The sequence below is a fragment of the Anolis carolinensis genome, unplaced genomic scaffold (genome assembly GCF_035594765.1).
Source record: "Anolis carolinensis isolate JA03-04 unplaced genomic scaffold, rAnoCar3.1.pri scaffold_8, whole genome shotgun sequence".
Lineage (NCBI taxonomy): Eukaryota > Metazoa > Chordata > Lepidosauria > Squamata > Dactyloidae > Anolis > Anolis carolinensis.
In genome coordinates, this window is record NW_026943819.1 from 12,050,034 (window position 1) to 12,120,195 (window position 70,162).

At 40.9% G+C, this 70,162-nt stretch overlaps 3 protein-coding genes across 9 annotated transcripts; 1 reads left to right on the top strand and 2 right to left on the bottom strand.

Moving 5' to 3' along the window:
- The first annotated feature begins 6,090 nt into the window (after positions 1 to 6,090).
- On the top strand, positions 6,091 to 23,206 carry plpp5 (phospholipid phosphatase 5). Of its 4 annotated transcripts, none has more exons than XM_008119674.3 (7): positions 6,091 to 6,247; positions 9,135 to 9,243; positions 9,849 to 9,939; positions 10,429 to 10,492; positions 10,962 to 11,086; positions 11,526 to 11,696; positions 21,529 to 23,206. In XM_008119674.3, the coding sequence occupies exons 1-7, from the start codon at positions 6,162 to 6,164 to the stop codon at positions 21,696 to 21,698; spliced, it is 816 nt and encodes a 271-aa protein (XP_008117881.1). In that variant the 5' UTR covers positions 6,091 to 6,161; the 3' UTR covers positions 21,699 to 23,206. The 4 variants fall into 4 exon arrangements, with proteins under 4 accessions (XP_008117881.1, XP_062817197.1, XP_062817196.1 ...); XM_062961127.1 differs by lacking the exon at positions 21,529 to 23,206 and adding an exon at positions 15,034 to 21,508; XM_062961126.1 differs by lacking the exon at positions 21,529 to 23,206 and adding an exon at positions 12,092 to 12,953.
- A 1,042-nt stretch (positions 23,207 to 24,248) lies between these two features.
- Positions 24,249 to 50,302, bottom strand: ddhd2 (DDHD domain containing 2). 3 transcript variants are annotated; one of them, XM_062961118.1, is made up of 18 exons: positions 50,238 to 50,302; positions 46,010 to 46,224; positions 44,754 to 44,944; positions 43,971 to 44,060; positions 43,061 to 43,181; positions 42,171 to 42,260; positions 37,575 to 37,707; positions 36,496 to 36,704; positions 36,280 to 36,350; positions 34,095 to 34,208; positions 33,324 to 33,419; positions 32,689 to 32,808; positions 31,768 to 31,923; positions 31,142 to 31,244; positions 29,636 to 29,815; positions 28,588 to 28,750; positions 28,026 to 28,141; positions 24,249 to 26,146 (listed from the first exon to the last, which is right to left on the bottom strand). In XM_062961118.1, the coding sequence occupies exons 1-17, from the start codon at positions 50,285 to 50,287 to the stop codon at positions 28,060 to 28,062; spliced, it is 2,184 nt and encodes a 727-aa protein (XP_062817188.1). In that variant the 5' UTR covers positions 50,288 to 50,302; the 3' UTR covers positions 24,249 to 26,146; positions 28,026 to 28,059. The 3 variants fall into 3 exon arrangements, with proteins under 3 accessions (XP_062817188.1, XP_062817190.1, XP_062817189.1); XM_062961120.1 differs by lacking the exon at positions 50,238 to 50,302 and adding an exon at positions 49,842 to 50,067; XM_062961119.1 differs by lacking the exon at positions 32,689 to 32,808.
- Positions 50,303 to 59,642: 9,340 nt separating this feature from the next.
- bag4 (BAG cochaperone 4) lies at positions 59,643 to 68,941 on the bottom strand. 2 transcript variants are annotated; one of them, XM_008119669.3, is made up of 5 exons: positions 68,733 to 68,940; positions 65,540 to 65,641; positions 63,956 to 64,210; positions 63,177 to 63,449; positions 59,643 to 61,107 (listed from the first exon to the last, which is right to left on the bottom strand). In XM_008119669.3, exons 1-5 carry the CDS (start codon positions 68,880 to 68,882, stop codon positions 60,610 to 60,612), a joined length of 1,278 nt encoding a protein of 425 aa, XP_008117876.1. In that variant the 5' UTR covers positions 68,883 to 68,940; the 3' UTR covers positions 59,643 to 60,609. The 2 variants fall into 2 exon arrangements, with proteins under 2 accessions (XP_008117876.1, XP_008117878.1); XM_008119671.3 differs by lacking the exon at positions 63,956 to 64,210 and having other exon boundaries at positions 68,733 to 68,941.
- Between the last annotated feature and the right edge of the window lie 1,221 nt (positions 68,942 to 70,162).

A 70,162-nucleotide genomic window follows, 5' to 3' on the forward strand; every position in this document is an offset into this window, starting at 1 on the left:
TCTGGTGGCACAGTGTGTTAAAGCACTGAGCTGCTGAACTTGCGGACCAAAAGGTCCCAGGTTCAAATCCCGGGAGCAGAATGAGCGCCCGCTGTTAGCCACCAGCTCCTGCCAACCTAGCAGTTCGAAAACATGCAAATGTGAGTAGATCAATAGGTACCGGTCCGGTGTGAAGGTAATGGCGCTCCATGCAGTCATGCCAGCCCCATGACCTTGGAGGTGTCTACGGCTCTTCGGCTTAGAAATGGAGATGAGCACCAACCCCCAGTCGGTCACGACTGGACTTAACGTCAGGGGAAAACCTTTACCTTTACCTTAACTTCACCCGCAATGAAATCTCCATCCTTTCCCACCATTCAGGACTCAAGAGAATCACTGTCAAATAGAGAAGAGATTAGATAGAATATAATTATATCCGCTAAGTTACAAATGCAATAGAAATGCCACTGGGAATACAAGGATAGGCAGGGAATAGGATTTTGCCTAGCAACCCAATTGTCTTGCATCTGATGAGTATGAGTAGAGATGGAGCATGACATTAAAGGATGGGGAGAACAAGACCATGTTCCGAACTATTCTGTGCACAGAAGCCAACTGAAAACGAGTAGAGATAGATATATACATACAATTCAGTCATCCCCTGCCTCTTTTAGGCTGGATCTACACTGCCATATAATGCAGATTAAGTGCATTACATTGGATTATATGAGTCTACTGTCATATAATGTACTCATCAGTCTGCATTCTGAAATTGCATAATATGGCAGTGTAGGTCCAGCCGCAGCTGATTTCAAAATATCCCAGTTTCTCTTTCCTCTGCTGCTTTCTCCTTTTGTTATCAGCATACTTCAGATCCTGCAAACTAAAACAATGGAGGCTGTGATACTTGTCTGCTATTATTGTTAAAGGAGGAGGATCTGTCAAGGGAATAAAGTATGTTTGTAAGGAAATGTTTTCCAAGGCGAGCAAAGAGAAAGAAGCAGTGTCTGGTGATAACTCCAAGGGAAATATGCTTTTATCTTCCCATCATTGTGATTTGCCTGTTGCGTAGGTCCGACTGTAGCCATATTATCTACGGGCTCTTCCACACAGCCATATAACCCAGAATATCAAGGCAGATGATCCACAATATCTGTTTTGAACTGGATTATCTGAGTCCACACTGCCATATAATCCAGTTCAATGTGGTATTTACACAGCTGTGTGGAAACTGGGGACATATGTGACCAAACAACAGTGTGTGGTTGGAAGGAAGTTATGTATGGAGAAGGAGAAATAAATAAACTAACACATTGCAATCCAGTGGGAGTTCGTTCTGAGTGATCCCAAATGGAATTAATGGGAGCCACAGAACAACATTGCAGCAGGTTGGGCCCTCTGACGTTATGGTCCAGCTAATGGATTTTGTTCTTCTGATGATTTAAGAGAAGTGCCTTGAGGTTAATGGGAAGGAAAGTTCAGACTGGTGAAGATGAGGCTCATTAGAAATGCAGAAATAATTTGCTGTGATGTATTCTGAGGTCATGATGGGGTAGTGGATGGAAAATGGAGAACTCATCTTTCCATTACTGATATCAAAAGTTTCCATGCAAGCATATGCCGTTAGAAAAAAAAAACTCTTTTGCCCAGGAGTGGGAATATTTGTGTATGACATTTTAAAAGCAAACTGCTGCAGCTTCTGCTAGCTTGTGTTTGTCTTTATTGATAACTTCTATCACTTTGAGCATCCTCCGCTTTAGCGTTTGGCTACACATATCCTGTTTTTCATCTCAGAAATGTTGGAGAGTTGTATACATGTTGATGATGTATTTCTTCCACTGTGGAGTTTGCCCTCATTAATATTCAAAGAGCCACAAGTTCTCAACCCTGTTTTAAAGCAGCTTTTATTTCCTACTTTAGCTAATAGATGATATATCTATCCATCTGTCTTTTTGTCTATCTGGTTATCATTTCTTCTGTCCAAAGCACGGCAGGTTAAAGGCTAGCTGCAAGAAATCTGCTAACCAGAGGGATGGCAATTCGAAGCCGTGAGTCGGGGTGAGCTCCAGGTGTTAGCCGTAGCTTCTGCCTACCTAGCAGTTTGAAAGCATGTACTGTGAGTAGATCAATAGGTACCACCTTGGCTGGAAGATAAAAGGGCACACATGAAGACATGTAAACATGCTGGCAACACGATCAGAGATATCTAAGGACAACAGGCTCCTTGGCATGGAAAAATGGAACAAGAGCACCTCCCCATGGCCAGAGTTGAGCATAAATTATAAAGAGAAGGCCTTTACCTTTGTCTGTGTATTGTATATCATTGTTGTTCACTGTGAAAAAAGCACTGAATGTTTGTCATATGTGTGTGCTGTAATCTGCTCTGAGTCCCTCTGGGGAAATAAAGCAGAATATAAATAAAGTGTATTATAAAGCATATACGTTGATGCCCTTCCATCTACGGACTTCTAGATGAGTTGAACTTCATGGGAAATGTCAATTGGCATGTAGAAATCGGGTTTGGAAGATACTCCTTACCCTTTCATTCCTGTTTATCTCTGACGAAATGATGATGTATGCCCTGAAACCAATGCAAGCGTTGCAATCTGTTTAGACTGTTTTCTGCAGCTACAATGTGAAATTGTATTTCAAATATTTACTGTATACTTCCTTTTTCTGTCTGTAATACTGGTAATAAAGTTGCATGCCTTGAACTGTTCGACAAGTGTAGCATTCAGTCTGTTTTGAGCAAGGGTTTAAATAAATACTCTAAAATTCAAAAATTTTGGCTGAACTAAGAAACTAAGCAGGTTCAGCCCTGGTTAAAACTTGGGTGGGAGACCAGCAGTGAATACCAGTTGCTGTGGGCCATATTTCAGAGGGAGGAACTGGTAAAACTACCTCTGAGTATTCCTTGCCTAAGAAAAACCTATAAAATTCATGAGATCACTGTATGGGGCCAGAGTGAAGAACGGGGGGCCCAGGAATACATCGTACCAACCTGAGAGCCAGGAAGATAGTTCCATCTTGTCTCCTGTGCCATAGCAACATGCTATGCTAATTTTATATACATACATATATATATAATTTATAATAATCTATAAATATATAACATATTGTATATACATATAATATTGATAATATTATAATGTAATACAATATTATACTAATAATACAATATAATAATATTAATTATATATTTTATATTAAATGTAATATTACCATATAATGATATAGTACAATATAGTAATTTAATGCTTATATTGTGCTATGCTAATAATATATTGTATGTTCATTTGATTTGTAAGCCACTCTGAGTCCCCTTTGGGGTCAGAAGAGTGGGATATAAATGTAGTAAATAAATACATACATAAATAATATATGTTGATATGGAATATGTAGGCACATAACAAACCAATATAAGGCACAAGTCTTGAACACAATCTAAAATAGTTACATGTCATCAATCTATCTTTTTAAGCCACAAGTGGTGTCCAGCAATGAAAAAATATTTTAAGATCTCCCTAGTAGAAACCATAATGAAGGCAAAAGCACAAAACAGACAAACAGATCCTCCGTTTTGAAGATATTGTCACCTGAATAAAAAAATCTATTCCCCAATAATATTTTCATTGATTCCCTTGCAAAGAGTGAACCAAAAAAAGGGATGACACTTAGAAATCAGTGTAGCATAATTGACATGACAGCACTCTGAAGAACTGATATATATATATGCACTCCCTTCATTCTCTCATATATATACCTTTTCTGCAATATATATGCACTTCCACCATATACTGTATATAGATATGCATTCCCACCAATTATATATAAAATATACATATATATGCACCTGCTCTGAAATATATATGCACTCCCACTATATATATACACACACACACACACACACACACACAAACAGTCCCACCATTCTCTCATATATATAACTAGCTGTGCCCGGCCACGCGTTGCTGTGGCGAAGTATGGTGGTATGGGAATTAAAGTATTGAGGAATTGGTGGCAGTTAATGTAAAGGATAAAGCTTTTCCCCTGACATTAAGTCCATTATAAATGGGTTATATAGCTGCGTGGAGGAGCCTTGAGTCTACACTGCCATATAATCCAGTTAAAATCAGATAATCTGTATTTTATAGGCAGTGTGGAAGAGGCCTAAGTGAGGCCTAACTCTGCCTGTCCCCTGGGCTGAGTGGGTTGCTAGGAGACCAAGTGGGCGGAGCTTAGCCTTCTAACTAGCAGTAATTGGAATAAAAACAATTATTCATCTCCCTCTAATTAGGACTTTATTTTTCTTTTCTTTTTGTTGTATGAACATAGAGGCATGGATGAGAGGTTGTGCTGCTAAGTTTAGTGTTTCTGGGATGTGCAGTTTTGTTGTTTTGTCCTAGGCCGAAATTTAATTATCCTTTTATATATATAGATGCGTGCTCTGCAATATATCTGCACTCCCACCATTCATTCATTCATACACACACACACACACACACATATATATACACGCCTGGTCTGCAATATATATGCACCCCTCTTTCTCTCTATATATCTGTTCTGCTATACATGTCCACTTATTTCCCATGCCAGTAAGGTAATGCTCAAGATCCTGCAATACATGGAGCAATACTCCAGCAATACATGGAGCGAGAGTAGCCAGATGTCCAAGCTGGGTTCAGAAAAGGCAGAGGAACGAGAGGCCAAATTGCCAATATCCGCTGGATAATGGAGGAAGCCAGGGAGTTTCAGAAAAACATCTACTTCTGCTTTATTGACTACTCTAAAGCCTTCGACTGTGTGGATCATAATAATCTATGGCATGTTCTTGGTGGTATGGGGAGACCAAGTCACCTTGTCTGTCTCCTGAGAAATCTGTATAAAGACCAAGTAGCCACAGTAAGAACAGATCACGGAACAACAGACTGATTCAAGATTGGGAAAGGAGTGCGGCAGGGCTGCGTCCTCTCACCCTCCCTATTCAACTTATACGCAGAACACATCATGCGACATGCGGGGCTTGAGGAATCCAAGGCCGGAGTTAAAATTTCTGGAAGAAACATTAACAACCTTAGGTATGCAGATGATACCACTCTGATGGACGAAAGCGAGGAAGAGCTGAGGAGCCTTATCACCAAGGGGAAAGAAAGAAGAAAGTGCAAAAGCTAGGTTGCAGTTAAAACATCAAGAAAACCAAGATCATGGCAACCAGACCGATTGACAACTGGCAAATAGAAGGAGAAAACGTGGAGACAGTGACAGACTTTATATTTCTAGGTGCGAAGATCACTGCAGATGCAGACTGCAGCCAGGAAATCAGAAGACGTTTCCTTCTTGGGAGGAGAGCAATGGCCAACCTTGACAAAATAGTGAAGAGCAGAGACATCACACTGGCAACAAAGGTCTGCATAGTCAAAGTAATGGTATTCCCTATAGTAACCTATGGATGCAAGAGCTGGACCATAAGGAAGGCTGAGCAAAGGAAGATAGACGCTTTTGAACTCTGGTGCTGGAGGAAAATCCTGAGAGTGCCTTGGACCGCAAGAAGATCCAACCAGTCCATCCTCCAGGAAATAATACCCGGCTGCTCACTGGAGGGATGGATATTAGAAGCAAAGCTGAAGTATTTTGGCCACATCATGAGAAGACAGGAAAGCTTGGAAAAGATCACGATACTGGGGAAAATGGAAGGAAAAAGGAAGAGAGGCCGACCAAGGGCAAGATGGATGAACGGTATCCTTGAAGTGATTGGGTTGAACTTGAAGGACCTGGGGCCGGTGACGGCCGACAGGGAGCTCTGGCGTGGACTGGTCCAGGAGGTCACGAAGAGTCGGAAACGACTGAACGAATGAAGAAGATAAATATCCACTCCCACCATTCAATGCTATGGAATCCTGGGAGCTGTAGTTTTGGGTTAGCCCCAGGCCTCTTTACCAGGGAAAGGCTAAATAAAAAGACCTTGCAAAACTGCAACTCCCAGGATCCATGGTGGTTCGAGTGGTGCAGAACTGTAATCGTGGTACAGCGCCCAGGCCTGATGCAAATACAAGCAAGGACGTCTTCTGTTTGCTCCCATGAAGCCCCGCCCCTTTCCCCGGGCCTCAGCGAGCGAGTGGGCGGGGCCTCGCCGGGCAGTGGGCGTGGCTTGGCGGCTCCCTCGGCGTCCCCGGCGAAGGATGCGGCGGCGTTTCCCGCGGGCGGGGCTGGCGCTGCTCCTGCTGCTGGAAATCGGGGTGCGCGCGCTGCTCCTGGGGCTCTTCCTGTGAGTTTGGTGCTTTTTTTGTGGGGAGGGGGATGTGTTGTCATCGGCCTTGGGGACACCTCAGACGCATAATGACCCCGCATCGAGGCACCCATAGGATGCGCCGCCCACTGTACAGCTTCCAGGTGCAGCCACAGAATTATTTATCATTTTTTAAATTCATTTAATTGGTTGATATCCTTGCAATTTGTGCCGATTGTTCCCTCCCCGGCCGGGAAACGCAACGCCCCTTGCGTTAGACAACACGTGTCATTGGGAACAATGGGATCCCATAGGGATTGGTAGGTGCCGGATAAGTGGGAGTTTCTGGTTGCTTGAGAGTTGCTATTGAAGAAATACCCCCACACTATACCATAAACTGCAGTCAAACTGCATTCATTCTTCTCCCATAGATATTGGTAGGTGCCGGATAAGTGGGAGTTTCTGGTTGCTTGAGAGTTGCTATTTAAAAAATAAACCCACACTATACCATAAACTCTTCAGTCAAACTGCATTCATTCTTTTCCCATAGGGGTTGGTAGGTGCCGGATAAGTGGGAGTTTCTGGTTGCTTGAGAGTTACTATTAAAAATAAACCCACACTATACACCATAAACTGCAGTCAAACTGCATTCATTCTTCTCCCATAGGCATTAATAGGTGCCGGATAAGTGGGAGTTTCTGGTTGCTTGAGAGTTACTATCAGTGGGCTGGTCCATATGTCGTGAAGACTCAGAAGTGTCTGAACGAATTAACAACAAAAGGCCTAACTCATACTATGTCATATACTCTGCATTGACTTGATATTTATATTGAACAATCACACCAATATAAATACACTTAAACTTACATTTTTTACAAAGTTGAGGTCATTTTTAATGTAAAATATTACTTTGTAGATTTATTTTGCTGGTTGCTTGTGTTTGAGTTAATGGAGAGTCTACTGTGCTGTTTTGCCTGCAATAAACAGGGCCGTGATGATTCACCCACTGCAGTGATTCCTTCCAGGTGCTTTGGACTTCATTTCCCAGAAGCCTCGGCTGCCTTGGCCAATGGACAGGGATTCTGGGAGCTGAAGTCCAAAATAGATACCAGAGCAGCGGTTGGGAAGCAGAGCATAGAGGATGCTCTACATCAGTTGCATTGGCTGTGATGTAAGAGTTGGGAGGAAGCATCTCAGACTCACGGAAGTGAGATTAGGAAGAGAAGCAGCTGGATTGAATCATATTCACAAAATCCAATCCAATTTGCAAAGGTTCGCACAATACATCTTCAGGACCACATTTCATATCAGTTGATTTTCTTCCGGTCAGCTTTCAAATGCATACATAGAGATCGCAAGTGCAATGACTTACATAATTCAGATGTTGGTATTCGCTGTGTTTACATCCATATGTTCATCAATTTATTGCTTAGCCTTCTAACCAAGCCACAGAAGATATGCACTATGTACGTTACCTTTCAGCTTCCTGAAAGTCTTGGCTCCAGTGCTGACATTGATTGTTTTGGAAGGGAGCTCTCCCGTTGCTATTTGGATGACAAGAGTCCAGAGTTCAGGACTGGTTTTGCAAACATGAGAGGACTCTGTGAAATGTTATTTTAAGCAGCTTTCACAAAATGGGGATTTGCAACAGGGAAGGGGTTGTGTTATCTTTTCTGTGCTCCAGCTCAGGGCAGGAGAATGAGAAGGCTCTGGAATGAGGAAATCAGCTCTGCAAACATGGCAAAAACATGTTCGCAAACAACTTTCCATAACTCTAGAAAACTAAAATGAGGATAGTAAATAATGAACAATGTCCAGAAAATGTGAATTCCAGACAAGAAACCATCAGGGCCGGCAAACATCTCGCAACAAATGATTCCCCCAGGCAGGAAGCAGCCAGGTTTTGAAGCTGCAAGGTGGTTCAATGCTAATCAAGGTAGCCAATGGCAACATTCACACTTGCCTCAAGCAGACAAGAGTTCTTTCTCCCACCCTGGACCTTCCACAGATATATAAACCTCACTTGCCTAGTTTCCAACAAACCTCACAATCCCTGAGGATGCCTGCCATAGATGTGGGTGAAATGTCAGAAGAGAATGCTTCTGTAATATGTCCATACAGCCCGGAAAATTCACAACAACCTAGTGTTTCCGGCCATGAAAGTTTTTGACAACACAACTTTCCCTATAGATTGCAAAGAACTTTTCATATAGTTGGGACCACTCTATGAACACATAAATACACTGCATTACTTTACATCCCATGTGTCAAACTCAAGGCCAAAGCACCAAATCTGGCCTGCCATGTCCATTTATGTGGCCCTCCAGATGCTGGACTACAACCCTTATATTCCTTATCATTAGATATCATAACCAGAGCTGATGGGAGGCTGCAGCTTGTTCTGTCTAGTCAGAAGAGTAGGGTTTGAATTGAGAGACAGTGCTTGTGGATAGGATGCTTGATGTCTTTAGCCTTTCTCCAGCCTCAGAGCTGCAAGTGCTGTTGGGTTGCAATTCCCATTATCCCCAGCTCTCATGGTGGATCATCAAAAGTGATGGGAGTTGTCATTCAGTAATGTCATAGGACCCAAATTGGGTAAAATCGAAAGAGCACCGACCACTATGTGCAACCATTATAGTTGGCCCTCTCTCTGTGTCCGCTAATTCTCCATCCATGGATTCATCAGCCCTTTGAAGGCAGCCAGAAGTCTCATGTGGATCTCAGTGAAAATGAGTTTCAGTTATTTTGAATGTGTATTCTGACTAATTTGACCAAAATACTCCTGTTCCACCCTCATGTTGCAAAGGGATAACATAAAGTGGTTTGAAAAGAACAAGGAATAGATCTTGCAAAGGCGTCTTTGGTCAGAGAAAGCCCCCATGTTGTCCTTTTGGCCGGTCTCCCATCAGGTTTGTGCTCTCTCTAGGTTCACAGAACTGCTGCCTCCATTCCAGCGCGTCATCCAGCCTGAAGAAATGTGGCTGTATAAAAACCCCTACATTGAGTCTGACCATGTGCCTGCCAAGCCCATGTTTGTGAGTAGCAGCTCATTCCAGGCATCTGCTGTATATGTTCTGAGTTGCCTTGCCACATACACCTTGAGTATCCCTTGGCACCAGGAGTATTGTTTGGGTGTTTGGATTCCCACCCACCCCCCGGCCCCGATTTTGAAATATTCGTATGCACATATATCATGAGTTATTTTAGAACGGGGATCCAAGTCTAAACGTAAAATTAATGTATGTTTTATGTCAGTGGTTCTCTAAGCTTTTCAGCCCTTTTTGAAGCAAAAGTTTCTTGTGGACCCCCAATAAATGTTTATATATTATACAATATATAATTTAATATATCTCAGGCATGGGCTGGGCCAGTGGCAGATGGATGGGGAGTGTGGACCTTGCGGTACATTCCAACTCTGACATAATGCTGTATTTTGGATAGAAAACAACGAGGGGATTAGAGCTGACCCTATTGTACTATACGAACATGGCAACTTGCCTCATAATACCCAATCAGATTATTTGTCCATCTAGCCCACTACTATCTATTAAACTCACATTTGACATTTTAAAAAAATGCATTTGCCTTTCTGTCTCTTGCTGTCCTGCTAACTAATTCTGTCTCTTTCATCTTGTCCTAGTTCATTTCCTTTTTGTCTCCCCTGGTCTTGATTCTTCTGGCCAAATTTTTCCTGAATGCAGACCAAGAAGATACACGAGAAGCATGCTTAGGTAAGCTCAGTTTGGCAAACGCTGAATTAACGTTGAGCCATAGCATATATTTCTTTAAATTAGTTATATCTTGCTTCCAGATGACCTTACAAAGATAAATATTATGGAAATTGGAGACATTATAAGTGCACACAAAAATAATTGGTGGAGAAGTAGAAGAAAGACGCCTCCTTGGGTTACTCTTATTACGATGGCTACATGGATAGAACAGTTTGGGAATCTTGCTTGCATCCAGATGAACTTTGGGGACAAAACAATGAGAGAAACAACCTTGCTGCTCTTCCCTTTCCTTCTGCTTTGTATCATATGATAATCTTCATGGTTACTCAGATAGGAATAGGTCATTCTTAATCCAGATGGTCTCCTTCAAGATGGTTACCCATTTAATTTGAGGATCACCTATGTAAAAGAATGGCAAATACTTCACATGTCTGCTGGGGAACTAAATCAGAAATTGGTTGACTTCATTTTTCCTTTTTTTTTCCCCAGGTGCTAGCCTGGCTCTTGCCCTGAATGGTGTTTTCACCAATGCTGTGAAGCTGGCCGTGGGAAGGTGAGACCTACTCTAAGTGCATTTGTTCTGATATTTCTGCAGGGATAGCTTATGCTCCTATTGTCACTTCCAGTTGCAAGGAGTTAGGCCAGATCTTCCCCAGGTAGTGATGTTCGCCTAAGGTGATACGGTGGAGTGGGTCCAACCCATGTTCAATATCCCCATGCTATCCACTTTGTTGAACTGGCCACATAGCCTGAATGCCCTATCACCATCTCCCAAAACAGTTACTATACTCTCAAATCAAGAATGGAAAATAGAATATTGCCAGACAGGAAAAGATACTAAAAATGGGCTTAAAGCTAACCTTAAAAACTGGCATAGACATTGAGAACTGGGAAGCTCTGCCCCTCGAGTGTTCTAACTGGAGGTCAGCTGTTGCCTTCTCCTGCTGCTCTCAGTTCCTTACCTCTTCTTGGTCTCGCCTTCACAGTCAAGCTTCATCCTTTGTTTCTCTTCCTCACTCTAGGCCACGGCCAGATTTCTTTTACCGCTGCTTTCCAGATGGCCGGGAAACCCTTCAGTTACTATGCACAGGTGATGCAGACGTGGTGACTGAAGGGCGCAAGAGTTTCCCCAGCGGACATTCGTCATGTGAGTATCCATTTCATTTGGTAGGGTGCAGCCAGGTTCAGGAATTGAAGTTCCCCTCTTCTAGACAATACGCAGGAGCAAATCCCTGAAAGATAGGCCGCTTCAGTCCATCCCGTAGATCTGTGGTGTATTTTCATTATCGTATCTTACCATGTCCTTGACTATATATAGTGTCTAGCTCAAGGGAGGTAATAGTATCACTCTGTTCCGCTTTGCTCAGACCTCACATGGGACTCTGGCATCTCACATTTCTGGGCACCACGATTCAAGAAAGATATTGAAAAACTGGAATTTGTGTCCAGAGAAGAGCGACCAAAATTGTCAAAAGCCTGGAGCGCACTGGCTGAGAATTCCAAATGTCCTTAAACAAGAGCATTGCTAAGTATAGTTATCGCAGTTTGCATTATTGAAAGTCATGATGCTTCTTCCCATCTTGCAGTTGCCTTTGCTGGCTTGGCCTTTGGATCCTTCTACATTGCCGGGAAGCTGCGCTGCTTTGCCCCTGGCGGACGGGGGCAGTCCTGGCGCCTCTGTGCCTTCCTCGCACCCCTCTTTGTCGCCATGCTCATTGCTTTGTCCCGCACCTGTGATTACAAGCACCATTGGCAAGGTGAGTGGACTCTTGGTGCAGGACGGAGCAGGTGCCTCAGAAATAAATTGTCAGACTGATAGCAGATTGCGGAAGTGAGCACATATCCTGTTAAAGATATTTCAGCCCCTTTTAATATAGTATGACCCTGAACTCAAAAATACACATGAGTCAGTTGTGACTTTAAGTAGGAAAGAAACTAGTTTGTTCACTTTAGTTCAACAATGATACAAAGCAAATCAGAATAGTTGATCTCACCACAGTATAATAACAAAACACTTTCTTCAATGTTTGACGACAGGAAAAAAAATAGTACACTGTTCAGTTTCTGTCTTCTTTCTTGAAAATAAGACGCCTTTGATCTGTAGTTTAGATAAATAGTCTTTCTTGGCGTTAACTTCAGCTTCTGTTTCTAGCTTCCAAATGCCGTATGTCAACAAAACAACTACCTGCTGCTTCCAGTTCCGGCGAGCTACCAGCTCTAAACAGAACTAAGCTAAACTAAGCAAACCCAAAGTTTTGTTTTATGCAGTAAACAAATACAGTAGAGTCTCACTTATCCAAGCTAAACGGGCCGGCAGAAGCTTGGATAAGCGAATATCTTGGATTATAAGGACTGATCAAGGAGAAGCCTATTAAACATCAAATTAGGTTATGATTTTACAAATTAAGCACCAAAACTTCATGTTATACAACAAATTTGACAGAAAAAGTAGTTCAATACGCAGTAATGTTATGTTGTAATTACTGTATTTACGAATTTAGCACCAAAATATCACGATATATTGGAAACATTGACTACAAAAATGGCTTGGATTATCCAGAGGCTTGGATAAGCGAGGCTTGGATAAGTGAGACTCTACTGTAATACACTCAGCTAAGCCATAACAGCTGCTTTACAGGCTTGAGCGATCCATGAAAAAACTGATTCTAAACTCGTTTCAAAAGTAGGGGGCGCTAGCGTTTCGTTTCTGATGTCATTTCCGAATTTTGCCCTCAAAAATTTTCAAAATTTAACGAAAATTCGTTACTTTCAAAAGTAATTCGTTAATGGCGGACGCGCATGCGCAGTAGCAAAAAAAAAAAAAACAGCACGAGGGGAGACTTTACAGGACTCTCCCGCCCTCATTTTTGAGCTATCTTCTTCAAACTTGGTACAGTGGTAGAACACATTTAACACTGATAGCTCACCAAAATTCGGAACGTTTCCCTTATCCTCTGATTTTTGGCGAATTTTCATAGCTTTTATAATAAACCATTTTTTAATAATTGCAGAAATCTGTTCCTGGTTTGAAAGTCTTATTTCCTGTTTCATTGGGTTGTCTTTACTGTGAAAGTCATTGTTCTACTTCAGAAACTTTGTTTTTGTGGCTGAAACTTTGTTAAATTGGTGGACCAAACCATAATATGTTCCATCCATGTCGCTTGCACAAAGTTCAGGCAGTGTCATAGATTTTGCCATGTTTCTATGACAGAACCAATTAGGAAATGACATTTATCACCCAGGAACAGAAATCATAGTACACCATCAAATCATTCCTGACAGATGGCCATCAGCCTCTGAATAAGGAAATAGTTCCTGGTTTGAAAGTGCTATTTCCTGTTTCATTGGCTTTTCTGGGCTGAGAGTGTGTGACTTGCCCAAGTGGGTGGCTGAGTGGGGAATCAAGCCACAATTGGAGTCCAAAATTCAAACCTCTCCCTCCCTCCTTCTCTCTAAACTTCTCATACCTTCCAAGAATTCACATACTGTATGAAAGTTTGGTCAAGATGGTCAGAGGAGGGCAACTAAAATGATCTAGGGTCTGGAGAACAAGCCCTATGAGGAGCGGCTTGAAGAACTGGGCATGTTTAGCCTGCAGAAAAGAAGGCTGAGAGGAGACATGATGTATAAATATGTGAGGGGAAGTCATAGAGAGGAGGGAGCAAGCTTGTTTTCTGCTGCCCTGCAGACTAGGATGCGGAACAATGGCTTCAAACTACAGGAAAGGAGATTCCACCTGAACATTAGGAAGAACTTCCTCACTGTGAGCTGTTCAGCTGTGGAACTCTCTGCCCCGGACTGTGGTGGAGGCTCCTTCTTTGGAGGCTTTTAAGCAGAGGCTGGATGGCCATCTGTTGGGAGGGATTGGATGGTGTCTTCCTGCCTGGCAGAAGGGGTTGGGCTGGATGGCCCACGAGGTCTCTTCCAACTCTACTGTTCAATGACTCTATGATTCTAAGCGAGGACAAAAGGGGGTGGGGAATGTTAAGAGGAGAGAGGGCCTGGAACACCTGGGAATTGTAGTTTTAAAGTGGGCATAGTACTATTGGAGAAATGTTTGCTTCAGCCCAATGCTTTTATAAATGGTCAATATTCAGAGGCTTCCTTCTCCTGCATTTTGAAAGCTATTATGATGAAATTTGCCAGAATGGAAGCAAAAATTAAGTACTCTTTGCCTATCAAGTTTCATAATGTTTGACCCATCCACTGATTTTTGGGGATTTCTGAAGCAACATTTTTTTAAAATGTTAGCAGATCGATAGCCACGCCTCCCTGTCCTTCTTCCTTCCACTTTGATTGGCTTGCTAAGGCTTCTGGGAAATGGAGTTTTTTCTCTCGTTATGGCGAATTGCTTCATTAATGGTCAATATTCAGAGGCTTCGTTCTCCTGCATTATGAAAGCTATTATGATGAAATTTGCCAGAATGGAAGCAAAAATTAAGTACTCTTTGCCTATCAAGTTTCATAATGTTTGACCCATCCACTGATTTTTGGGGATTTCTGAAGCAACATTTTTTTAAAATGTTAGCAGATCGATAGCCACGCCTCCCTGTCCTTCTTCCTTCCACTTTGATTGGCTTGCTAAGGCTTCTGGGAAATGGAGTTTTTTCTCTCGTTATGGCGAATTGCTTCATTAATGGTCAATATTCAGAGGCTTCGTTCTCCTGCATTATGAAAGCTATTATGATGAAATTTGCCAGAATGGAAGCAAAAATTAAGTACTCTTTGCCTATCAAGTTTCATAATGTTTGACCCATCCACTGATTTTTGGGGATTTCTGAAGCAACATTTTTTAAAAATGTTAGCAGATCGATGGCCACGCCTCCCTGTCCTTCTTCCTTCCACTTTGATTGGCTTGCTAAGGCTTCTGGGAAATGGAGTTTTTTTCTCCTAATGGCGACTTGCTTCATTTCCACTTAAAAGAATGGTCAAAATTCAGAGGCTTCGTTCTCCTGCATTTTGAAAGCTATTATGATGAAATTTGCCAGAATGGAAGCAAAAATTAAGTACTCTTTGCCTATCAAGTTTCATAATGTTTGACCCATCCACTGATTTTTTGGGGATTTTTGAAGCAACATTTTTTTAAAATGCTAGCAGATCGATGGCCATGCCTCTCCCTCCCTCTCTCTTCCGCTCTGATTGGCTGAGAGGCATGCCAACATGGCTTCTCCAATCAGAGGGGCTACAGCTACATCCGAAGACATCAGAAACAAACGAAAAAAGGTACTTTTAAAATTCAAATTCATAATATTTGTAAGGCAGTGAGCAGATGTTTCAAATATCAATTCAAAAGTACTTTCGAAACGAATTTTTAACTAATTTAACGAACTAACGAAAAATTTGCTCAAGCCTACTGCTTTACTGCTGTAATAAAATGGTTCAGATCCTTGCTGTTACTTAGCAAAAAGCCTTTAATAAACTCTTAGAAGCAACCTAAGGAAGGAGTGAGGGAAGGAGGAGAGGAGCTGGCAGGAAATTCCTTCTTGCATGTTTCTGAAAAAGCCTAAATTGGTCCAAATATGTTGGAAATACTCCCCACACCACTGGGGAAAAAGACATTATCCTTGGCGGTCTAGAGAACTTCCAAATGTATCAGAAAGACTCTCCATATCCCTTAGAGGACACTTTAAGTAAAAACCATTGTGCTCTAGTGTCAGGCTCACTTCAAAGGACCAGTCTGAACGCAGATCAAAGATAGCTGCTCTCAAATCCAATCTTTATTGAAGAATACATGACTTTGGAAAAGTCGAGAATGACCTAATGTTTACATACATCCATTTTTATCACCTCTGATGCAACGTAACACCACACGCAAATATCATCATCAAACCCCACCCTCTGGATCACATTACTACTATTCCCACACACTATACCAATTATAATTGTTTATACTTTCAACCCTGAGTTCCCAGGCTCATACTATCTTCTCCCGCCAGGTGCTTTCAGGGTTATTTATGTTATGACGCCAGGTCCAGGGCTCGGAAATTCAGCCCTGGGATCTGGCTCCATGACATGGCGCCCTCGTTTTCTTCATCCTCCTCTTCGGTTCTTCTTTCATCACAATCCTGAAATAAATCAAACAATAACTCTATGTGTCCATTTTGTCCAAAGTCCCCATATACTTTTTCAGTAAGTTGCGATGGAATACTGGGTGTATTTTCCCTAAACTCTTTGGCAATGCCAACTGGAAAGTTACTTCATTGATAACACCCTGTATTCTGAATGGTCCAATATATTTGGGGCCCAATTTTCTCGAAGGTAGCCCCAATTTGATGTTTTGGGTACTTAACCACACTAGATCTCCTTTCCCTAATTTATCGCCTTCCACTCTTTTTCTGTCTGCGAACGTTTTATACTTTTTATGTGCCTCCTTTAAGGATGCAGTCACTTGACTCCAGCATTCTAGCATTTGAGCTTTCCATTTCCCTGCCCCTGTTTCTTCATCCTCTGTCCATCTTGGCAACTGGGGCAAAGGCTGTATTTCATACCCGTAAACTACTTCAAAGGGAGTTTTATTTGTTGCTGAATGTATAGTCGAATTAAAAGCTAGTTCCGCAAAAGCCAGCCACCTAGACCAGTCATTTTGTCTCATGTTAGAGTACATTCGAAGGAACTGCCCCAGTGTCTGTTGAGTACGTTCTACTGCCCCGTTTGTCATGGGGTGAAAAGCAGAACTTAGACTCCTTTCTGCTCCTAGCATTTCCAAGAATTTTTCCCAAAATTTTGCTGTGAATTGAACTCCTCTGTCACTGACCACTCTACTGGGACATCCATGAAGTTTGTAAATATGGTTTATGTATAATTCAGCTAGTTTCTCTGCCGATGGTAATTTCGTCAGTGCTATAAAGTGGGCCTGTTTAGAAAACAGGTCTAATACTGTCCAAATATAACGATGTCCTTTGCTAACCGGCAGTTCCCCCACAAAATCCATAGCTACACATTCCCAAGGTCTGGTAGGTTCCGCTACTGTTTGTAATAATCCCATTGGCTTCCCTCCTCTCGATTTATTTCTGGCACAATCGTCACATTGAACAACATGATTCTTTATGTCCTTCCTCATTCCTGGCCACCAACAATGTTTTGCTATTGCCTTTGTTGTTTTTGTAATTCCTGTATGACCAGCGCTCTGGTTATTGTGAAAACGATGCAAAATCTTAATCCTTAATATTGCTGGGATATACAGTTTCTTGTTCACAAACCAAAATCCCCCCTTCTGCTCCCCCTTTTCTGCGTTGGATGCGATCCACTGATCTCCTTCATAAGACTGTTTCAGTTCTTTTCCCCAACTATTTTCCCCGTCGATTTCAACAATAGCAGTGTTCTCTTTTTGGGTTTGCGCTCTTGTCCTGACAACTAAGCCCCATTGTTTATCAGAGAATATTGTTCCCTCTTTGGCTGTGGTTACGCCTTCGTGTTGAGGCATGCGTGAAAGAGCATCTGCCAAGACATTCTGCTTCCCTTGGAAAAATTTTAATTGGAAATCGAACCTGCTGAAGTATTGTGCCCATCTAATTTGTTTGGGGGACAATTTCCGAGGCGATTTTAAATACTGGAGGTTCTTATGGTCAGACCAAATTTCAAATGGGATTCCGCTTCCTTCGAGGAAGTGTCGCCAGCATTCTAAGGCTTTTAATATGGCTAATGCCTCCTTTTCCCATATGGGCCAACATTTTTCAGTTTCACTGAACTTCCGGGACAAATATCCACAAGGTTTTAAGTTCCCATTTTGATCCTTTTGCAATAGTACTGCCCCGTATGCACAGTCTGAAGCATCGCAATGAATTATGAAAGGGCTCCTTATATCGGGGTGTTTTAGGATGGGTTCTTTTGTGAAGCATCCTTTTAGGGTTTCAAATGCCTTTTGGCATTCTGGCGTCCAACTCAGTTTGGCGCCAGGAGCTTTCACTTTTGCTGTCTCCCCTTTCCCTTTTGTTTTTAAAAGTTCAGTAAGGGGTGCGGTTATTTGCGCGAAGCCTTTTATGAAGGATCTATAAAAATTTGCAAACCCCAGAAATGATTGCAATTGCCTCCTAGTTTGAGGTACTCCCCATTCTTTTACGTCTGATACTTTAGACGGATCCATAGCTAACCCTTCTGGAGATATCCGATACCCCAGAAAGTCAATTTGAGTTTTATTAAATTCACATTTGGACAGTTTTGCGTACAGCTTTGCTTCCCTTAGTCTCTGCAAAACTTCCCGGACCAATTCCACGTGCTTTTCTTTATCTTCGCTCACGATCAAGATATCATCAAGGAATATGAATACCCCTCGGTACAACAATGGGTGTAGTATTTCATTTATAAGCTGCATAAAGCAACCGCCGCCATTTTTTAATCCAAATGGCAAAATTTTATATTCAAAATGGCCGAATGCGCAGGAAAATGCAGTTTTCCAAGTATCCTCAGGTTTGATTCTTAATTTATGATATGCTTCAATTAAATCAAGTTTAGTAAATATGCTCCCTTTCTTCAATACGGTGATTAAATCCTTTACTAAGGGCATAGGGTATTTATTGTCCTTAGTAATTGCATTTAAATTTCGATAATCAATGCACAATCTTAGGGAGTTGTCTTTCTTTCTCCTAAATAACACTGGGGCTCCGAGAGGAGAATTGGATGGCTTAATGAAGCCTCGCGCCAGGTTCTTATCGATGTATTTCCTCAATTCCTCCTTCTCCTGAACAGACATGGGATACACTTTTGGTTTTGGTAAGTTTGCTCCTGGGGTTATTTCAATTTCTACTTCTATATTCCTCTTGGGAGGTAATTTACTTGCCTCTTTCTGATTGAAAACATCCACAAAGTCTCTGTATTCAGGTGGCAATAGCTGTGGGTCTATTTCACCTGCTTCATCTCCCTCGTCCTCCTCTCCTGCAATTTTGCTTATCTCCCATTGCGTCTGTTGTTCTTTAAATGCTAGGCTCTTTCCTCTCCAATCTACTTCAGGATTTGCCTGTTCGAGCCACGGTATCCCTAATATTACGTGGTATGTGGCGATAGGGGCTATCACAAAGGATATTCTTCCTTCCCATTTGCCTATTTTACATGGGACCCCCCGTATTTCCTTTGTAGATACTTCCCCAGCCGCAACTGATCCATCTAGCTGCGAAAATGCAATTGGGGAGTCAAGCAACATCTGCTGGCATTTCAGCGCTCCTGCTAGTTCCGGAGTTATAATGTTCCTAGAACAACCACAATCCACGAATGCCCTGCAGGTGGCCCGGTTCTCTAGCCCCGATAGGCAAATTGGCACTACTAGCATGCGTTTGTCTCGGCTCACCAGCCTTTCCGAAGATTTTGGGGCTTGCACCTCCTCCTCCGCACGCCTCCCGGTTGCTGGCTTGGGCTTTGAGGGTTTTGGCGGCTCCCCCTTCCGGGCCCAACATTCTGCTGCTCGATGGCCCGTCTTCCCACATACAAAGCATCCCGGTTTGGGTTTGTTGTCATCTCCTCTGAAGGGGATCCCCGGCCTCCCTCCGGGCTTTTCTTGCTTCCTCATTTCTCCTCGACCTCTCGCCACCGGTCTTTGCTGGCCGCCGCTGCCCCTGAAGCGCTTTACATGGGCCTGGGTGGATTCAACGCGCCCCGCTAGTTGGATCCAGCCCTGGAGTGTTTCGGGGTCATCTCTGTGCGCTGCCCAGCTAAAAACCTCGGGGCGTAGTCCCTCTTTAAATATCTCCACTTTGGTCACTTCAGACCACTCTGGTACCCTTTCCGCGAGGTGGAGGAATTCCTCTGCGTACTCGGGCACCGTTTTGTCCCTCTGCTTTATTCCTTTAAGCTGGTCTCGAGCCCTCAGTTGCTCTAGCCGGTCTCTGAACCGGTTTTCTAGTGCAGCGAGGAAGCGGGGCACTGACCTCAGGCATGGGTCGCGTCTGGCATGTAGTTGTACATACCAGCTGGCAGCTCCTCTCTTTAGTGTGTTGCCGATGGCTCGAACCATGCTTGCTTCGGAGGGGAATGTGTGTGCATTATCTTCCATGTATCCTCTGATGCTAATGAGAAAAAAGTTCAATTCAGATGATTCCCCTCCGTATTCTAGTTTGAGATCTTCCCTCCTTTGCATCCACTCTGCGGCCCGTTGATGCTGTCTGGGGGGCATGGGGAAGGGTTGCATCGGGTTTCCTTGGGCGGCCCCTTTGAACACGCCGCGCCCCACTCCGGTAGTCGTTCTGCGCGGCTCCCGACATTCTGCCGCTGCTGTCGGCCCTTCCACCCATCCGAATGCGGGCCTCGCTGTAGTCCCCGCACCTCGCCTTTCCTCGTCGTACGGCACATCCTCCTCCTCTTCCTGGATCTCCGGCTCCTCTCCGCCTTCGTCTGCTAATCCACTGGACCCGATCCCTGGCCCCAGTGGCCTTTCCACCCCGACACCCATTCGGGGGGTTGGAAGTTCTGTTGGAGTTGGCGGCCTCAGAGTTCCCAGAGCTCGCTGGCGCTCCATTTCGCGGGCCATTCTGTCTCGGAACTCCAGCTCCCGCCAGTATTCCTCATCTCCCTCGTCCCTCGCCGCCACGGGACTCTGCGTTGATGCGCGCTGGCCCCTCTGGCTCCAATCTCCTTCTTTACTTGGCTCTCTCTCGGCGCCATATCGGATGGGCTCTTTTTGGAGATTCTCTTCCAATAGTGGGACCAACCTCCCCACGGTTTCCGACAGCCTGGATAAATTAGTTTCCAGGATGGATAACCGCAGGGCTACGGTCTCTGGCATGCTTCCTCCAGATCCCCAACTGGTTTCTGCAGCCGCAGAGACGCCTCTTCCTCCTCTGGGAATCCTCTGAGTCATGCCGTTCGGCCTGGGGTACCCCGTAGAGGAAGCTACGGCTTGCAACGTCTCTTCTCCCAACGGCCGGGCCCCTGCTCCATTTGGGCTTTGATCTCCTTCTCCACTCATTATCACTTCACTGCGAATCCGCAGGAGGGTGAGAACGGGATTCTCGACTTAAATGTCAGGCTCACTTCAAAGGACCAGTCTGAACGCAGATCAAAGATAGCTGCTCTCAAATCCAATCTTTATTGAAGAATACATGACTTTGGAAAAGTCGAGAATGACCTAATGTTTACATACATCCATTTTTATCACCTCTGATGCAACGTAACACCACACGCAAATATCATCATCAAACCCCACCCTCTGGATCACATTACTACTATTCCCACACACTATACCAATTATAATTGTTTATACTTTCAACCCTGAGTTCCCAGGCTCATACTATCTTCTCCCGCCAGGTGCTTTCAGGGTTATTTATGTTATGACGCCAGGTCCAGGGCTCGGAAATTCAGCCCTGGGATCTGGCTCCATGACACTCTAGATTTGCCGCAAAGGATTGCATTCAATTAACAAGATAGCCTGATGCAGTGTAAGAAAGGTGACTCCTAATTTTGTTGATTCCAGGTTCTGTTGGTTCCAGCTAGCGTAATTTGTTTTCAGGGATGATGGGAGCTGTAACCCTACAAAATCTAGCAGGGTGCATGTTCCCCGCTACCCAGATGAACACTACTTTAAATAAACATGTTATATGATGTTACTTGGCAGCCATAAATGAAATTCTCTTTGCGTTCTCCATTGTTATGTTTCCCTCCAAGATGTGCTGGTTGGCTCCGCAATGGGCCTTGGCTTTGCGTACTTGTGCTACAGGCAGCATTACCCTCCGCTGACGGATCCTGAGTGTCATCGGCCGCTCCAGCGCAAGTCTAGACTCTCTAGTGCCGAAAGGCAAAAGCTGACACTCTCTGGCTTCAGTTTAGATGTATAAAGTCCTAGAGGATCCCCCTTCCTGCATGCCCTCGGATCCAGAAGAACAGAGAAGGGCACAGAGGTCCAACTTATCCAGTGCCTGGAAGAAAGAAGTGCCAGCAGTCCCTTCCTTGTGGCTCTTTCAATGAGGAGTGGGTGGGATTCTCTTTGCATGGCAAACAAAGGAGGACATCTGGCTGCTTCTCCCAGGCAACAAGATCTTAGAATCAAAGGCTCAGGATGGGGCCGATCCTTTGTAGCCATCACCTGTCAACATTGCACGCCAACATGTCAGTGTCAAAATGATTCCTGGAGGATCATGATAGACTAAAAGACAAGCTAATCTGACCCCTTGTCCCAAGGCCAGGATATCAACGGGCACATTGCCTCCTCGCAGATTGATGTAATGTAGTCCCAAGGAGTGAGCCCCAAACTAGCACCCAATAGAGATAGGTAATAGTTCCAGGAGGACAGGTTTTTCTCCTGAAGGAAGGAGAAAACAATAGGCAGTATAGCAGACAGCATCGCAATCTAGGGCTGGGAGAATGTTGTCCTCCAGATATTTTTGGATTACAGTCCCTGATGAACCTGGTAAGAATTGCAGTCCCATCACATTTGGAGGATCAACCTTCTCCACCCGTTCAAGAACGTAAGGCAGCTGTTGTTTTCTGCAAATTTAGGTATTTTCTGGTTTCCAGCAACTCAAATCTTACGTGTCTAGGCCAGATATTGATGTCCAGAAGATTCTACACAAGAGTGGGTGCTTTTTTTAGGTTCTCCTGACATAGGCTAAACTCTTGCCTTTCCCATTCGACTCAGAGAAGGGGATGCTTCCTTTTTTGATGAGAGTTGCGGTAGAGTGGATAAGTCAACTCAAGGTTTTTTTTTGGGGGGGGGGGGATCTATTTTTTATTAAGATTTCTAGATCTATACATGAGTGTATGAGGTAGTTGCCACATTTGCCTTATGGTAGGTCTGGCACTGGTAAACAGTAGGGTAATGTGTCCGTTGATGTGGGTCAATCCACAAATATTCGTGCCATAAGTCTTAGCCTTGAAAGTTCTCTTTTCTCAAAGGGACAACTTGCTTCTGCTAATTGGGTTCCCTTTAGCTGCCTTTCAAAGCTACATTTTACGTTGTGGGTCAGTATACACATTTGCGAGAATCCCTTGGATGTTTTACTCTGGAATAAGTGGGGAATAGGATAAGCATACTGTGGGGAAAGGAGAGAGATATGGCAGTGAGAAGTCTGTTGTTTGAAGAACTGAAAAAAGGGAAACATGTAAAAACATGAACTGATTGCAATTTCCATTGAAATTCGAGGTAGATTATTTTGCACAGGTTTATAAAGCTTTGACTAATCTGAACCGTCAGAGATAACAATTGTTGCTGTGAGAACTTGAACTTGTTTTCCCCCTTACAATATTTTCTATGTTTTTAGAGGTCAACATTGCAAGAAAATCGATTTGCTTGTTTTCAATTTTAAAGTATTCAATAAAACTGCTGTACTCTAGATGAAAAACAAAACTGCAGTGCTTTGGTCCTTGTATTAATCCTAAGTGTTAACAGTCGATGAACTGAACACTGGACTGCTGAAAATTAAAGCCAACTTAGGGGTACATCTAAACTGTACAGTTAATGTAGTTTGACATCACTTTAACTGCAATGGCTAAAGGCTATGGAATCCTGAGATTTGTAGTTTAGTAGTGCACCAGCATTCTGGGCATAAAAAGCCAAATACCGTGCCTTGTAAAACTGCAACTACCACAAGTCCATAACATAAAGCCATGGCAGTTAAAATGGTATCAAAATGCATTTATTCTGCAGTATAGACTGCAACTTGGGTGTCTTCATGTCAGCTGAAGCTACTATCTTCTTTCTCCATCTGAGCACTATAAAATGGAAACAGCCATTTTCCAGTATGGCGAGTTGCCAAAAACTCATAACACTGGCACTCAAAATAATTTAAAAATTGATATAGCTCTTAGGTTTTCTCTTCCAAGTGAATAATATTTTTGTTGCCTTTAGCCTAAGGCAGGGAAAGGACTGAAGGAAGAGAGGCAATCTGTATAAAGATACACAGAAGCCAATCTGTACTGGACTGTAAGTACAACTTAGCTGCTTTGGACTTCTTCCTAAGTAAACATTATTGCATATTTTTAGATTGGAACTACCCTACTGTTGTGTGAAATAAGCAGTTGCAGAAAGTGCTAACAGCATAGAAAAAAGGATAGGAACTGCACACAAGCTTTACCTTTAGGGGTGAATTTCAGAGGGTTTTTTTGTCCCCAGTAGAAGAAAATAGTATATTTTGTAATAAGAAATGCAGAATGCATGCTTTTTGTAATTTCAGAATTAATATATTTCTCATTTTTTGCCAAACCATGCAGAAATTCAGGTATTTCTGTAGGAGCCAGATAAGAGTGCTCAAGACTCCCAACTGTATCTTATATAGGTCCATCTATGTTAGTAAAGAAACTCTTCTTAGCCTTTTGCAGACACATCCTTTCACTTTCTTTAATTTCAAGGTTCTCTTTGCAGAATGGAATAAAGACACTGAAGTCAAATATTTACTGGAAAAAGTTTTTTTGGATATATATATTTTACAAAGTGCATAAACATCCACTGTTTTGGGGGACTTTACTGACCAGGGTTGGGTTCTTCCTATATCAACCTCCGCTCCTGCAGAGGGTCTGATGTTGATTCCACCAAATGGCATCACAAAGTCAAAAGAAAGCATTAAGGGTTGACAAATAGTGCAAACACTTGGGGTGGGAGAAGGATAATCCAGTTGAAAACCGGTGGAGAATTTTGATAAGACTATATGGAGACAAAATGGCAGGTCACGAAAATACTTTTTGTGCTGCTGACCTGAAGAGAACTCTTTGAAAAACATAGTGAATCAGTGAAAACTGTGCAGCACTACACCGAGACATGACAGAAGTGGAGAATGACCCATCACTTCATAGCGTATTCAGCTTGCAGGGCTGAATATGCATCAACAAGAAACTCCAGATCAATATTCTCGACCCTGTAAGTATTGGAACAAGTGGAAGCAAATGACTACTGCAATATCATGCATCCCACTGCTGTGCTAATCAAATCAATGTTTCAGAATGCCACTTGCCAGCCATCATGTTCTTATGCTGAACACTTTCAACACAGGCTGTAGTTTGTGGAAGGAAAAGAATCACCTCCTGTGATGTCCATCCTTCTCTAAACTTCAGGTACAAGTAAGGTAGCCACTTCTCCCATCGCTTAAATATCAGAGGCCTTGAATGTTTTAACACACTAGTCTATTGTGTTGCTAACTACACAAAAGCATACTTCAAACCCAACAGCAATAATCTCTGTGCAAAGGCTTAGAGGGTGCAATTATGGTTTTGGCTGCTTGCTAGGACTGTGCTGCACACACTTTCAAATGAAGCTCACAAAGTGCTACAGCAAGCTGGTGCCTACATGTTACACCGGGTCCATTTTTTTCTTTGACTCAGACATGTTTCTTTTTTAAATACATTTAGCCAGACATAAGACCCATTTTGTGCCACTGAGATGAGGAATTTGCAACCATGCTGCATTCTACCTTCAAAACCTTTGGAGCGCTTACTATACCTACACGAAAGAGAAAGACGCAGCCAAACTACTCAGGCACTCTTCCTCAATGCACAGCTGCATGCACACTGCGCAGGTCTCAACAAGGCAGGGGCAAGTGAAGGCATACAATGGAAACCCAGGCTTTTCTGTGATGCCAAAGCTGGATCCCAACTAAACTAAACAAATGATAGTGCAATAACGAGAGGAGTCACTTCTACATCAGTCAAGTGCAGGAAAGGGACCAAATGTAGATTTTCAAGTGACTTCTCTATTTCTTCCCAGGAGATTGGCATTCATTTCTTTGCTGCTATAAGACCCCAAAATGGCAACTCATCGTACAACTTTACTGCATCAGAGACAGCCTTTTGCTTTGGTCTGCAATTCCATCTATTGGGTAAAGCAGCAACAAGAAAGTTGTGCATAATAGGAAAATAAATCTATTACGCAAAACAAACAAAAATAAATACAACACCACAGAAAGTTTTCTTTTATGTCCATACCTGTTGCAAGCTTTACTCAACCAAGCGTAGAGCTTTGCAACTTTACCCTGATGGTTCAGTCTCTTGCTCAATATTGACAACTGTTATTGGAGCTTCCCAACTTAAGACGAGGTATGAAGTTCTAGCACCGATACTGAGCCCCATCTAGTGCAGAGCTAGGCTTTATGCAGGTGATAGTGCAATTTGACGCACACGACTCTCTAACCAGGGGATGCCAAGTTCTGAGACCCAGGCTTCCTGCGTATACTGTGGAATATGAGGACAGTGGTGAATCCTCAAGGGCTCCAGGCAATGGGGATGATATATGTTGGATACATCAGCAACAGACGGGAGACAAAGGAAGGTGAGCCAGAGTCCAGATGAACTTGTAAATCTAAGGAAGCAACAGGAAAGGTCAGCTAAGCTGTTTCTCTGATAAAGGCACAGAAATCAAGGAGCAATGGCTTCTATTTAGAAACAGTAATGATTTGTTAACACAATCAGATCTGACATCCCTGAACTTTAGAGCAATTGCAGGACTCAATTTTTAATTCGTCAGTATTTTCCCACAAGCAGGGAAAAATAAAATGGGGGACATTTTAATACAGGGAAAGTAATCTAAGGACTATATGAATCCACAGTTGTGATTTAAAGAGAGGAAAGGTTCCAGACATCCAGTCAAGAAATCTTCAACATTAAGTGGGTTGCTGTGAGTTTTCCAGGCAGGAAGCAGCCAAGTTTTGAAGCTGCAAGGACATTCAATGCTAATGGTGATCAATGGCAACATTCACACTTGCCTCAAACAGACAAGATTTCTTTCTCCCGTTCTGGACATTCCCAGATACCATATATACTCCAAGATATGCCTATTTATGAGCTGAAAAAGCCTCCCCCGGCTTATAATCGGGTCAAGGCCGGCAACAGAGCCTGCAGGCTATTGCTTGCAGTATGTGATCTATTTCTCTCTTCTCCTCCCTTATCAGTGTGTTTACCTTTGCAAAGCCTCCCTCCCTCTTAATCAAGGGAATGTTTTGAAAAAAGATACCCTTGCAAGTCAGGAAGAAGAAAAATATATAGTCATTAATCTTATGAAAGCATTTTCCCCTGAAATATTTGTTAAACTCTCCTACAGATATATAGGCATTAACCCCTTGCAAGCTTTTGCAATCTCTATGTACCTTTATATGTGTATCTATCTATATACATTAATTTTATATATGAATTTCCCCTCATATGTTTGCAGGTCTTTGCAAATCCTTTATACAAATAGATCCATGTACCTGTGTATCTGTAGCCATACATATACATTATTTTTATATATGAATTTACCCTCATATGTTTGCAAGTCTCTGCAAATATCTATATAAAGAGAGATGTCTGGATAGATATGAATATATTCTTACCTACCTATATATAGGGCTTGGAAATATTACAGGGAGGAAATGAACACACAAATATATATAGACATGTCTATATATATATATATATATATGGCTTGCAAATATTGTAGGGGAAATGCACACACACACACACACAGAGGGATTTGCAAACGTTTCAGGGGGAAATGCATATGTGAAATTAGTATCTATAATTATAGATCTATATCTAGCTCTGCATTGTTTATATAAGCATTGAATGTTTGCCTGTTACTATGTTGGAAGCCGGCCCATGGGGAGATAGGGTGGGATCCAAATGAAGGTTTTATTATTATTATTATTATTATTATTATTATTATTATTATTATTATTATTAGGTTATTGTTGATACCATAATGTTTTTGTTGCCACTTATAGAGCTAGTTTATTGCTTTTCTTTGAAATACGGTAAATATTCAAAAACATTTAATTTACTGATGCCTCGATTAATGAAATTTTATTAGTATCTATTTTTATTTTGAAATTTCCCCATAACTACTGCATTTCCCACCCTAGGCTTATACTTGAGTCAATAAGTTATCCCAGTTTTTTGTGATAAAATTAGGTGCCTTGGCTTATATTTGGGTCAGCTTATACTCGAGTATATACGGTATATAAACAATGTCACTGTCTCAGCCACTTACATAGACAATATCGGATTTTGGAGGATTTTTTAATTCTGACTAAGAGATACACAATCTCCTAAATAGATTAAACAAATAATATAACCCTCATATTGTCTACCAAATTAGACAAAATACAAGTTTACAAGTAAGGTACAAGTACAGCATACATTTTGTACAGTACGACTGAATGGGAAATGGTTATCAAGTCAGTCTGCTAAGCAAGGGGACTTACATTTGGTAACCAGCCTGGTGCAGCCTGTCAGTTTTTATGGAAGAGGCTGGTCCATAGAGATGCCTTTTGTTTGATAGATTTCTTTCAGCAGCAACAATACTGTGTCCTCCGACTCCCTTGAAAATATAAGTATGTAAATGTTTTAAAAGAACATTACAGAGCACAGATGTGGGAAGATAGGGGCAGGTTTTGGCCCATCCAGAGCATATCTTGACTTCAGTAAGGTCTTCGACAAAGTCTTTCATGACCTTCTATGATTCTATGTATAAAAGACCAGCCCACATTCCTTCAGCACAGGTATATTTAGCTGGATATCTTCTCAGGCTTAAAAGAAATTTCTCATATCAAAAGAAATAATACAGTACTAGCAAGAACCTACATGAAATAATAGACTACATAGAAGAATATCTATGATTAACAACAGCCATTTTCTCTTATTTTAAATGCCTCTGCTTCTGGCCCTGCTTAATTCTATGCAATCTATTGAGAAACTCAACCTTGGAGAACATGTTAAATAAAAATGTAATGAATCAGTAATAAACAAGGAAAACCTAAAACTTACCAGTAACAGAGGTGGCCTTGTAGTGCAAACAAATATTCATTAAAGCTTTCAATTGGCTTCTCTTGAAGCACATAGTCAATACGGTGGCCCCCATTAAGCATGCCAACATTGATCAGAGTGGGCTCTTCTTTCACAGAAGTGGATGCCTCCTCAGGTTTCTCTTCTGAATTTAAAAGATAGGGAGAAGAGTGATAAGATAAAACTGGTTATCTATGAGCTTAGAATACACTAACCAATGGTAGTAGGCATTGCAAATTATCTTTTCTGTGCCTTGATTCATGAAGCCCTCTCCGAAGGCAACCGTACCCTACTTTATTAAAACAGGGGCAAAAGCAAAACTAATTTTTATTTTAGCTCAAAAGAGATACCAAATCAATGTTTGGCTCTAAAAATGAGAGAACACAAATCTTCAAGTCACCTTGGGTTTCTTCATCCAATCAATATCTGGCACAAACAAACTTTAAGCAGTCTTTGAAAAACTATTCAAATGCAGGGTTGCTGTGGGTTTTCCAGGTTGTATGGCCATGTTGCAGAAACATCCTCTTCTGACGTTTTTCCCCTGGCAGGAAACAGCCAGGCTTTGAAGCTGCAAGACTACTCAATGCTAATCAAGGTGGCCAATTGCAACATGCATACTTGCCTCCAACAGACAAGAGTTCTATCTTCCATCCTGGACATTCCATAGATCTATAAACCCCACCTGCCTAGTTTCCAACAGACCTTACAACCTCTGGGGATGCCTGCCATAGATCTGGGTGAAACGTCAGGAAAGAATGCTTCTGGAAAATGGCCATACAGTCTGGAAAACTCACAGCAATCCAGTGATTCTGGCCATGAAAGCCTTCAACAACACATATCCAAATGCATCTTATCTGCATTATCATTCTGTAAGATTTATTAGAGTTGGGAGTTTTGACAGACTGAGTGAAGAACAAGACATTCTTTTTTCACTTATGGGCAAAATGGGCAAACTCTACAGAGATATGTTGCAAACTTTGTTATCTGGCTTTCAAACGGCAGTTTAGATCCTGTTCTCCCACTAACTAACCATTTTGCTTCTCAGGACTGGCTTCTGCTTCTGCTTCCGTTTCATGCTCTGTCTCTCCCGTGGTCCCTGCTTCCACAGCTAGCATCGAAGTCCTGGTGAAGGACTGCCAGGCTGTCCTCAAGGAACCCAGCAAGTTGTTTTTGAGGTCCATACTCATCCGTGTGAGTCCCTCCTTCAGCTCTGGAAAAAGAGAGAGAGAATCAATGCCATCTTGCAAACTAAACACAGGGGGTGCTTAAGGTCCTATACCAGGTCTGCACAAACTATGGCCCTCCAGTTGTTTGGGCCTCTGTTCCAGAAGCCCTAGCCAACTTGCCCAATGGTCAGGAATTCTGGAAACTGTACTGGACTCTAATAGACCTGTTGGCCAACAGATTGTGCAGATTATGGAGATCTACATTTTGATTTATATTTTAATCTGTGCATTTCTGCATATGTTTAATATTTTAGATTAATTTATATTTAATTGTCTGTTAATTGCTTATTATGTTTTGTGCTGGCATTTAATGTTTGCCATTTTACTTTGGAAGCCACCCTGAGTTCTCTTGGGGAGAGAGGGAGGGTTAAAAATAAAGTATTACTATTATCACATGTCCACAAAGGCTTGGATCTTGAGATAATCCCTTTTTATGGTAGAATATGTTTTAGATGTTGCGGAAGGGAGCATCCTGCACCTTCTTGTGCAAAATCTCTTGCCTCCAGTACACAACTGCAGCTCAAAGCCTGGCATTTGGTTTCACCTTCATCCCCTGGCTGCTGACCAAATGTAGGATGGTATATAGATATGTTCTCATTGCCTTCATGGAAGTAACACCAACCAATCAGTGGCCAAGGAAATAGAGTATACCTATTGCATTTCTGCCAGTGTCTGACTCTTGATTCTGTATCCTCCTTTATTGATTCCTGTCCATTCTTCTTCTGCATCATACAATCACAACCCAGTGATTCCTCCTTTAAGTGCCTTAGCTGCATCCTATGGAAACCTGAGGCATGTAGTTTTGAGAACTCTCTAGTTGAGCATACTCCTGCATAAACTGCAGATTCCTGTATTCCAAATAATGGTGTCAGGGCAGATAAAATAGAATTATAGTGCTATAACTGTACAGTATAAATACGCTTCAGTTTTGCTTTTCCTTGGACCACTTTTCAGGTAACATTGTGTAACTATGGGATGATTGCTTGAATGACTGATCCCATTCATGTGTGTGAAAACATCTTTTCATGCATCTCATTCATCTTCCTGTTAAGAGGCCATGCTAGTGAACTGTAGGTGATATGACAAAATGATTTGATGGATATGCATCTATTAAAGGAGGAATCATCAGCCAAGTGCCTGATCTGTAGCTATTGAGAGTCAGCACTGTTGGTCTTTGCATGAAACTTACAAGTATCTGGATCATTGTAACTGATTGTTAAGAACGGTGTGCTTGTACATGAACTCCTAGAAATGTAAAGAAGAAGTTGTGCTTTAAGGATACTTAGATCCGGTGTTTGGCGGAGTTTTACCTAGATGCATCCTCTTCCTGCCTTTGTGATGAGGGAGCAGCATGGGTTCAAATTCCACATCGGGGACAACCAGGGGCTCAATCCTATATGCCACTGGGTCAAACTGCGGAGGAAAGCACACACAGTATTTTATTTTTGATAAGAAGTTCTACCCCACATTTGCAACCCAACAAGTTGCAGTGTAACCTAAGAACTAAATCTCTGAAAAACCATCCAAATGCATCTTATCTGCATTACCATTTAGTCTCTATCTCCCTCCCCCAAAAGGATCAAACTCGAGTCAAAAATTTGGCTACTGCATGATGGACCAAGTGAAGACCCCAGAATCTTCTAAAGCAGTTCCAGACAGAGCATATGCTTTGAAGTTCAAGCATATACACAATTTTCTGCCTTTTGTATATGAGCTTACATACCAGTGGCTGAATTCTACAACCAAGATGATATTCCATATTGTGTGGAGGAATCGCAGGCCTTATAACTAAATAGTTTGGGATAAATTCGGACCATGTTTGTTGTACTCAGGTCCCACTGATGACCAACATACCATGATTTTAGAAGGGACCAAACAGAAATAACTTGATCTGGATCTTGATGCCAGTGAGTATAAGTGTTGCTATCATATGTACCGGATGAAAGACGTTGAAGAAGCCTTTGCAGGTAGGCAGCCGATAGTCTGGATCGATCCGATTGACACCACGTACAGTGAGAAACATCCCAATGGGGGAGCCAAAGGCAAAGAAAATTTGTGGCTCGTAGATCAGCTGAGGGTAGTTTGCGTGGACCTGACACAATACAGATACATTAGACTAATTGGGGTAGAATAACCGATTTCACATGATACCTAGTTGGAACTAATCCATGATAAATGTGAAACAAGAGCAGTTTCTTAATGTATAGAGGAATTCCTGAAGCTCAACAATCCCAATTTTGAACAAAATCCAACATTTTACAAATTAAGAATAATACCAGAATCCCACCCAATTCTTCATCTTTCTTCCAGGCCCAAATTTTTACAAACCTGATGCTAAAATCTTCACATTTTTTCTCCATCGATTATTTTCAATTGGTGATAGGTTAATGCAAGCTTAACTGAATCCCAATGTTTTGTAATTTTTAACAGCTGAGCAAAGGATAGATGTTTATAAAGCACCAGCTGAAAAAGTCAGACCAAGACACCAAAGCAGAAGGGGGAAATTTACCAGAGCAGCAAGAACCTGATGCTCCCAGCTATGAGATCTGAGAAATCGAATCCAATTTGGATTTGATCTGGACTTTGAAAACTAGGAAACCATCAGCAGGAACCAGAAACTCAACAGTGAACCATAATACATTCTGTAAAAATATTCTAAAATTGGGAACTGGCAGTCTTTATACTAGCGATACTCAATACTGCTCTAGAGCAGGGAAACTCTCGAAAGAAGTCAACAATAGCTCACAGCCCGAGAGGTTTATTTCCAATTATTACACTTTAAATAAACAAGGCAGGCATTATTACTCTAATACTAGTTTCTAAAACATCCCTGAGTTGCAAGGGAGGTGAGGGTTACCTGCCCTGTCATTACATCCAGACGTCGGCAACCTGTCCCTGTATTTGTGGGTTTTACAGGCGCCTCCTGCTTGGCATCTTCACTTTCAACAGAAGCTGCAGGTTTCTGCCCTTTAAGATTCTGCAACAAAGAAAACATCAAAAGCCTCTCGCCTTGAGTTTCCTTTTCTAAACATATGATTGGTACTACTGCCTGCCCCAATGCAGGAGTCTTATCTCAAAACAGTGATGGACAAACACAGCCATCCAGATGTTAAAGTATAATTACCACCAACCCCAGCCAATATAGTCAATGAAAAAAGGATCATAGCAACAAGAGTCCAACAACATTTGGAGCAACAATTGCCTCATATCAAAAGTTCTAGCAAATGACAATTGCTGCTATTAAGTAATTATCAATTTTACAATGTGAATAATGTACACATGTCACTACAACATTCTGTTGCTTCATGGCAATGGATGGCAAGATAAGCCCTTATTGCAAAAGATGGGGGAAAGGAAATCAAAAAGATAGGACAGGATGCTCCAGCTGTGCTTGCATTACTAGATAATGCAAAGATGTTAAAAGCATATTTGCACTATATTGAGTACGAAAGGTAGGTATTAAACTATTTTAATGATTACATAAATTCATACCTTGTTGCTGTTTTTATTCCTTAAATAGTGTAGGATTTTCATCCGGGGTCCTAAAGGAATTCCCATGTCTTTGAGTTCTTTTTCCGTGCACAAAGCCTGCACAGTAAATAAATAAATTAATCCCACACAAAGGATTCCCCCCCAGGCAGAAAGCAGCCAGGCTTTGAAGCTGCAAGGCTTTTCAATGCTAATCAAGGTGGCCAATTGCAACATTCATACTTTCCTCAGGCAGACAAGAGTTCTTTCTCCCACCCTGGACATTCCACAGATTTATAAACCTCACTTGTCTAGTTTCCAACAGACCTCACAACCTCTGAGGATGCCTGCCATAAATGTGGGCGAAATGCCAGGAGAGAATGCTTCTGGAACATGGCCATACAAACCAGAAAACTCACAGCAATCCAAAATACATTATTCTTATTATTCTTATTCTTTCTAACCTTGCTCAACACAGAAGGTAACAAAAAACATAAAACCATTTATAAAAGATAGTAACTACAATGAAGAAGCACAGGAGAAATGGGATGATATTTGTTGTTTATAGCAAGCAAGGGCTTACTAACATTAGTATGAATCACCCATACATAGGCTAAGAGGACGCAATCAAAACCCTGCATAAATAAATCTGTGCTCCTCCACATGTCACTGCACCTGCCCCCTATCATTGTGAATCCAAACTTTATCTGTATGAGGGACCCTTGATGCTAAAATAATAAACACCTGGCAAAACACACACATCTAAACTAAGAACACCTTTCACAGCTAATTTACCAGTGCTTGCCTGTCCACTTCTTCTTTCTCAAATACAGAGCAATATTCAGAAAGTTCAAGTTCGGTTAAGATATCCTTCATGGATTTACTTTCTTCTGGAGTGGTTGCGAGAATCTGCAAAGACAATCGCCACACATATATACAGCTTTTAAATGAAATGTGTTTGTGTTTTTAAGACAATATAATGCTGACAATATTGCTAAAAATATTGACAGTGCCACTTTCTTTTCAAAGCACATTTTATTTCTTAACCCAGCCATCTAAATTAATGTTGTAAGTGGAAGTCATTAAGATACGGATAAAATATGTCATGATTGAATATGATCACATGGAAGTAAGCCAGTAATGTAGTAAATGTATTCCTACAGATGTTGCTGTATTAAAAGTCTCATGATTACTCATGAAAAGCTATGTTGTCTGGAACTAATGATGCATCGCAATATATGGAGCTTTAGCTTCCTAAGCTTTAGCATGAGCAAATCCCATCAAAATCAACTGACTGCTGTGTAGCACATTTCAGATTGTGCTCCTAGATCTTTGGGCTGATCCAGTAACTTTCCTCCTTTGAAGAAGCATTACTTAAGTCTCTAGACACTGCAAAGTAGAGCAGAATGTGGAACAATGAGGAGAAAAAAATGACCTAAATGGGAATAGCATGCAGTAAAAGAATATTCCCGTTATATCTTGGGTTGTTTTTTTTTTTTGGACTAATGGATTATGACCTGTTAGAATCACAACCTAATGAGGATTATGACCTATTAGGATCATAACTTATTGGTAGCAGTTTTAGAAGTGTTCCTTTAGGGGCACGTTAATATCTTGTTTCTATTCGATGCTCAGCAGACTTCTTTAAAATAATATGCTTGTTTTACTCATAACTTCATGCATTTAAATATACAGATACATTCCTTGTCAAGTTAAACTTTAAAACGTTTCAATTTGTATCTTTAACTTAAAGTCTTTAAGTCTCTTCAAAACTATATTGCTCTGCACAGCTCTCTTTCATAACAGTCTACTTCCAAGGGACTCAAGCTTCAACTGTCTTCTAACTCCTAACACTGGCTTCTGTACTATTACAGACTCAAATCTCAACTGTCTTCTAACTCCTTACACTGACTTCTGTACTCTTACAGACTCAAGCCTCACCTGTCTTCTAACTCCTTGCACTGGCTTCTGTACTGTAACAGACTCAAGCCTCAATGTCTTCTAACTCCTAACACTGGCTTCTGTACTCTTACAGACTCAAATCTCAACTGTCTTCTAACTCCTTACACTGACTTCTGTACTCTTACAGACTCAAGCCTCAACTGTCTTCTAACTCCTTATACTGGCTTCTGTACTATTACAGACTCAAGTCTTAACTCTCTTCTAACTCCTTACACTGGCTTCTGTACTCTTAGAAGACAGATGAGGTTTGAGTCTGTAACTACTAACACTGGCTTCCGTATTCTAACAGACTCAAGCCTCAACTGTCATCCTTTTAAAAAGCCTCTAAACAATCACTGAACCAGTCACATGGTCTGCATCCCCTCCCACTGCTTCAAGTACATAGAGCTAAGAAAACTGCAAACCAAAGGAGACATACACTTCAGGAAATAAACCAACACATTATAAAACAGACAAAACATTAAATAGAGGAGGTTTGAGAAGACTGCTATCCCCAACACCTTTTATGCAAAGGGCTCATATAGAACCTTAGAGACCCAAGTGAGAGAATAAAGTTGGGAGCATAAGCTTTCGTGGACAAATCACCCCTGTTTGGATGCTACCATAGGGTAAAAGGTAAAGGTTTCCCCTGACGTTAAGTCCAGTCATGTCTGACTCTGGGGGTTAGTGCTCATCTCCATTTCTAAGCCGAAGAGCCGGCGTTGTCCGTAGACACCTCCAAGGTCATGTGGCCAGCATGACTGCATGGAGCGCCCTTAGCTTCCCGCCAGAGCGATACCTATTGATCTACTCACATTGGCATGTTTTCGAACTGCTAGGTTGGCAGAAGCTGGAGCAACAGCAGGCGCTCACTCTGGTCCCGGGATTTGAAGCTGGGACCTTTCGGTCTACAAGTTCAGCAGTTCAGTGCTTTAACACACTTCACCATCGGGGCTCCTTATCATTATAAAAAAAACTACTATATCATTATAAAAAAACCTTCTAAAATGATGAAATTGCTTGAGATACAAACACGTACCTCATTTTTTCTTTCCTCTCCATCCAGTGTGCATTTTTGATTTGTGAGAAGATCAAACAATATCAGTGATCCTAAGGAAAGAATACAATTAACAGGATGCAATGCCTTAAAAGGAGGTCACAAATATGCTATTGAGGGTCTATGCAATAATATCCCTACCCTTTTTTTTAGTATGAATGTGTTTTAAATGCAACAAAATAAGAAAAACATTATTACCCAAACTGTGACCTGCTATTGAGACTCCCCCTTGAAAATCAGGATTCCGCTCCAAGAAAAGCAAGTAGATGCGGTTCATTTCTGAAGCAACTGTGTCCACAATGGTTTGGCAGTAGGTGGCACTATTGTAGAAGAAAACGTCCAGGATGGTATCGTTGATGAAATGGCGCAGGCGATTGATGCTGGGCAAAGTGATTCTCTCCAGGTCTCTAAAGACAAAGCGGAGAAGGGCATTTAGAAGGAAGAGTTCAGTACAGTCAGTCCCCCACGTGTGTGGGAGTTAGCGGCACAAGTGAAAACCTCATGCTTGTGATTAGAGTCTTATCTAGTGCAAATAAATAGAAGAGCACAGATCAAGAGTTGCACTTCACCAGTCTTGAAACATAACAATGTTGAATATTAATTCTTCATTCGATCTATCTTATCTTAGTTGTATACTTTGTATTGACTCTCTCATCTGGCACTCGGCTGTTTTTTTTTTGCTTCGAGGATCTCCATCTGCCTCCCTCCCAAAGGCAAATGCAGTGCAATGGGAAAGGAACTGTGGGGAATGGGGACACAATGGATGAAGAGGGATCAAGGGCAAGAATATGTGTGGCACTAGGCTATGTCAGGTGAACAGAGTAGGATGGTGAGGGATGATTAGCTCCTGGTTTCCTATTTGTATAATTACATTAACCACCCTGAGTCCCCTTGAGGAGATAGGTGTGGGATATAAATAAATTATTATTATTTTACTATGACACAGCAAACAAGATAGATATGCTGGATTTCGTATCACAAAATCACAAGTCGAACACTTCCCAAGTGTCTAGGACTGTGTGATGTATTATTAAATAATAATAATAATAATAATAATAATAATAATAATAATATTTAAAGAGAAAAAGCAGCAACAGGCATGTTACTTTTCCCATGGAATGAAGATTTTCCAAGAAGTTAGAAACCTCAGTTCTGTTTTTTTTTCCATGTTTGTCATTATGCATAGTCTAGCATTTTATGAACCTATAAGCTGTCAGCTTCTAATGATTGCTCACAGCCTTGCTGGGAACACTGAAGGATTAATGAGATTTACTTACACATCCACCCCAGTATGTAAAGTACTGTGCCAGTTCACAGGGAGGAATTCTACGCGGCCGATTTGTTGCTGCTCCTGGGCTTTCTTGAAGTGCGCAGGCAGCATGCTCAAGGAAACGTTGCGGAAGTCGTTGACTGCAAGAGAATTTCAGTTCTGAAATCAGGAGTAACTGGACCATATCGAAGGCCAGGCTAGGCATCATATGGGCTCTCACAGTATCAATGTGGTATCCCAATTTAGATCTGACAACATTTGAAAGGACACTCATGCTTAGTAAAGACACAGAGTCTATTCCCATCCCAATTTGTACCTCCAAGAATTTGCAGCACTTTATCAGTCACCTCATGTTTACAATATTTATATGGCGTACCTTACCCAGTCTACTTTTACAACCTCTCCGTTTTAATCCATGTTTTTATTAGTTCTTGTCATTTGTTTTTATTGGCTAATGTTTACATTTTTATAATTGTGCATGTTTTTTGTCTATTGTTGTGTTTTATATTGCTATTGTTTTTATTCGGGCTTGGCCCCATGTAAGCCGCCCTGAGTCCCCTTTGGGGAGATAGAGGCGGGGTATAAAAACAAAGTTGTTATTATTATTATTATTATTATTATTATTATTATTATTATTATTATTATTATGTAAAAGATGATTAGGAAAACAAAGATTACATTACAAATAGATATACACAGCACAGAGTATGTAAGACATGTGGGTGACTTGGAACATTCTCATTCATAGAGTCACCATAAATTGAGGTTGTTTTGATGGTAGATGATAGTAACCGCAATATTACAATTCAGCTGCAAGACTATAGTTCCTTCTTAACTTTCATCAATAGTAATATCACATCATATGCATATTTTAAATTATTGATGCCTTTTTCTCCAATTTTAATATATTGGGAGATCCACAATCTAACCACATTTTTCCTGTAGGTTTTTTGGGAGGAGATATTAAAGAGTCATCTTACTGTACTTATGAACTCCTCTACTGATGAGTTAAATAGTTCTGTATTGTCGAAGGCTTTCATGGCCAGAATCTCTGGGTGGTTGTGAGTTTTCCAGGCTGTATGGCCATGTTCCAGAAGCATTCTCTCCTGACATTTCGCCCACATCTATGGCAAGCACCCTCAGAGGTTGTGAGGTCTATTGGAAACTAGGCCAGTGGGATTTATATATCTGTGGAATGTCCACAGTATATAAGAACAACACTCAGAAAACAGGGGAATTCCAGACAGTAAACAATCAGGGGCAGCTAACACTTCCCAGCAAAGGATTCCCCAGGGAGGAAGCAGCCAGACTTTGAAGCTGCCAGACTATTCAATGCTAATCAAGCTGGCCAATTGCAACATTCACACTTGCCTCCAACAGACAAGGGTTCTTTCTCCCACCCTGGACATTGCACAGATATATAAACCCCATTTGCCTAGTTTCCAACAGATCTCACAATCTCTGTGGGTGCCTGCTGTAGATGTGGGCAAAATGTCAGGAAATAATGCTTCTGGAACATGGCCATCTAGTCCGGGAACTCCCAACAACCCAGTTAAATAGGTGCTAAGAAGGAGGCTACAACTGGGGAAGGTAATTCCCACTGGAGAAAGAGACAAATTCCACCCCCTCAATTCCAGGTCTGATTTGACAGCTTTATTTATGGCTTCATTAACTAAAACACTTATATCCTGCCCTTTATCATGGGAATCACAGGGTGGCGCACATTATAAATGTTTTCAAATGCCTCCAGAATAAAACCGCAAATAGTTTAAACAAGATAAAAAAGATTAAACAAAGCAGCAACACTCATGTGCTTGCACATTCTGAAACAAATTAGTCACTGAAGGCAATAATAAAAAGGCACGTTTTGTTTTGGCATCAGCAAGAAACCAAAATTGGCATCTCCAAAGAGAAGACATTCCACACAACCAAGAAAGCTTTTCTGTTTTTGGTGGATGGATGGGGACTGGAAGATATGTAATCAGAAGCATGCTGTCATTTTTTTCTTCCAGAAGAATTCACTAAGCTTACAGGTTTATCAAAAGGCACAGTTCATATGTATAAACAGCAAGCATTATTTGAACCTCAGAACATTTATCCTGCAACATGATTCTGACGTTTATCCTCTCACAATGTTGACCATAACATTTGGCCATCATAATGTTAGCATATTATTAGGGCAATTATACCTCCCCCTCCCCCTTTATATTTCCAAAAATGAATGAAATACTGTTCTCTTCAGATAATTTTAAATTCCTGTCTCAGGAGGTTGAGCTGATCATGTTGATCTGGAAATCTGCTTCTTGACTGATGTATTTTCAAACATTTCCAAAAACTGCAAATTGAGTTGCGATTTACAGGATGTTGCCTTTTGCAAGCATTCAATTGGAATGAAGCCTGGAGTATTAGACTAAGCTCACCTTCATTCTATAAGCACCCTATTCTTATAATATTCTCTGTTTGTCATGCCAATTTTCAAAATACAGAACAAATAATTTGTATTTATTCATTACAGGTATATCACTTCTTTGCATTAGAAATTGGCACCCAAGGAGGCAACAATCCAATGACAGCATGACCATAATCATAGAATCATAGAATCATAGAATAGTAGAGTTGGAAGAGACCACATGGGCCATCCAGTCCAACCCCCTGCTAAGAAGCAGGAAATCGCATTCAAATCACCCCCAACAGATGGCCATCCAGCCTCTGCTTAAAAGCCTCCAAAGAAGGAGCCTCCACCACGGCCCCGGGGAGAGAGTTCCACTGTCGAACAGCTCTCACAGTGAGGAAGTTCTTCCTGATGTTCAGGTGGAATCTCCTTTCCTGTAGTTTGAAGCCATTGTTCCGTGTCTTAGTCTGCAGGGCAGCAGAAAACAATCTTGCTCCCTCCTCCCTATGACTTCCCTTCACGTATTTGTACATGGCTATCATGTCTCCTCTCAGCCTTCTCTTCTGCAGGCTAAACATGCCCAGCTCTTTAAGCCGCTCCTCATAGGGCTTGTTCTCCAGACCCTTAATCATTTTAGTTGCCCTCCTCTGGACGCTTTCCAGCTTGTCAACATCTCCCTTCAACTGTGGTGCCCAAAATTGGACACAGTATTCCAGGTGTGGTCTGACCAAGGCAGAATAGAGGGGGAGCATAACTTCCCTGGATCTAGACGCTATTCCCCTATTGATGCAGGCCAGAATCCCATTGGCTTTTTTAGCAGCCGCATCACATTGTTGGCTCATGTTTAACTTGTTGTCCACGAGGACTCCAAGGTCTTTTTCGCACACACTGCTGTCAAGCCAGGCGTCCCCCATTCTGTATCTTTGATTTCCATTTTTCTGCCGAAGTGAAGTATCTTGCATTTGTCCCTGTTGAACTTCATTTTGTTAGTTTTGGCCCATCTCTCTAGTCTGTCAAGATCGTTTTGAATTCTGCTCCTGTCTTCTGGAGTGTTAGCTATCCCTCCCAGTTTTGTGTTGTCTGCAAACTTGATGATCGTGCCTTCTAACCCTTCGTCTAAGTCGTTAATAAAGATGTTGAACAGAACCGGGCCCAGGACGGAGCCCTGCGGCACTCCACTTGTCACTTCTTTCCATGATGAAGACGACGCATTGGTGAGCACCCTTTGGGTTCGTTCGCTTAGCCAATTACAGATCCACCTAACCGTAGTTTTGTCTAGCCCACATTTTACTAGTTTGTTTGCCAGAAGGTCGTGGGGGACTTTGTCGAAGGCCTTACTGAAATCCAGGTATGCTACATCCACAGCATTCCCTGTATCGACCCAACTCGTAACTCTATCGAAAAAAGAGATCAGATTAGTCTGGCATGACTTGTTTTTGGTAAATCCGTGTTGACTATTAGCAATGACCGCATTTGTTTCTAAGTGTTCGCAGACCACTTCCTTAATGATCTTTTCCAGAATTTTGCCTGGTATTGATGTGAGGCTGACCGGACGGTAATTGTTTGGGTCGTTCTTTTTTCCCTTCTTGAAGATAGGGACCACATTCGCCCTCCTCCAATCTGCTGGGACTTCTCCCGTTCTCCAAGAACTCTCGAAGATAATTGCCAGTGGTTCTGAAATAACTTCCGCTAGTTCCTTCAGTACTCTTGGATGTAGCTGATCTGGCCCTGGGGACTTGAATTCGTTTAGAGTGGCCAGGTGTTCCTGGACAACTTGTTTCCCTATTTGGGGTTGGATTTCCCCCAATCCTTCGTCCAATCCTATGCAAAAGTAAGACCCACCGACTTGAACAGACTTTCTTCAAGAGAACTGAAGTTTTAAACACTGAACTCAAGTTGGAAAAAGTAAAGTCAATGATTTGCTTTAAAGTAATAAAAAGTATCAACTATTTTTTTTAAAAACAGATGAAAGAGATGCATCTTGACACCTTGATTAAAAGTGCACAGATTTAAGTTTGTTGCTGCCATACTTCTCAAAAGGGCAACTAGAGAAAAATATATCCTCAAAGGGACTATTTTTAGATTTTCGCAAGTTCATAATGAGTCAGGCTCTAAACTGGTGAAGCCTTTAACGGTTCAAACAATTAGTTACATCACAGTAACGTCAGATGGAACTCCTTCAGAAGCAACTTTTTCTTTCTATAGACTTACCACACTGCACAATACTTCGGAATCGGATATCACAGGCTGGTCCAATTCCATGAACTACAAACACTAAATGATCTATTTGCAAAGGTTCCCCTGAAACAAAGAAGGAAAAATACATCATAAGTGTCCTTTAGGTTGTGCTAATTGGTTTTTTTTAAAGTTCCACAGGGAATCAGCAATTGCTATTCCATACAAATTTCAAGGTAGTACATACATTTTTAAAAGGGCTTAAGAACCAAATCTTCATGATCATTTAAATCACATCCCCACACCTATTTTCATCTTCATGCAGATATAAAAAAAAATCCTGGTGAATGCCTTAATCGGAATATTTTCTGATCCCAATATTCCAGCATATTGCTGAGTATTAAAATGTCCCATACCTAGGTCAAAATCTGTGGATACAGAATCAAGTATATTCTAAAATACTCAGCCACTGATTCAGAAAACATACTTTCCCATGAGGTAGCATGTTTATTTGGAGTTAATGTCAGGCTTCCTTTTTTAGGGGATATGTAACCAGCAATGTTTGCCTCAGCTCTTTGTTTTCATTTTTGTCTTTTAAGAAAGAAAAAATAGCTGTCGGCTGAAATCTGAAGTTGTTTACAGCTCACTAGGCAACAATGTTATAAAATGCCTACCTTTAGAAATATTTCTGTGTGAGATGATAGAAAAAACATGACTCTAAAAGAATAAATTGATTCATCTAATGGGATAAAAGTCAACCAAAGATTTCTTTGTAAACTAATATCAAACAAACAAAGCATACAGATACAAAATGAATTTAGCAAGCAGAAAACATTTAGTTACAATTTGGGATATCAACAGAAATACCAAACAAACAAAGCATACAGATACAAAATGAATTTAGCAAGCAGAAAACATGTAGTTACCATTTGGGATATCAACAGAAATATTTTCCACTCCTCGTTTCACTGTCCTGGGTCGGCCTTGTTCTGTTGGAGTTGCGCCCCAGTCATCTGTGGTTGCCACCGGTTGGTAATGTACCATCAGCTAAAAACAAGCAACCAAAGAAAACTAGTCAGAATAGAACATGCAGGCAAATCTGGACATTTTCCAAATGCTCTGTCAGTGATGAAGGAGCATGAAGACAATAGGAAGGCCACTTTCTAGCCAACATTCCCCAAATTAATTGAGCTGTACACTGTTGTTGGTTTTTAAAAAAGTATATGGTTCATCATGAGGGCAAAATATATTTGAGTTAGCTTACAAATAATCTGACAATTTCAATTACTCAAAATAGGAAAATAAAAACAATTAAAATTATAAACCTCAAGTGGCATAGAACTTAACATACAATCCAGATTTTATCTGAGGGAAACTACAGCACAACATGGACCTATCATGCTGAAATTTACATATATGTAGGCCATATCCAAATGTAACCCCTGTGCATCAAAGTACAGGAACACCATAGGACACACAGATGTAATACAAGTAGACATGTATACTCTCTTTCTTCCAGATGCATTGGTTGATCTCACCCACTCGCTTTTCCAGATATAAATTCAATACTGCTTAAACAATGCATGCAACTCTTACGAGAAGACTGAACAGCAAATGCCGTTTGGTGCATAAAAGGGAGGAAGGAAGAAGGGGGAAAAAAGAAACATGGCAGCACCTTTAAGACTGTTTTATTTTTGCATGAGTTTTCAGGGATGAACTGGCAGAAAGTTCATATAAAAATAAAAACAAGATAGTCTTAAAGATGCAGCCATTTTTTTCTCCATCTGCTTTTTATGCTGCAAGAGACTAACAGAACTATTTCTTTGAAAGCCTTACCTTTGGGTTATGCAATATTATTACTTCTCTTGTTGGAGATTCCAATTTCTTTTTCCACTCATCTAAGGTCACACAGATCATGTAGGCATCCTGAAAAGAAGAATAAGGAGAAATTGTATTAGAAAGTCAAGCACCAAGCTAATAAAGTCCCAGCCAATTTCTCAATACCTCTCCTACACACTCCACAAAGAGTTTAATTCTGCCTACAAAGCACAAGATCAAAACATGTTCTCCTTTCTTTATACCTAAAGTGATCAGCATCTTAGAAGGCAACTGAAGCCCAGAAAAAAATACAGCACTGCCATAACTATTCTATATGTGTGAAAGCTCATTAGTGAAGGAATGTATATAACCTAAATTTAGTAGTAATAAGATGTCTGATGCTCAAGGAGGAAGAGGACAAAACAGACAGCACAAGAGGGAAGTGTAACATGAAGCTACTTTGTGGCAGATTGCCAACTTTCTCAGTCTAAAGGTATATCCAACTCAACAACTGGATATTCTTTGTTTTGGGTAGGCTGTTCCACACCCAAGATAGGAGCAGAGGTCAGAAACAGGGCTGCAGGCTATCTCAAAAAGTCTGAGATTATTCTTAAAATATATGAGTAGCCAAGTTGGAATGGCCTAGACTGTGATCATTCCTAGAGAATTCAAAAAGATGCTGTTCAAGAACTTCTCATATCACAGTCTCGCACTCCCAAGTTTCACCCCAGGATTGGTGAAGGGAGGAAATCAGTAAGACTTGTCAAAAGAAAAGCATACTATTTCTAAAGTCAACATTACCTCCAGCTCCTCACTGAAACTTTCAGGGTATGGAATGTATCTGTTGTCTTTTTCTCCCTTATAAAACCAAGTGCAGCGCCTCACTTCAGATTCAGCTTCCTCCCAGTACACAGCACAACGCAGCCTCTTCGTCAAATGCACATCATACCTGCCCCCTTCTGTCGGGACAATCAGGTCCTGGCTGTGCTTACCTGGAGAATATGATAAAGCAGGAATTGAAATTAATACAGTACATAAAAAGGAGCATTAATAGGGACCAAACAGCAACCATAAATTAGATTGCAAAATGTACTCTGCTTGCCTCTTTTTTTGTATTTTGCACAACACACAATTCAAAGACTAACATTTTATTTTGGAAGTAAGCACATTGCCTTTAAGCCAACATTTATAAAAAAAAAGTCTGAGAATTTGTGGGCCTGCCTGTGAAAGGATATCATCTGAAGAGCCTGGGAGCAGCTACCAAGAAGGCCCTTTCTTGTGTTGCCACCAGATGTACATCTGAAGGTGGTGGGACAGAGAGAAGAGCTTCCACAGAATAACTCAAAACTCAGACAGGATCATATGGGATAACCTGAACCTAAGCTGTGTAGGGCTTAATAGGTCATAATCAGCTCTTTGAATCAGGTCTGGAAATAGATCAGTAGGCAATACAGCTGTTACAACAAGGGAGTTGTGTGCTACCTCGATTTACCTGGCACTCAAAGGGAAATTACATATTTCAAGTTCAAAGGTAGCAATGATATTCAAGATTCCAACTTATTAAAACTAGTTTTGAAATCTTGTGTTTTAATGTGTGGAAGAACTACGCATACAGACCTTCCAGATATTATTATAGTCCAATGCCTATCATGAAATGAAAGGAATCAATGGGGAATGCTGGCTGGGACTGAAGTGTAACAATATCTGGAGGCCCTCAAGTACTTTTTTTCCTTGATTACAAAGGAGTTCTATTTAAAAACAGCAATAAAAGAGTTTATTTACTTTATTTTACTCCTTCATTCTTCCTTTTTTTTAAAAAAAAAAAAAGCTCAAATCATTCAGAAGAAGAGGAGGAAGATACAACACATTCAGTAGCTAAACAGATTTTTAAAATCCATCAAAATCATTCATGAAATGCAATTAAGCTATTGTAAGTTTCTGTATTTCTCTTATGCAATGTAAGATGCAATAAAAATTGCTAACATAGAACCTGCAGTTCAGAGTAGAAGTATGGCACTCTTTTTTTCTGATAGTTCAGATACCAACTTTCAACTTACATGACTGGTGGGCAATCTCCAACTTCTCGGAGTCTTGCGCACTGAAGGGAGTCCACCTTTCTTTGGAATCAACTAGCTTGCAATAAAACCAATGTGGAGAAACCAGTTCATATTTATTTGCTGCTTCTGCTTCCACTGCATCATAGTAACTGGATGAATTAGAGTTGGATGATGGAGAAATCTCCGCTGGTTGTGGTTCTGCTGCTGACATTGCACTGCATGGAAAACAAGAGGATGAAACGGGTGGGAGATTAATATAGGTTCACATAACTACACCAATTATTCAATATCACTGGATTAAAACTTGCATACCAATAAAAATAATCCTTCCTGAACGATTTCTGAAACAATGAACTAAATAAATCTTCAGGTTAATAATAATACTGTAATTATTATTATTATTATTATTATTATTATTATTATTATTATAATATCCCACCACCATCTCCCTGTAGGGACTCAGAGCGGCTCATAAAAGCACTCCAAGGAGCAGTACACATAAAATACACAACACATAGCATATAAAATAATGGCAACATAAATTTCAACAATGATATTACATAAAACGACACACAAATCCATGTTAATCAGATTAAAAATTCCATAAAATTCAGCAGTGCCTGAGGATATAAAATAACTATATTTAAATATCAAACCAAAGTGTTGAAGTGAAGCAAATCACTAAATCCTTGAGTAACCATTAAACTCTAATCAAGCTTGTTAATACTGAGCCAACAGCTGATGTACAAACATACAGACAGACAATTATTTCAGCAGATCTCCTGTGGAATATGTCATTAGGATTTTTTTATTAAGCAATTAACAATAAATAGTAAAGAACATTGCAACTCAGCTAGTTGAGAACCTTTGAGAATGCAGCAAGCACAACCATCATTTGTTCCACAACTTGTTTGATTCTCAGCCCTAGATATTGCGCATACATCAAGACTGAGCTATTGATTTTAATGTATACGGTCCACATAACGTTTGGGATTATGTAAGTGTTCCAGTGCCATCTCCTTCCACAGTTTTATTTTACTAATATGCCTGAATATATTGTTCTAAGACCTGTAAATCAAGATATTTAGCTATCCCTTTACAAGAAATTGTGTATAACTCCTCTCAAAATTATAAATGTTATGGTTTTGTAATCTTATACTCCTTATAACAACATCACTTACTGAACAGACAATATACTCACAGTAAGAACCTAAATAACAAGCATACAGCCACAAAATGCTAGCAATTAATTTATCCTCTCCCCGATTTTAATATTTTAAAGGAAACTCTAGACTTACAAATAACTAATATTTACATCTAGGTTTTATGAAATTTTGTATATACACTAGCTAGCTTTCGGCATTCTGATGTCTTCATTGCAGAGGCTAAAAGTGCCTTGACAGTTTTGTGCCATTTTGGCACAGTGAAACATACTGATTTGTGACAATACGCTGATTGTTAAAAAATCCCTCTCTGGAAACATCCAGTGGTGCTTTCTCCATTGTGAAGGCATTGACATATCTCCCATGAATGCTCTACAGTGTCAGCTGTGTTGTAAGCTCACATTTGAGCAATCCGCGATGCAAAACCAAAGGGCAAGAGGCTAGTCAGGGGGGAGTGAGGGTTGTGATTCACTACTAACCATTGAATAGGACATATTTTCAGCAATGTAATGAAAAATTGGTCCCTGCTAAGGAAGGGGGAAAACAAATGCTCCTTAAGCAATCATGGGGAAGCATACTTCAAATACCTCCCTGATTCTCCTAATAATTATTGTGCCCGGCAGCAGCAAAGATGATGAAGGATCCTATGACTCTATGAACGCCCGCTTGGGAAGAAAACAGGAGAGACATCCGGCGTCAGCATCACACTGGCACCCTGCTGCCCACAGCCATTGCTGACACTACTGGCGCCACGTCCACGGCTGCCCCTTTAAGTGCCTACTGACACTGTTTTCATAGTGAACCTTAAACCATACCCCTTGTTTCCGCCAGCATCTCACCAAAAGCCCCAGCCTCTGAAGAAACCTCCTCGGCTGCATCCTCTATTTGAGGAAGTCCCCAAAACAACCTTGATCCCAATGGTTCAGGGATTATTGCATCCTCCCCAAGCCACAGCAATCCCTTCCAGCCCTTATTATATGGTAGAATCTACCAACTTAAAATCAAGCAACCCGCAATAAATAAATAAATAGATAATGCTGTAAATTAAAATTAAAATGCATGTATAATACAGTACAACTGCTGCATTCAGTTTGTTTCGGTTTTGATTTGCTTCTCACTCTTATGCTTCAATATGAATATCAACTCAATACAGAGTCCATGGTTTGGCATACTATTACTACTACTACTACTAATAATAATAATAATAATAATAAGAAATGTATTAGCTGCCTCTCCTTGTGACTCCTAGGCGGGGCCCAACAGGGTTAAAATAAAGTTATTAACACAAGATTATTAAAATACATATCATCCACATATACACACAGTAAATATGTATGGGTGATGGCTGCATGCCTACTTTTTAATGCCAATAACCATGGATGCCATGGGTTCCATAAGGTAAAGGTAAAGGTTTTCCCCTGACGTTAAGTCCAGTCGTGACCCACTATGGGTGCTCATCTCCATTTCTAAGTTGAAGAGCCGGCGTTGTCCGTAGACACCTCCAAGGTCATGTGGCCGGCATGACTGCATGGAGCACCGTTACCTTTCCACCGGAGTGGTACCTATTGATCTACTCACATTGGCATGTTTTCGAACTGCTAGGTTGGCAGGAGCTGGAGCTAACAGCGGCCGCTCACGCCGCTCCCGGGGTTTGAACCTGGGAGCTTTCAGTCTGCAAGTTCCATACAGCTGTATAAAATCCACAATGAACTTGATTATATGGCAGTGTGGACTCAGATAATCCAGTTCAAAGCAAGTATTGTGGGGTTTTCTGCCTTGATATTCTGGGGGCCCTTCTACACAGCCATATAACCCAGGATTATACAACAAAGGATTCCCCCCGGCAGGAAGCAACTAGGCTTTGAAGCTGCGAGCTATTTTATGCTAATCAAGCTGGCCAACATTCACACCTGCCTCAAACAGACAAGAATTCTTTCTCCCACCCTGAACATTATTCAACAAATATTTAAATCTCACTTGCCTAGTTTCCAACAGCCCTCACAACCTGTGAGGATGTCTGCCATAGATGTGGGCGAAACGTCAGGAGAGAATGCTTCTGGAACAGGGTCATACAGCCCGGAAAACTCACCGCAACCCATTATGATTATTATTACATTATTATTACTATTGCTATCCTGCTTGTATCTCTTGACTCAAATGCAAAGTGGCTCGCAAAATTATTATTATTATCATTTTATTATTATTATTACTACTACTACTACTACTACTGTTATACTGCTTGTATCTCTTGACTCAAATGCAAAGTGGCTCACAAGATTTTTAAAAAACAGCTAAACAAACATTGTTGTGTCTCTGAATATGTCAGGACTGAAGCCCCTTCCACCTGCCATATAAAATCCGGATTATCTACTCTGAACTGGAATATATATGGCAGTGTGGACAGACTCATCTAATCCAGTTCAAAGCAGATCAAGTGAATGATCTGCTCTGATAATCTGGATTATATGGCGGTGTAGATGGGGCCTTGCAACACTGTGCAACACAGCCTATGCTCTTTTCCATGCCAGAATCAGGCTCCAAATAAAAGGATGCACCTGCGTCCCATTGAAACCCTCTGGGGGGTTTCTCGAGGCAGCAGATGGTAGTTTCTGTGCATGTGCAGAAGGCGAAGGGGATGCTACAGACCCCTTCTCGTGAGGCATTCTTACCTTCCCCTCAGAGCCCGCTCTCCTGTCCTCTTCTGTCCTCTCCCCTCTCCTGGCAGGCGACAGACGCGGCCCAGGCCTGGCTCGCCCTCCTCCTCCTCGCCCTCTCCTGACCACGGCCCCGCGGATGGGACGCCTTGGCCGGGGCGGGACTGAGAGCAGCGTGGGCCGGGCCTGCTCTTCTCCGCCTTCCTTCCTTCCCCGAGGAGGAGGGGCCTCGCCCGTGAGGAAGGGAGGAAGGAGAGAAGGGGCTCCAGGCGAGATAACGAAGAGGCCTCGAGGCCTGCGCCCAAAGGAAACACAGGAAGAGAGAGGAGCCAGGTGACTTGCAGGGCCTTGTCAGTAATCTGAAACCATGGAATTATTTTATGTAGTTGTCACAGACGAACAGATACATACATAGCGTTGCTGTGAGTCTGCCGGGCTGTATGGCCATGTCCCAGAAGCATTCTCTCCTGCCGTTTCACCCGTATCTATAGCAGACATCCTCAGAGGTTGTGAGGTCTGTTGGAAACTAGGCCAGTGGGGTTTATAGATCTGTGAAATAATGTCCAAGGTGGGGAAAAGGACTCGTCTGTTGGAAGCATGAGTGAATGTTGCACTTGGCCAACTTGATTAGCATGGAATGTCCTTGCCGCCTCAAAGCCTGGCTGCTTCCTGCCTGGGGGAATCCTGTGTTGGTAGTTGTTAGCTGGCCCAGATTGTTTCCAGTCTTGACAATTTCAACAGAAAGGAGGGATTCGTGAAAATCTGGCTACCAGTACAGTAGAATCTCACTTATCCAACATAAACGGGCCAGCAGAACGTTGGATAAGCAAATATGTTGGATAATAAGGAGGAATTAAGGAAAAGCCTACTAAACATCAAAATAGGTTATGATTTTACAAATTAAGCACCAAAACATCATGTTAAACAACAAATTTGACAGAATAAGTAGTTCAATACGCAGTAATGTTATGTAGTAGTTAATGTATTTACGAATTTAGCACCAAAATATCACAATGCATTGAAAACATTGACTACAAAAATGCGTAGGATAATCCAGAACGTTGGATAAGTGAGACTCTACTGTATTTTTTTTTAAAAAAACTCTAAAATCAGGACAGTAAATAAAGGGCAGCACTCAAACAACAGGGGAATTCCAGACAGGAAACAATCAGGGCCAGCTAACACTCCCCCAAAAAAGGATTCCGCCAGGAGGAAGCAGCCAGGCTTTATTTATTTATTTTATTTATTTACATCACTTTTACCCCGCCCTTCTTACCCAGAGGGACTCAGGGCGGCTTACAACAGTCAGCAATTATATTGCCCAAAATACATTCAATAAAACAGTATCCATAAACAATAAAACAGTACCGCATTAATTAAAACTCTAATTAAACTCTATTAAACCATGAATTATAAAATTTAAAATGCATATACAGTAGAATCTTACTTATCCAAGCTAAACGGGCCGGTAGAAGCTTGGATAAGCGGATATCTTGGATAATAAGGAGGGATTAAGGAAAAGCCTATTAAACATCAAATTAGGTTATGATTTTACAAATTACGCACCAAAACATCATGTTATACAACAAATTTGACAGAAAAAGTAGTTCAATACGCAGTAATGTTATGTTGTAATTACTGTATTTACGAATTTAGCACCAAAATATCATGATATATTGAAAACATTGACTACAAAAATGGCTTGGATTATCCAGAGGCTTGGATAAGCGAGGCTTGGATAAGTGAGACTCTACTGTATTTTATTGTATGTTATTTTCAGACTAACAACTAAGAATTTGAAAATTGATATACATATATGTTAAATGCGCGGTTAGGGTGGTTAGTATGGTTAAACCTCTTGTAGAACAGAAATAGTCTAGTAGAAAGATTGTGTAATGGGAAAAAGGGGATGAAAGATATATAACAGATATATATACTTAATCAACCAAAAATCTATTATAACACTAACATACTAACGAATATGTGTTGTTGAATGCTTTCATGGTGGGAATCACAGGATTGTAGTGTGTTTTCCGGGCTGTATGGCCATGTTCCAGAAGTATTCTCTCCCTTAGAGGTTGCCTGCCATAGATGTGGGCAAAACGTCAGGAGAGAATACTTCTGGAACATGGCCATTCAGCCCAGAAAACACACAACAACCCAGATTTAGAAAATATTTTCCTAAGACTAGTTTGGCAACGAAAAAAGTAACCCAACAGCATAATATAGATCCATGGTTTCAGAAGACTAACATACTGAAACTGATAAAAGGAATTTGATTTTTTAAATATAAAATCCAACGAAAGAGAATCAAACTATAAATATTTGCCAGCAATTCCCCACTTATTCCAGAGAGCGATAGTTGTTAAAGATGAACAAGGCTCAATGTAGCATCCTTATAGATATTGCACTGTACCTCTGCTCTAGGCTCCATCCATGGCTGCTGTCTCTGCTTTAGATTACAATTGTCCCTTGCAAATTGCTCTCCCTCTTTGTATTGCCCGTCCGGAAATGCCACATTAAAATAATTGTGGGTGTTGCTAGACTTGTTGTGCTGCAAGATTTGGCTTCCATGCCAGGAACTATAAAAATGAACCGTCTTGAAGAAGAGCTGGCATATTGCCACTGAGGGGGTCCATTAAGATGCTGGAGGGCGCGTCAAGATGAGTCCCCTCAGAGAGTTATGGTGGGATAAAAATAAAGTGTGTTGTTGTTGTTGTTGTATTATTATTATTATTATTATTATTATTATTATTATTATTATTATTATTATTTTATGACACAGCAAACAAGATAGATATGCTGGATTTCATATCACAAAATCACAAGTCGAACACTTCCCAAGTGTCTAGGACTGTGTGATGTATTTTCGGATCCCAGTAGGGTGGCCTTTTGCAGTTGGCAGATCGTAATTTTGTCAATGTCTATTGTTTCCAAATGCCGGCTGAGATCTTTTGGCACAGCACCCAGTGTACCCATCACCACCGGGACCACCTGCACTGGTTTCTGCCAGAGTCTTTGAAGTTCAATCTTGAGGTCCTGATAGCGGCTGAGTTTTTCCTGTTGTTTTTCGTCAATGCGACTGTCAACTGGGATGGCAACATCAATGATCCAAACCTTTTTCCTTTCCACAACTGTGATGTCTGATGTGTTGTGTTCCAGAACTTTGTTAGCCTGGATTCGGAAGTCCCACAGTATCTTTGCGTGCTCATTCTCCAATACTTTTGCAGGTTTGTGATCCCACCAGTTCTTTACTGCAGAGAGGTGGTACTTGAGACATAAGTTCCAATGAATCATTTGGGCCACATAGTTGTGCCTTTGTTTGTAGTCTGTCTGTGCGATTTTCTTACAGCAGCTGAGGATATGATCAATGGTTTCGTCAGCTTCCTTGCACAGTCTGCATTTTGGTTCATCAGCTGATTTTTTGATTTTGGCCTTAATTGCATTTGTTCTGATTATTATTATTATTATTATTATTATTATTATTATTATTATTATCATTATTATTATTATTATTATTAGACCACAACACCCATCTACCAATAGTGAGGGATTGTCAGCCAATGGTAAATAACAATTTGAGGGCCAAACTTTCACAGTCCTTGATTTAAACTGCAATTTCTCCAGACATCTAGTTTCTGATACAGAACATATGCCATGCAGTAGTCGCCATCTACTTGCCCACAGAAAACCATATTTAATAAATTAAATAGATTAAACTGCTGGTCTAAGAATCATTACACAAATCAGTTTAATCTTGAAAAAGTATTGGATGAGTTTTGAGTCTTAAGTTTTTTCGTAGGCAACCCCCCATGTTTTTTTAATATCTGTTTCTATATACAAAACTTACAAATTGCATTTAAAAACAAAGATTTGCACACCCCTGGTATCTACACTGTAGTGTTAAATGCAGTTTAATACTACTGCATTAATGCTACAGTGTACAATGCATCCTTACAACCCATTGAAGGATTAGAAGATGAAATACGATGCTGGAGTGAACTCACATATCTCCCTTTGTATTCAATGTCTTTTTATTAAAGGACATTTTTATATAGACATACATGTGTGTGTGGATATACCACACACACATGTGCCCTTCCCATCACTGAAAATCACATAATTATGACCAGTCTTTATAAGCAGCCCATTAAAGCTCACATGCACTTAGATTAATAATCCTTAAGCATATAAAAATAAATATTGTATGCCACATGAATCTCAGAATTAGACACAGCTCCTGGTATAACTACCTCTGCTTTAGAGTATATTAAGATAGCATCTACAGTATGTAGGCAAAACAACTAGTAAACATATTTTTGGAACCACAGCTTTCCAATCCTGAGCAGATAATTACGACTAGCGACCGCATGTTTATTCAGAACACCATGGCCTATCTAATTCGTTTGTGGCAGAATCCAGAATTATAATCAGCTGCAAGAACAATTCTCATAGACTTAATGCTGAAAAAAAATCATTAGCCTAGAACAGTGGTTACCAACCTGTAGTCCATGGACCACCAGTCCAAGAACTAAAATATGGCCTCACAATTACTACACTGTTGCAACGAGAGCGACTGGTCTTGCAAAACCCTCTTATAGTGCCAAGGCAGTGGGGATGTTGGGAGGGGAGAAGCTGACTACCCACGAAAGGTGTGACAACAAGCCTCCTGACTGCTGCTTCTCCTCCTCCTCCCTCCCCCTGAACAGAGCCGTTCCATGTGGAGTCTGGAAGTGGGAGCACCTTGGTGTCTTCGTTTTTCAGTCTGTTCCTGGGGTTATTTGGGGTGCTAATTCAGAAAATTGCATTGGATAGACCACTTAAGCTCTAGATTATTAAATATGGTTTTCTGTGGGCAAGTAGATGGCGACTACTGCATGGCATATGTTCTGTATCAGAAACTAGAGCTGATGTGGTTTATCCAATACAGTTTTCTGAATCAGCACCCCACATAACCAAACCGAATCTAAAGTTGACCAAAAACTGATTCGTAATCCTTTTGGTACTAATGTTGGAGAGTGGTGCCTGCTCAAAAAAGGTTGGGAACCATTGTTTTAAAGTAGCCAGAATCCTAAAAATAAAGAGTTAAAAATAATTTGGATTCATTTTGGGCTGTTTACCACATTGTTGACCTCTCACATAGTTTCCTGTTAACTAAGTGGTTTGCACAACGGGTTGTTTGTCTAACTCCCAAAGCCCATTTTAGAAAGAAAATGTTTAGTGATTAGTGCTGATCTTTCCCCAATTAAAGATGAGGTAATTGTAGATGTCCTACTGAAAAAGTAATACTTCTAAGAATAGACTCCCCCCCCCCCTTTCAGTTCAAAGTCCTGCCAATGACAGCTATGCTGGACCGTTTCAGTGTGCACAAACATATAGAATCGTTAATGGCTAACCTAGATATTACGTATGGCCTAGAACACAAAATTTCCAAGCTTTCGACATATCCAGTCATCTACAGTTTTCTAACCCTCAAAGTTGTGTATGACATCAGTGAGAACTTTCCCCATCATTAAATGACTGTGTGAAATTATAAGTAGTGCTCCATGAAATGGAGTTACAAGTTGAATAGCCCTTATCTGGAATCCCAAATATTCTAAAATCAATGACCGAGATGGTGACACCATAGCTTTCTGGTAGTTTAGTGGACATAAACTTTGTTTTATACACACAATTATTAAAAATATTGCATATAAAATAAACATCAGACTATGTGTATGAGGTATATATAAAACATCGATGAATGACGTGTTTAGACTTGGAACTCATTTCCTAGAGACTTCATTATATATATGCAAGTATTCCAAAGTCCGGAGGAGGGGATCCAAACTATGAAACACTTGGATTAGGAATGTGCATCCTGTATTATTTGTAGCAATGATACATAAAAGGGTGTGAAGGTACACAAAACTTTACCAGGTGAAAATCCCGTTCCTATTCTGTCCTTCCATAGTGACTGGACCAAATTATGAATGGAGAGGATGGTAAATCACACTTTCAGGAAAGCCTTTGCATATGATGTTGGGGACTAGCAATTGCTTTTTCCCAGTATGCCAAATCTGGTACCATATCTGTGACCACAACTGTTTTTTTCCTGGCAATTCATCAAGTGTCATGGGCCACCACTGTGAGTATCACTGCTCCAAAGCATTCATATATCTTTCCCGGATATCCACAACTCCCTTGTGCATGGCACTGTAGGAACAAAGGGCTATGGTCACTAACAGATAGCCTTCCAGTGGCTTGGCACTCCCATCTCCATATCCAGTGCCATCACTGGATAACGCTTTGGGGCAGAGGTTCAAGGGCCCTTTCAGTTGAATACTCATGGAAGCAGGACTGGATCACCACATTTCGAGATAAGTGAATACACATAGAAGGGAGAGGAATGCAACCAATGGGGCTAAAGTCTACAAATACCTAATGGCGTTGGCATTATCTCCCTGGTTTTATCTTTTAGGCTTGGTATACATAGAAGCTAAACAAAGATAGCCCGTGTGATATAGGAGTGAGGAGTGCTGGTGCATAAAAATAAAATATATAAATAAATCATGTTCCTGGGCAGAGCACATATTTACACACTTTGATGAGCGCCTTGTGCTCCAAAAGGGTGAAAACGTTCATGTCCCTGTTTACACTGGGCTCAACCAGCCAGGGCATAGCAAAGCACACTGGGATTTTCAGCCTCCTCAAATAACGAAACATACTTCTAATCCTAGCTGCTGTAGCATCAGAACACTCTTGCCTGCATCCAAGATCTCAAACATCTGGATGCACATGTTGATAGGGTACACCAACCCCACTTTCTCAAGAATATTTCAAAATGATACTCCATGTGTCAGAAACACTCGCTAGGCTGTGAAAAAACTGTTATACACCTTTGCCTTCTCCATTGTACTTATTATTTTTATTGTGCTTTATATGCACCATGTGTGATCTAAACTGTAGAATTAATGCAGTTTGACACTTCAACTACCATGGCCTGCTATGGACATGTGAACTTTAGTGTTACAAGGTCTTTCACCATCTCTGCCAAAGAATGCTGTTGCCTCACCCAACTACAGCTCCCCAGATTTCATAGCATTGAGCCATGGCAGTTAAAAGTGGAGTCAGGCTGTATTACTTCTGCAGTGCAGATACACCCAAAAAGCTGCTTCTGAAAAATTGTGGTCAGGATATATTTGGGTGGGTCAATCCACATATTATTAGGCTGATGCTCTATTGTTATTCATACTGACGGTGTTGGTTATAGTTGATATCAGCGAGCATTTATCAAGTGTCACTCTCCACCCCATTTGTCAGCAAAATGAAGAGGCTGTTGTATCAATGGTAACTTTATATTCAAGAGATTAATTCAAAATATGAGACATCAAAATTCTTTAAAGAACTGCCAGATATTTGAACCACATATTCATAAGTAAGAAGAGGGAAATGGAGGAGAATGCAATTACAGTAGTCTCGCTTATCCAACGTAAATGGGCCGGAAGAATGTTGGATAAGAGAATATGTTGGATAATAAGGAGGGATTAAGGAAAAGCCTATTAAACATCAAATTAGGTTATGATTTTACAAATTAAGCACCAAAACATCATGGTTATACAACAAATTTGACAGAAAAAGTAGTTCAATACACAGTAATGCTATGTAGTAATTACTGTATTTACGAATTTAGAACAAAAATATCATGGTGTATTGAAAACATTGACTACAAAAATGTGTTGGATAATCCAGAACGTTGGATAAGTGAGACTCTACTGTATTGCAATACTGCTCAAACCAAGCCGGGAACCACTGGATTTGAAGCCAAAGCTGACTGTGCACGAAGCCTTCTAGCAGCTTGTGGTTTTTAGACCTTGTATGTTTTATGCAAATTGTATTTTTTCAGATCTTGGAAACATTGGCAACTATATATACGGCTCCTTTAATTTCAAGTGGGACATAAAAATGGAGCAAAGGTCTTACCACAGAATGCAGTAAATGAAAGTAAATTCTGATTGGGGTGGGATGGGGAGAGAGCGGCATGGCTGTATTTTGGCAGAAAATAACCAAATCCCTAATCTTACGTTAATACTTTCTTTCCTAAGCTATTTTGGACAAATTAATCTGGTGACCTAAATAAATGTCAAATTCTAGAATAGTGTAACTGTTATTATCATCCTTCATGTTCCTGCTTAGACTTACATAACACAATTCACACACACACACACAAACGAGTGTTGGCTGCTTTGTATTAATTATAATTTAGAGTGACGAAAGATTTCCAAATGTTAAGTAGTGCTGATGGAGATGACAGATGTCGATTGCTGTTTCTCACAGATGTAGGCTGCTCCCCTGCGAATACTTATCTGCGTAAGTTTGACCCTCCATACTTGTGAGTTTGACTTTTGAGTATTAATGGATTTCATGGTCAACTTTCTTTGGCTGTGATGGAGATGCCAGAGATCCTTAAGAAAGAACATATAAAAATCTCTTAAATCCTTCATTGCGATTCTATGACCAATTTCCTGCAGAGGTTGACCAGTCGCATAGGAAAGCCTAGAATTTCCTAAAGAAGTGTTCAGTCAGGTAAAGGAGATAGCCATTTCTTTCATGAGGAAATCTGTTCCCCTAACCACAGAGAATGTGAAGGCTAACCATCTCATGAGTGTCTACTCAGCATGGGATTAACCCAAAGCTGAGTCTGGCAAACTTCTCTAGGACATAAAACTATCTAAGCCACTGGCTAGAAGACAGAGCTTTGGTACATGTAGTCAAGATAATTACACTATTTAGAAAGAATAGTTGGGGGGAGAGGAGGAATGGGGACCATGAGGTAGAAGACTACAGAAGGATATGGTTTCATTTGAACAGTCAGTGTTATGAAAACTGAAAATCTTGTTACCGTAGTTGAGGTTGTACATGAATTATATTAAAACCACATTTGTCTCCCACTGTGTCTCATGACATCTTTAGAAGAATTCACCACATAACTTTTTTCTAAAGGGTAAAAATACAAAGACAGCGCAGGCTGGTTTATGGATTAGAGCAAACGATTACAGGAAACGCCACGAAACAGCTACCGGTAACTTGACCTTTTAAAAAGCTGTTCAATTTGTAATATTTTTTCCCCTTTCAAAGACGAAGAAGAAGAAGCCTTAACAGACTTTTGCAGTTCCATGTTTTTAAGATATTGAGGTTACCTGGTTCACGCATGCTTAATAAGGGTTTCTGGGTCAGCTGCTGCTCACCTTCCTGTAGGAAACATGGCACATGCAGCTACAATATAGTTGGCTATAGTAGAATCTCATTCTTTCCCAATTCAAGTTTTAGTTTCGTTTACTGCAGGAATACTACTAGTACATAACTCTGATTCTGTTTTCCTCCCATGTTTTTCACTATCTTCCTATTACTGATGTGCTGCTAAAAACGTCCAGATACAGCGAGGAAAAGGAAGACTTAACAGGATATAAAACTATTTGGTAAAAAGGGGCTCCTTTATCAGAAGCACAGATAACAGGTATACCTGTAAGTAAGTATGCTCCAAGTAGAATTTCTAAATTCGGTCAATGGCTGAGTATTATAGAGAGGACATATGTCTCTTGCTAAAGGAGGGCCAGTGAACAACTGGAAGTATACAATACATAAGTTGTGATCCCATTGACTCTATTTCTTCAGTTGTAAGACAGCATTGATTGCAAGATGCACCCTAATTTCAGGACCACTACCACCAACAAAAACGTATAAGATACGTCTGTAATTCTAAGACACACCCCATTTTTAGAGATACTTATAGGAAAAAATGTAACTTAGAACTGAAAAAATACAGTACTATATATGTCATATCAAGTTGGTCACTCAATACACGTTTAATGCCCAAGTTAACATTTTAATAATCAGCTCAGAGATTTATTTCTTGCCTTTTGAAACAAGGACCACTTTGCAAGAAGCTGAAGATTCAGAACAGTAATCTTATCTATCCCATTACAGATCAGCAGACCATCATATAGTCATCAGTTACACAAATAAAAGTGAATACAAAAAATGCAACGTATGAAGTGACATCCCAGTTAAGAGCATTTATCCGCAAAGACCGCAAACCAAATCTGTCAATTACCTGCAAGCTTTAATAGTCTAATATCTCCTGGGCCCCTTTTGGCTACCTAATGAAAAGAACTATACCTGCATGATATTATATCTGCATGATATAATAGATGGAGAGAAATACCATGAAAAATATACTGGCTTTGATTGTGCTACTGATTAATTTATCAGTATGGCTACGTTTGGACTGAATGTGCCCTGAAAGGTACAAAACACTACACAATTTTTGTGACAAAAAGGGAGAGAGCGGTAAGCAATACACAAGAGAAGCAGCAAGAGAGACTGAAGTCCTGGGTTTACTGGCACTATGTTGCAACTGAAATGTCTTCACACCATATGACATTTGAAAGATAACTCAGCTGTAGAAATCCTCAGCGCTTCAAGAGATTTCTTTAAGGATGAAGATACTGGTATCAAAATGTCCTTTCAGCCCATGTTTTCAGCCTGGTGCTGGAGAAACAGTTGTCCATGGAGATTACTACAGCTTTAGAGAATTAGGAGTTAAAATTTCACCTCTTCCTCTACATTCATTGGTAGAATCACCAAACTAAGACTTTGGGTCTGACATCTTCAGTCATATCCAATGCGTGCCACATAACTGAAAATCAAAATGCCAGTCCCTGCATATTGCTCTGTATTGTTAAAAAGAAAAGCGGAGATCGTTGAGCATGACAGGACTAGGCCTCAAGACTACAGTTTGCCTTTAGAGCCCCTTCCTTTCCAGTTCTTCCAGCGTTGCCTGGATTCTGTGTACAGCCTCTTTTCTTGCCTGCCGCACATTGTCCTGACCGCCTGTCTCTATAGAGTCCAGCTCCAATAACTTTTTGGTCAACATTTCCTCCAGCAACCAGTAGTCCTTGTCCGTCTTTTTCCCAACAAACTCGTCCACCTCTTCCTCCAGTTGCTCAATCCCTTCCATCACTTGTATAACCTTTTGAATCCCAGGGTGCAGGTCAAATGTTTCTAATGAAGGCTGCACCCTGATGTTGGAACCCTGTCCGTGGTCAATTACAGCTTGTTTCTTATGTACATTCTCATACAGCTGGGGTTCAGCACTATACTGCACTTTGGGGTTGGAAACAGATGGCTTAGTATCGAGTGGAACAGACTTGTAATCATTCATGGTCCCAGAGGGCAAGTGATTGGCTTCTGGGTAGTAGCTGTGCTGGTTAGTTCCTTGCTCCAGCTGATTATACGACTCCTAAAGGAGAAAAAAAGATTTCAATATGGTGCTCAACTCTTAACAGTTCCATTACCCTCCATCCTGTGTCAAAGGTCCTGTGGAAGCAGACCACTAGGCAGGCAATACTGCCAGGCTGCCCCTCTGTGCATCAATAAGGTCTGCATGCTCAAGATGTCAGTGCAAAAAGGTCTAGGCATTCAAAGCCATTCAAGACAGGCCCTGCATTATGAACTCTGTCAGAATGACATCACAATGTGCCATAACTCAGTGACTTTAATCCCAAGTGATCTTCTGCATAATTTTACAGGCCACAGCCAGTTCCACAGAAAAAACACAAAAGTGTCACAGATTCAATGTTCTCTGTTTCACATGAACATGCTAGCTGCCTGAGCCAGCAACAATACATGGATCTGGTAAAAGAAGAGGGCCAATGCAAGTCACATCTGATCAGCAGAGGTAACAACTTCCCAGCTGATAGAAAACAACTGAGGTACAAAATATTCATGGAACCATGTTGAGTGTACACAAAACAAAACAGTTTGGGAGGACTACAGCCCTTCACCAGAAGTCCAAATAAACTCAGGGTTTGGGTCATAGACTAAAACCAGGAGACACAGAAACTTGAACAATAATGTTTTTTAAGGGAGAAAGCCATTTTAGGGCTTCTATGGAAATGACATTATTTCAGAAGAGCCAGCTTGGCATAGAGCACTGACTACTGATTGGCTTTAGCCTTCAATGGAGGCAGATCAACAGTACTAAAGATTAGAGGACAAACAACAAATATGTCCACTAATACTCTCTCTTTAAGGAAAGGGCACCAGAACCTTGGGAAACCCAAGTCTAACATATATAAATAATACCTTCTTAAAATAATTCTGAAATCAAGAGCTTCATCAAATCAGACGACATAACTATAATTCCAACATTTAAAAATTGTGAGAGCTAATATCCTACATAAGGTAAATAGCCACTAAAGCAGCAAATTATAAATTGCTCCCCAGACCAAAGAGTAGACAAGTATAAATTAATATTCACATATATTCTACCAACTTTGTTTTGAGACAACTGTATGAACATTTCCCATGACAATTTAAATCAGAGGATTTTACATTGTGATTATGGATTAACAGAGACATTCTTTGTTATAAAATCTCTTAATTTTTATAACAGGATTTGCCGTGCTCGTAAGTTCCTTAGCATATAAGGAATGCCAATTTATCCTGAAGTTCACTATCTGTAAGTAGTAAAGCTCCTAGTGTTCTACTGACCTGTTTTCTTTCTAGTATACTATGCAGGCAATACACATATGTGTATCTAACACTTAACATTTATGAACCCTATATTTTCTCCTATGGTTGAAGGACTATAGCATGCTGCTAATATCATTCATATTGTTTTATAGCTGTGTTAGGACCTGTCACCTTTAATTTATCCCTTACATTAAATCTGGGCAATCATCACCAGTTTCATTGAGTTTCCCCTGTGTTTCTTTTGTCTTGTAATACATTATTGCTGTAAAAATGCCTGTTATAATTACATTGTATGAGCCTGACCGGGAGATATTACTATCCCAAGTAAGATTAAAAACTACCTTTTCAGCTATAGTTTCATCAAGTATAATGGCAACTTTATCAGCAGATAAGCTTGCCAACTACGACCTTCTATTTAGTATTTTGTTTCAACTCTTGAGTATCAAAGGATCATAATTAACCTTTGCAAGTTTATTAATTTTAGAATTTTATTCTAAGTGTTTAAAAAAAGAAGAAGCAAACACAAGGCTTTTAGGATAGGCATCCTATCATACAGGACAAATACCATTTTAATAGGATATTTGCTATGCTATTTTTGTATTTCCTAAGTTAGAGTACACCCAAATTAGTAAGAATCACAGAAACTTCACAAAAAGTTCCTTAACATTATATAAAGTTGCTTAAGAGTGAATGAATCAAGGTTTTTTTCCAGTAGACCAGAGGACAGAAATAAGGGAGTTAAGCAACCTGAGCACTGTACACTATTATTTGTTATACTTATTTACACACTACTTTATCTCCCCCAAAGGGGACTCAAAGTGGCTAAAAAAGTACCTTTGCATTATTATTTGGAGAATGCAAGCCACATGTGCCACAAGGAGGCCACGGAGGAGAAGATTCTGCAAGGTATCTATTCCCATTTCCTGTTGAGGCTGCAGACCAGCCATATGGAGGTTGTGCTCCATAAATGCCAGGTGGCCTCCAAGTCGGATCCTGTTGTCTTGGCTGGGAAGGTGGTGGTGGTGGCGGTGGCGGCGGAGGACGCTGCTGTGGAATACTGTGATTGCAATCTCCATATGGATAGGGCGGGACCGGAAACCCTTGAGTCTACAGGAATAAGGAAAACAGATATGCTTTCTTCTTTGATCAGCCAACAGGAACATGCAGACTAATGAAAGACTAAGCATATTTTCAGAAGGAAGTCCCCTAGTGCCTCCAATCTGGCAAAATATAGGTGGAATTCTTCGTGACTTCTTACACTGAACCATCTTCCCAATGATCAGGACAAAATTACATGCAAAGTATTGTCAACCCTGCCTCCTGCTCCATAGTTATCAACCCCCCTTCTCCCAACATTCCAAAATTCTTGCAATGTTGAACATACCTTCAACATCGTTGGGGCTTTGGAACATATACTGATTTTTAAAATATGCCTGAAAATAAGCAAATGCCCTTCAGCTCTGGGCAAACATGACTATAATGAATGTAAACATTTGTAAGAATATTTAGGATTGTTGACGGGGAGGTTCAAATATAGGACAGAAATATGTTCTAGGATATGGCTTATCATCTGAGCTATTAGAAACTGTTAACTGTGCATGTTAGATACTTACTGGTGGTGGGGGGTATCCTGGTACTTGTCTCCTTACCATGGAGCATTCAGCTGGGCAGTCTGGTGGAGGATAGTTCCAGTTGTAAGCTGGTGATGGGGATCTATATGTACTGGAAGACTCTGTAGAATAAGGGGCATGAGGATGCCCTGAGGAATAGTATGTGTTTGACTGTGGAAGGTTGGGATATGGTTGCCCTGTCCCAGGATTGGAGTATGGTGTGCCATAAACACTGTTAGCATAGGAAGGATCAATCCCCTGGAAACGAGAAGGGAGACTGCATCATGTCAAATCAGATAGAGAAGTATTACACCTCTGTAACTTTGGGACAAGATGCTAGTTAGGATGTCAACAAGACAAAATGGCTCCTATAGCACTCTCGGGTTAATGGATAGACTCTCTGGAGCCACTGCTATGCTTTTGGGGTTGTTCAGCTTTTCAATTAAGAGTAGCCTAGAAAACTGCAAGGTCTTGCTGTCTACAATTATGTCTCTGAGAAGGATTTACTACTTCTCTCCATAGGACATTCTCCATTTTGAGTTGTGAGATAGTTAACTGATGCTGACAGTTAACACTTTAAGCCTAGAAGGTTAGATCTCTCTTGCTCTGCACCTAACATCATCATGGTTATTTTTCGCAACAAATTATTTACTGTTCAAAGAATGTCCTCTAGTGGTGACAAATATAAATAACAATGTTACAGGCTTTTGTTTTATGCCTTTTAAAAATTGCAACATTATATGAAAATGTGTATAAAATAGCACAAAGGGACATATAAGCAAAATAAAAAAGCTGATAAGAATGGCAAATGCAAATAGGAAAACAAAACAAAAAGAGAATAATTTAAAAATCTTGTCCGCAGCAGCTATTAAACTAGAACAAACCAGAACATCCATCAGTATCTTTCACATAATTTAGCCCTTCCAAGCCTTTCGATAATTCATGATAATCAAGATCAAATTCTATATTCTTATAACTATATTCTCTTGAAGAAAGTCCCCACTTTTATTATGTATACAAACTTGCACGCAACAGGGTAACCTTCTATCTCAACGATCAACTATCACAGTCCCCAAAAGCTTGGCAGAGTTTGTAGATCTTGGTGGGCTATATTTCTTCTCTCTCCTCTATTCTGGGCAAAGGAATAATCAGTCAGAACTGTCTCTAGACCAGTGATTGCACTGCTGCCACTCTCTCTTCCACCGAGATCCATGAAAGATGTGTCAATTGGCCATATCTACCTCTAGAAGTTTTCTTGTGTACCTTTAAACTACAGTATTTCCAACTTATGGACACCCTAATTTGTTCAGAAGGGGTTTGCTTTGGTCTTCCTCTGATGAGAGTGTGACTTGCTCAAGTATTTCACAGCTACAAATGCAACCAAATAGCTTCATATGATATTCAGCTACAATGTGCAAACATTCTGAAAATACTGTCAAGTTATATTTGTCCCATAATTATTATATATATTATATCCATAATTATTTTCAATACTGGGGCACTAGACATATACAAACACATCATAAGAAACCAGGTTAATTCATAAGAAATCACATTTCAGACAAACACAACACTCTTTTACTCTACCTGGCCTTGGAGCTCTGGTCCAGCTGGGTATGGACTTGAATAGGTCATTCTAGGAGAGGAATTCCAGTACTGAGAACCATAGGCAGGGTAAGGGGGCTGCTCCTAAGGAAAGCAAAAATACAATCATTACTTCAAAATGATTAAACACAATTCTTGAATCATAGTTTTATGCCTGAACTTCCATATATAACTGTAGCATACTTCAAGTAACCCTGATAACAGAATTGTAAGTGGACCATTGCTGAGTCAGAGAGTACTTCCCACCAAACCATGGCAACAGAGCTAAATTCAGCAAATGTCTGGAAGCGGGAAGCTTCGCTCTTGCTGTTTTATCATCAAGGCTCCTCAGAGGAAAAGGCAGGCTGAGTCAAACTAGATGCTTGCAGCATCTGAAGGGGAATAAACACATTTTTATTTTATCTGCCAGGCCAGTAAGAGACAGCAGCCTTGATTAACTACTCCAAGAGCTTTTTCAGTTGAACAGCAAACTAGAGCATTGTATCAGTAATTAAATTAAGGTGATGCTAGGTTGTCCTGTTTACAACAGATGTACCCAAAAAATGAGACAAATCTATCATGATTTCAGTCTCACTGATATCAGTGGGTTCACTCTAATAAAGACTAAATCTGAATCAAGCCCATCCTTATAAAAAGACCAAAGTTGGATGCAAGACCAAACTATGAAATATGCTACTGCCTTCCCCAGAATGCTCAAGGGCTATCCCATACACAACACTTCCTTGAATGTGCCAAAAGTCTATGCTGACAGATCTTGGTAGCTTTGTTTTGTTTTTCTTAAAGCTAAGCAACAAATTCTCAGTAAAAAAAGAAAAGAAAAAAGATTTCCTTTAAAAATTGAATATAAACCTCTGCATGATTACAGGTTGGATTGAGAGGCCACTGTAGTCATCTCCAACTCTATTATTCTACAATCCTGCAACATTTATGCCACATTAAGTGTACTGTTTAGCCCTCTCATCAAATGTTTCAATTTAATTACCTACATGGGGCAAATTTTAGATCTACAAAATATTTCACATGAAAAAGTTAAACTATATCACAGTTTATACAGAAGATCAAAAATTTTCTCCAAAATCCACTTATTATTATTATTAGTAGTAGTAGTAGTAGTAGTAGTAGTAATGAATTACTCGCCTCTCCCTGCAGCTAAAGACAGGATACAAAATCATTAAAATAAGATAAAAACACTATTAAAATGCATACAAGGTACATAGAGTTAAAAGACAAGTTAAAATCCACTGATAAAATGCAGATTAAAATTCACAATTTAAAATTGACTTAAAGAGTTCTACAAGTGGAGACAGATCTCTGTGGCATCAATTTTACTGGGTTGACTGGAGGGTCTTCTCCAAAGATTTCTTGGGCACATTATGGTGGAAAAGATATTATCTGAACAATTCACTCCCTAAGGTGAGAAAAATGAATTTCAATAGGGAGAAATGTACGGGCCTGGCGCTTCATACAGTCATGACCTTGGAGGTGTCTATGGACAACGCTGGCTCTTCGGCTTAGAAATGGAGATGAGCACCAACCCCTAGAGTCAGACATGACTGGACTTAACGTCAGGGGAAACCTAGAATACCAAGATGCTTGTTTATAAAGCTATTGTTCTCCCAACTCTGTTATGCGCCTGCAAAATGTGGACCATCTACAGTTGTCACTTTCATTCCCTCCAAAAAATCCTACAAATCTCTTGGGAAAAAGATAGGCGGACAAATTATTTATTTATTTATTTATTTATTACAGTACTTGTATCCCGCCCTTCTCACCCAATAGGGGACTCAGGGCAGCTTACAATAAAACACATATATAAAAATAATACAGTTCATTCAATCGATTAAAATCAAATACATTAAACATTCATAAAAATATACATATATACAATTGACACATTTCAAATCTAAAAATTGGGTCTGTCATTGAGTTCTAAAAAGCATGGTAGTGATTAATGCTGCCGTTATTGCTCAAAAGCCTGGCCCCACAACCAGGTCTTAACTTTCCTGCGGAAAAATAGAAGGGAGGGAGCCTGCCTGACATCATTTGTCAGCATGTCTGTTATTATGAGAACACAGAAATGTTGGATCACTCTAACAACCACTATGTCAGACTACACAGAGAAGCCACTGAAATGCACAAGCATGTGGCCAATTTCACCAGAGTGGAGGAAACCATAAAAGTGAACAAAATCTGGCTACCAGTATTTAAAAAACTCAAAAATCAGAACAGTAAATAAAGAACAACACTCAGAAAGCAGGGGAATTCCAGACAGAAAACTATCAGGGCCTGCTAACACCTCCCATCAAAGGATTCTCCCAGGCAGGAAGCAGCCAGGCTTTGAAGCTGCAAGGCTATTCAATGCTATTTTTTTTTGTGTCAGGAGCAACCAGAGTTGCTTCTGGAGTGAGAGAATTGGCCGTCTGCAAGGACGTTGCCCAGGGGATTCCCGGATGTTTTTTGATGTTTTGTTATTATTATTATTTTGATGTTTTACCATCCTTGTGGGAGGTTTCTCTAATGTCCCCGCATGGAGCTGGAGCTGAAAGAGAGAGCTCATCTGCACTCTCCCCAGGTGGGATTCGAACCTGCCAGCTTTCAGGTCAGCAACCCAACCTTCAAGTCACGAGGCTTTTATCCCCTAGGCCACTGGAGGCTCCTATTCAATGCTAATCAAGGTGGCCAATTGCAACATTCCCACTTGCCTCAGACAAGAGTTCTTTCTCCCACCCTGGACATTATTCCACAGATATATAAACCCCACTTGCCTAGTTTCCAACAGACCTCACAATCTCTGAGGATGCCTGCCACTGATGTGGGTGAAAGAGAATGCTTCTGGAACATGGCCATACAGCCTGGAAAACTCACAGCCAGCCAACTTCCTGACAGTTAGAACTGCCCTGGAGCGTGGTGGAGTCTCCTCTGGATGTTTGTATGCAGAGGCTGGATGGCCATCTGCAAGGAGGGCTTGGCTTGTGCTTTTCCTGCCTGGCAGAATAATGGAGTTAGTGTGGGGGGTCCCTTCCAACGCTAGGATTCAAGAGTGAAGTCATGGATCCCGGCGTGAGACCTGGCTCATGCGCAAGGGGCGGCGCCCAGCCCTGGCTAGCGAGAAGGAGGGTCAAAAGGTGCCCGGATGCCCCCAGTCAGGAGAGAAGAGGGAAGCCCCGGCCGTTACCTGGGCGCCACCCCGATTTGTCCTCTCGCCGCCATGCTGCGGGCACCTGCGGGCCTCTCCTCCCCACGGGGGCGGCGGAGGGGGCTCTGGCTCAGGCCGAACGCGCTCCACCTCCGGCCCGTGAAAGAGTCTCCTCAGAGCGGCCGCCATTAGGAGCGCTTAGCTTCCCCCTCTCTCCTCTCCCCCCACCACCCGTCTTGAGAAAAAGCAATTGCGCCTGCGCGAGCTCAGCCAATCACCGTCGTCGCCCCGCCGACTCTTCCCCCCGCGCGCACGATCTCTCTCGCCATGTTTGACCATTTGTGGAATTCCCGGATGTTGAGAATTCCATGCTGGCTCAGCTGACTCAGATGGGTGACGTCATCTCGAGATGCCCAATCAGCAGAGCTTGACTCAATAGCAAAGTTGCAGTAACCCTTAAAGCGCTGGAGAGAAAAACGGATTGATCCTTGTGTAATCACTGGAATCACTGCATCTATGACAGGCATCCTCAGAGAGGTTGTGAGGTCTGTTGGAAACTAGACAAGTGGGGGTTATACAGTAGAGTCTCACTTATCCAACGTTCTGGATTATCCAACACATTTTTGTAGTCAATGTTTTCAATACATCGTGATATTTTGGTGCTAAATTAGTAAATACAGTAATTACTACTTAGCATTACTGCATATTGAACTACTTTTTCTGTCAAATTTGTTGTATAACACAATGTTTTGGTGCTTAATTTGTAAAATCATAACCTAATTTGATGTTTAATAGGCTTTTCCTTAAGCCCTCCTTATTATCCAACATATTCGCTTATCCAACGTTCTGCTGGCACGTTTATGTTGGATAAGTGAGACTCTACTGTATCTGTAGAATCTTGTCTGCCTGAGGCAAGCGTGAATGTTGCAACTGGCCACCTTGATAAGCATTGCAGCTGTAAAGCCTGGCTGCTTCCTGCCTGGATGAAACCTTTTTGGGAGGTGTTAGTTGGTCCTGATTGTTTCTTATTTGACCAATTTCAACAGAAAGGGGGAATCCATGAACAATGAACAAAAGCTGGCTACTAGTACAGTATTTATTTCATGTCAAAAGCATTGCATAATTAATATTGTATATCAGGGGTCCCCAAACTAAGGCCCGGGGGCCGGATGCGGCCCTCCAAGGTCATTTACCTGGCCCCTGCCCTCAGTTTTATAATATAATATTTTTATATCATTTTAAATAATCTATATATATAAAAGAGTGATGGAATCCTGGCGACCGACAAAACAACAAAACTAAAGGCCCCCAACTCCGAAAACTGACAGCACAACCCCTCATCCACACCTCTAGGTTGATACAAGAAAAAGAAAAGAAAAAGAAAGTCCTAATTAGAGGGAGAGGAATAATTGTTTTTATCCAATTGCTGCCAGTTAGAAGGCTAAGCTCTGCCCACTCCTAGCAACCCA

Coding starts and splice junctions, on each gene's coding strand:
- plpp5 (XM_008119674.3), top strand. CDS start 6,162: ATGCGGCGGCGTTTCCCGCGGGCGGGGCTGGCGCTGCTCCTGCTGCTG. Junction 11,087..11,525: donor CCCCAGCGGACATTCGTCAT/GTGAGTATCCAT, acceptor CCCATCTTGCAG/TTGCCTTTGCTGGCTTGGCC. Junction 11,697..21,528: donor TTACAAGCACCATTGGCAAG/GTGAGTGGACTC, acceptor TTTCCCTCCAAG/ATGTGCTGGTTGGCTCCGCA.
- ddhd2 (XM_062961118.1), bottom strand. CDS start 50,287: ATGCTTCTGGGACATGGCCATACAGCCCGGCAGACTCACAGCAACGCT. Junction 46,225..50,237: donor CAGACTCACAGCAACGCTAT/GTATGTATCTGT, acceptor TTTTCCATGCAG/TGCAATGTCAGCAGCAGAAC. Junction 43,182..43,970: donor TAATATTGCATAACCCAAAG/GTAAGGCTTTCA, acceptor GCTTGTTTTTAG/CTGATGGTACATTACCAACC.
- bag4 (XM_008119669.3), bottom strand. CDS start 68,882: ATGGCGGCCGCTCTGAGGAGACTCTTTCACGGGCCGGAGGTGGAGCGC. Junction 65,642..68,732: donor CAAATCGGGGTGGCGCCCAG/GTAACGGCCGGG, acceptor TGCTTTCCTTAG/GAGCAGCCCCCTTACCCTGC. Junction 63,450..63,955: donor CAGGATACCCCCCACCACCA/GTAAGTATCTAA, acceptor TTATTCCTGTAG/ACTCAAGGGTTTCCGGTCCC.